We start from the raw sequence: 72,089 nt of genomic DNA, 5'->3' as shown, positions 1-72,089 counted from the left end.
ATTATAGAAGTGTTACGAATTACGATCAAGATATTGACGTGAGTACGTGACGGGTTCAGAATTGAACTGTATTGCATTAAGAAAAATTATAAGTTACTCCAGTTGTACAAGATTATCGTACACTCTAACCAATGATAAACCTTTCTTCATATTTCACTTAGATTTTACTTCTTTATTTATGGAGAGTGACGTGGTATACCCAGTGTACCCGCCAAGAATTTAACACAAATTACCAGCAAGGGTTAGCACCAATGATAAATAGTCTACCTTCTAACTTTAAGTCAGAGGTTCGATTCCTATTGAGATAAAATATAGTTTGTTAACAGGCAATCTGTAAATACCAATTTAAGTCCTAAAAGAGGCCTCTAATTTGCCCTTTTGGAGTTGGAATTATCATACCAATTTGCCCTCAAAGAGGCCTGTAATTTAAGTCCTCAAAGAGGTCGGTAAATTATAGTTTGCGTATTTTCACACAATTTTACGTTTTCATAGATAATATTACAGCGGAAATAAAACAAGGTAAAAAGATATGAATTAGTTGTGACATCTCGCAAGATCCCTTAATAACTAAGACTAGAATTAAACTAGCAATCTCACAAGACTATTCGATTAACTTGTTTGTGTAACTCACAACCTCGCAGGGAATAAAGTAACCACAAATTCAACCTCGTAAGGAAGAATAGATAATTAAAATCGCAAGCTTAATCAGGGTTGTTTGCAAACGGATCATACAATTGAGATTATAGCTCCCTATTATTTATACTACTAGTACCTCGACTACACCTTCTTTAAACAAGATAGGAAAGATCACGATAGATTCCTAAAACAAAAGGAAATTAAGACACTTTCTATAAAACTATTGCTACAAAGTATTACAACTAATTCGATCTAGGAAATACTCCTTTTGGAAAAAAAAAGCCTCGACGTGTATTGAACAATCCTGGAGAATGTTCATTGATCCTTATTCGATTCTGACTGATTTTTTCCCAAGTTACCATGTTTACTTGATATGTACCAATCTTAAACTCTTTAGTCTTGGTCTCTATGGAAATATCTTGACTTATTAATACCCCATTATCTCCTAATGCTCCTGCATCACTAATTGATGTAAAACTTTAACAAGTTTTATTAATGATTTTAGGGGGTGTTTGGTTGGAGCTTTTGAAATGAATTGGAATGGATTCAATTCATTCTAGTGTTTCGTTGGGAGGTTTTGGAATGGAGTTAGATACCCAATGGATTCTAACTCCATTCCAACCTCTTGAAATCTCATACCCATGTTTCCACTCAAATTTCTAACTCCATTCCATATTATTATTACTACCTCTATATCTATTCTAATGTCGAACCAAACACTCATGAGCAAGTATGGGGTTCTAATTAACTCCATACCACTATGGTATCACAATCCATTCCACACCATTCCAATACTTCGAACCAAACGACCCCGAGTAAATTTGGAGCGGAATGAAAGTATTGTATTTTTGTATATTTGGTACATAAATAAAAGTATAAATATGTGAAATATTCTCACATAAACGCCTGAAAACAAATAAGTTTCTTTATTCATATTGTTATCTTTGAGTAATACATAGGCCTCCCATACATGCCACCTTAGCTATATAAGCCTACCAAGAGGAGGAACTTATTCATCACAAGAATAAAAATAAACCAAATACAAGTATACTACGTACTTAGGTCCATAAATTATACCTAAACGTTACACAATAACAAATCATCCAGCTTTGACGAACACAACCACAAGAGGAATTGCACTATCATCTAGACTCAACAAATTTACACCTTGTTCATTAGACACAACACCAACATCTTTAGACACCGAGCCTCCTAAAGAAGAACTACTATACCTTATAGTATAACCATTATTATAATCACTTTTCTTAATCTTAAACCAACTAATTTGATCACCTTTCTCACCATCGAGCACCACAAGCGCGTTATTAGAGGGGGTTTCTGTAGACACTGTCCACACAGTAGTGTACAAACGACGACATTCAGGTAAAATGCTCAAATACTTAAAAGCAATGTTATAATCGGAGAAACCGTGTTGGATATAAGTTTGTTCAGGGTCCTGAGGGAAGAACACTAGCGGAATGCCAACGTCCATATGACCTAATTTCGACTGGGACACGATGAATTCAGGGCACGAAGGGGAATCGTTGTTGAACATGGTTAGACCACCCTCGACTGATGACTCAGTTGCTGGGACCGCGTAGTAGAATTCACCCGCGACAAGTGGGTTGCCATTGGTGTCTAGGACCGCAATGTCATCGTCGTTGGCGGTGGTTGGTTTAGGAGATAAGGAAATGAGAAGCATAAGAAGGGTGGCTAATGCTGAGACGTAAATGCGTGCCATTTTTTTTGACGTACGATTGTTTTTCGAGTTTTTGGAATTTTAGGTAGGAACTGAATTATGGCTATGATTAGATAGTTGAAGAAGGTTATAAGATATGAATGAATGATGATTAAAGGGCATGCATGCATGGTTTATATAGAAGTGTTACGATCTAGACATTGACGTGACTGGTTCAAAATTGAACGAAATTTGATTAAATTAACATACAATTAGCATAATAGATAATGTTTGACTTGTTAATGCACATTTTTCTACCATTTTTGCAATATATAAATTGGCAACTATGCATAGATTAACGATTATCAGAGGTAGTACACCGATTTGGCTGGCTGCTACTAGCTAGAAACGAACTATTCGTAGAAATTATATTATGATTGTTGATTTAGTTTGACTTTTTGATCATTTTTTAGATACATATTAATTTAAGTATTTTTCTTTTCTCCGAATAGACTATCATTTAAAAAAAATAAAAAGATATGAGGTAGTTAATTAGGAACGCCTGTCGAAGCAGTGGTGGAGCAAGGACCGAGAGGGTGCTAGCAAGGTGCTCACCTCCCCTAAAAATGAGAAAGCTGAAGTTTTTAGTTAAAATTTTAAACTTTTTTCAATCTTTCTTTATGTCTTTATTACTCGTTCGTACCTGCTGAAATTTTCGCCTCTCAATAAAAAAAAAAAAAAAAAAAAAAAAACCGGCTCCGCACTTTTTAGGGAGTAGATAGCTGTATCCTGTGGTCAAATAGAGGCGGTGAAGCTTCAAATTAACTAAATTGGCACTAGTAATTGTTTATGTAGAGATACTAGAAATTAGAAACCGTGTCGTACCGTACCTACATACGTATAACTATTTTAGTATTCACATTGTCACATTGTCACCTTTCAATCTTGTTGACCTAAAAATTATAAATTTATTTGCTAGTTGCTAATTAATTTTGCAAGTTTATTAAAAAGGGAGTAAATTATAAATTACTCCCTTTTAAGTTGCACTTTTCTAAAATTACTCCCTTATAAGTTTTTTTTTTTAAAATTACTCCCTTAAGTTGACCTCAGGCCAAAAGTTGCTACCATTTTTCAACTCCGGTGAGTATTTTCGTCTCTTTTTGAATTTTCCCTCCATTTCTCTAAATTTATGACGAAAATGCCCCTGAACTTCCTTCACTATGTTAAAATCACCCAATCTTCCTCCTTATCTCGCTCAATTGCCCCACCAGCCACCAACCACCGCCCCCTCCTTCCTCTCCAACACCCAGCCCCCGCTTTTCTCCTTTCTCATGAAAACTCCACCATGCGCGCTTATCTCCCCGTTCTCGCCCGACTCATTTGCGTTTTTTTTGTCGATAACAACCACATCCGGTGAGCGACATCGCCGACGACTCAGCCACGGAGTCAATGCAACCAGTTTTGGGCTTTAATTTTGCCGATGTAGTCAATGCAACTCAGCCTAAATCTTAATTTTCAAATTGATATTAGCTTTTTGAAATTGTGCGTCGTTTTTTTGTCGATCTAACTTTTTGAATTTATGTCGACGTATGATGGGGCTGGTGGTTGGGTTAGTCGTCGGTGTGTTAGGTAGGGAAGGGAGCGAGGTGCTGCTTATTGTCGGCAAATTAAAATGAGGATGGTGGCGCGTGCGGTGGGGGCATTATCGTACATCAGGTAGTGGGAGGGAGGTTGTTGGGGTTACGGTGGTGGAGCTTGTGCGGTGATGTGGTGGTCGGTGGCAGCAGGGTGGATATAGGAATGAGGAAGAGGATGAAGGGTAATTTTTTTAAAGGGCAATTTTGTCTATTTACTTATTATTTTCACCTGAGAACTAGTTTGATAGCAATTTTTGGTCGGAGGTCAACTTAAGGGAGTAATTTTTACAAAAAAACTTATAAGGGAGTAAGTTTAGAGAAGTGGAACTTAAAAGGGAGTAATTTATAATTTACTCTTAAAAAGGATAGTGATAAGACGTCATCGGGTGTCGCCCAAATTGGGTGCCACCCTCTCACAATCATTCTTAATTGAAAGGGTCCTCACTCACCCCATGTGAGAAGATGACGCCCTTTCATTTTCCTTATTAAAACTACTTGTACAGTTGTACTAACCTTAAATTTTCTCATTAGATGATGATAAGAATAAGAGATAAAGACTTTAAGCAAATCATAAGTTTTTTTGGGGGGTGGGGGGCGGGGGGTGGGGGTGGGAACGAGGGAAGCATCCGCTATTTTCAGTGCGCTTTGTGCATGTAAACCCTCTGATATACGCAATAACCTGCGAATCACGTATACCAGGTGAAGCTACCCGAAATTCACGGATTCGAAGTCTAGAAAATGAGAATGCATAACTCCATGCTCACACCTTGGTTGGGAATATATGGATCAACCACGCCTAAACCCAGGTGGAGACGTGGTGGTTCCATGTCCGTGGCTAAGGTGGTTCCATGTTTGGTCCTAGGTGGGGAACTGGTGGCCGCACATCCCCACCTGGGAATGGACGTGATGATTTCACGTCTGGCCCCTTTCCCCTATTTTTTTTTAAATCAATTAGTTTAACCTGTTTTAATTCGTTTAATTCGATTAATTTAACGATGTTTTGATTTATCTAATTCGATTAGTTTAACGTTCTTTCCATAAGTTTAATTTGATTAGTTTAACGTTGTAAAGTGAATTGTTTGAGAGTCGTTCATTATTGATAATTAGTAATTCGACAATGACCATGATTAGTCGATTTTTTGCTGTTGACAAAAAATTGAAGTTTTGAAAGTCGTTTTTGATTTTGTGTTCAATTTTAGTTAGACATTTTGGGTAATTTCTTAATATTGTCGATAATTTGAATTTGTCGACGATGAATAGTAATTGGTAAGTAAAAATTGATTATTCACCTCCTGAATCTATTACTCTTATGAAAGGGTAATACATTACCCACCCCCCCACCCTGGATAATGATTAAGGGAGTAAAACATCTACTCAGTAATTATTATCTTTATGCCAAACCTATCATCAATGAACTCATTACTCACGTAATTAACTTCCCCGGTAATTATCACACCATTAAAATTTACCCCCGAATTATTACATGAATTCCAGGCAAACCCTAAAGAGTAACTGTTATGCTGGAAATAATTAAGGCCCAATTAATTGTTCTATATCTTGGCCCATACTCCCTCAATTCAACTCCACTTTGCAAGTATTTCTTTTTCGTCCATTCAACTCCACTTTACATGTTCCATTATTTGGCTAAGAAAATGATCATTCTATCCTTATTGAAAATCTATATATACAAAAAATATCATCCATACCCCACACTAATCCAGCATAAAACCCCGCCTTTATATTTTTTTTAATATTTTTAAGCTCTCCATTCTCTTTCCCTATGTACTTTTAATAATTTTTTAAATCCGCTCTTTAATACCCGTGTAAAAAGCAGACCTGTAAAGTGAAGTTGAATGAAGAGAGTATATCTTAACTTGAAAATTTTGATTCAGTACTAAAAATAAAGTATTACTTCTCCTAAAAAAATAAAGAATTAAATCGTACAATATGCCTTGCAATTTGTCCAAGGAACCGTCTACTCAATGTCTTCTGACAAAGCAACACAGAGAATAAGTGTAGGATGGGCAAAACGAAAGAAGTTTGATCCTACGACGGACTTACAAGGTGAACCTATACTTTTGCCATAGTTACGTGGATCTAGAATCCTCAGATTGAAGTAACTTTGTTTAAGACGGTTTTAAATTTCAATTTGTTTTACTACGTATTATTTGGAAGATAGTAAATTTTAAGCAATATCTCCCTAATTGTATTGTGTATGGATATTTTCGGAAAAAAAACCAGCCAAATTATGTCGCGCTCTCTTGCAAAACAGTCTTCCACTAAATTATTTTGAAACTATTTAGTATGGAATAACTTGGTAAGTAAAAGCCATATAATCGATAACGAAAATAAACAAAATGAAATACGAAATATGAAATACAACGAGATGTGTTCAATAAGGTACCAGCATTATAACAACGGTTACCAATTAAAAGTTTCACAATATCATTAAAAGAAGTACAGAAATATTAAAAAACAAGTCATCATAGTTTTTATGCACTGAAAAAATCTTGCAATAAACTATTGTAAGACCGTCTCATTCAAAAACTCGAGCTACCTAAAAATAAAGGGGAGTGCTATGGCGACACCGGGTGTTATTGACTCTCAGTAACACCGTAATAAAATAATATATTTAAAGATTAAATAAATAGTTCATTTTTATTTATTAATCAATTATGCGAAGGTTAAAAACGGAATTTTCAAATAAAAGTTGTTATTGGATTCAACCTAGAGTGCCTTTTTCTTCTTCGCTAATTCCGATTCAAAGCATCTCTTATTAGTAATTAATCATACAAATTTACTTGTATGACTTTGATCAAAATATTTGGCGGAAGTTTGCATTGTCACAGTAGTTATTAATAATTCGTATAACAAAATCAACCAAAAATCCTCTATCTATAAAAGCTGAAGCTTTTAGAGAATTGTGATTGGTTCCTTGATTATAGGAGTTGTAAAAGCAAACTTTTTTTTTCTCTTCCCCAGTTCACTGATAGAATTTAATTCTCTTTATCATTTCATTGATTCAATCAAATTCCAATACAACACATACAATATGAACATATAAAACATACAATATGAACATATAAAAAATTATGAATTGAGTACGATCTTTTACTAAAGAGTAAATACATAAAAAAATGAAAATGAAAATTACAATAATAAATTTCAAACTTATAAATTATAAATCAAACAAAATAATAATAATAAATTACAATTCTAAAAATTCGTCCTCCTGAATACCTAACAAATAAAATGTAGACAAGCAAATTCAAATACTAATATTATCGAAAAAGCAATATATAAATCATATATAAATATAGTGAAAATAAAAATAAAAACAATGCAGAGAAAAAGAATTAGTAGTAATAAAATCTGATCATTAATTCATTCATAAAAATTCATTCCTAAAAAGTAAAAACCAGTAAACCACAATAAAAATAATTAGTAGAATTAGTAGATGTACATATACATTAATACGGAGTATTATCTAAAGATTTAAAAAAAATGTACTGATGACACTTTTAAAATTAAAAAAAAAAAAAAGAATCGAAAACAAATGTAGACATAAGATTTTCGCAAAAAAAAAAAAAAAACTACCGATAAATCTTTAAAAAATCGGAGAATATACTATAATATAACAAATAATTAGATAAAGATTATATTAGTTCTGAAAAACTTGGGAAAAAGCAATTTGATGTACATTTTAAAAAGCGAAAAATATACATTTTGAAATAAATCAAACGAATAAAAGAATCCAGATAAATCTTTGGATCATACTTACATAGTTACATGAATTTTTTCTGCTTATACTCAAATTAACTTCAGTATTGAGATTAAATTCGGATCTAAAAGGCATTCAACAAAAAAATGTTTGAGGTGAGACTATCTTTGGGAACCGACGAGGATATGGAGTAACCGAGTGGCAATGAGGGAGAAAAGGCGGGTGGAAGTAAGGGTTTTGAGGAGGAGAGATGTGAGTATTAAACAATGGAGTCAGTGGATTGGTGAAAATGGAATGAGAAAGATAGATGAGAAGAAGCTAGCCGTTGAAGAGGTGATGTACTGATGTGTGGGAGAAGAGAATGTGAGAGAGAGGCGACGGAGGTGTGAGAAAAGTAAAAGAGTAGGCTGAGTAGTAGAATGTGAGGGTGAGTGAATTAGGGTTACTCATAGCTGTAAATGTATTAGGCGATGGGCATCTATACACTAAATAAATGGGCTATTTTTCATTATTTCCATAAAATCGGCCGGAAATAATAGGCTAATACTTTTGGGCGGAGTTTAAATTGGGCAGGCATATGTCTCATATAAATACGTAGTTACTCCCCCATTTTAGTATTAACAATTAAGAGTAGTCTTATAGAATAATTAGTGAGAATAATTAGTGTTAACAATATTACTACAAACATAAGTATTTAATATCAAGTATTTTTAATATCAATATTCGTGTTAATTATGTCAAACTTTCATTAGCTAAATCCTAATAACATAGAAATAATTTATCACTTTATTGTAACTAGACGTTTAGCACCACCGAATTTAAAACACTCTAATACGGAACACAGGTGCATACTATCAATATAACCCGACGCACTTTAAAACGATACATTTTTTACGTCTTAGACAATTTCATCTAAGATATTGTTTACTAATTTCACACCATAACTAATATTCAAATTTTTATATTAGTTGAGACTATCACGTTTAATTAAACAATTATATTTCGTATTAATTAATACTCCCTCCTTTTTTGAATAATTGTCTCTATTTAAGGGTGACACGAGAATTAAAAACACCCAAATTAAATAAGCTAAAGTATTGTGATGGGGTGAGGTAATTGGAGAGAGAGAAGTTATTGTGGGATATTATTGCGGGTGAGGTGATTAAAATAAGTATTGTTCTGGAATTAGATGATTAAAATAAGTATTGTTGTGGGTGAAGTGGTGGTATTGTTATAGATTAGGGTGACTAAAATAAGTATAAAAGTTTACCAAATAAGGAAAATGGATATTATTGTGAATAGATGAATGGGAAAGAGGGACACTTATTTAGAATAGAAGGGATTATATTTTAAGATAAGAATTTTAAAAGCAATCCAGCCCGTGCATTTTGTGCACGGGTGTAAAACTAGTTTTTTCAAATGCGCAAAGAATATGGCACAACAATCCAATCATGATTCATCAAAGATTTTGAATTCTTTGCAAACAGTGGTGGAGCTAGGGGGGCTAGGCGGCTAGCAGAGGCGGTCACCCCCCCTGGCGGATGAAATTTTCGATGTTTTTAGTTAAATTTCCGAATTTTTTTCGAATGTTCCTTATGAAATTAGTCGTTCGCCCCCCCTAAAATTTTTCGCCCCCCCTGAGTTCAAATCTTGGCTCCGCCACTGTTTGCAAATGAACAATTGGAAGTTCTTTTTTCTACATTAATTAAAGGAGCAAATCCCATATGTTTACCCTAAGTTTGAGTGCAACTCTTTTCATGGGATATATTTTGTGGGTTGAATCTTTGATTACTCGGTTATTAATGCTACTCCTACCGGAGATGAATTGTATCAGATTATCGTGCCTGTGTTTTTAGCGAACTTCATCTTAAAAACAAGTTAAATTTCCATTTTTACCCTTTCTAATGAATCTATTTTTTAAAATGGAAAAGTTGAAATAATAGATAAATTTTACCAAAATACCCCAGTGTTACTGATTTGAGTAACACCCGGTGGCGCTATGTCATTTTCCAAAAAGTAGTTAAGATGAAAATAGAAAGGAAAACATGCATGCATGCAAAGTTTTTGATAGTACAGTATTTACAGTAGTGTGTGTCCAAAGATCTGGAAAAAACCATAGACAAGGGAGAACCTTTACCAAACATCAAAGCAATGTCTTAGCTTCTCCATCAATAAACTCAGCTACAGTTCATGAAAACAATTAAATTTCTCAACTATAAATAAGCTGCAATTCTAAAGAATTTTTCAAATCATTTCTAAAAAAACACAAATAACGTACAATTAAATTGGTTTTTAACAACATTTAGGTTTTTCATTACTAGTTGAAAAATGGCAACTAATGCATTAATATGCTCATCTTCACCTTTATTAGTGTCAAAAAATTCATCATCATTTTCAAGCTCATCACAAATTGGTGTCGGACCACAATCGCTTGTGTTCCGATGCCCAACATCAACAAAGACACCGTCTTTGGTGGTGAAAGCTCTGGCTGAGGAAGGTGGCTTGAGCAATGTTGATCCTCTTGTTCGCAAGGAGCTTCGTCACATTGATCCTCTATTGCCAATGCACCTTAACAAAAGGGTTGCCATGATTGATACCTCTCCTTATAGTATGTTTTCAATTTCATCAATTTTTTTGGTCTAACGAAGTACACACTTAGTCGCATTACTATATATCAGTTTTATGTTCCGTAATGATTTAGTATAATATCGATATTTTGGGGAACCATGTTAAATACAGATGTAAATATCATAAGATATATAACTTTTTAATAATACATGCATGTGAAAAAGTCGTATTAAAACTTAGTTTATCGTCTGGTAGTGACAATTCATTTTCCTAATATAATTATCTAAAACATGATCCATAATTATTTTGATATCAGTTAGTCTTTTGCATTGTCCACATGAAACGTTAGACCGATTAATATTATCGCATGCAATGTATTATACGACTTGGTCCATTTCTTTTGAACTGAAATTGTCTGAACTGAACTGAATTGAACTGAACTGAACTTATTAGAACTGAAATTAAGTCCAAAAGAACATGGTCTTATACTTGTTGGTAAAGTAATCGAGTCTACATATAATCAATCAATCACTCAATCAACCAGTCTAATTTTTTTTATCGACAGTGAGGACCCCATGGAACACTACAGAGGACGACAACGAGATAAGGATGTGGTTCGACGTGCCAGGGCTGGCAGCACCGGAACTTGACGTGAACGTGGTGGACAACCTGCTGATAATAAAAGGAACAGAAGGCATTGACGCATTTGGAAGGAAGATACATAGTCCATTTGATTGCAAACTTCAATTACCCTTTAATTGTGCCAAGGACGAGACTCAAGCCGTGCTTAAGAACGGTGTCCTCTACATTTCTGTCCCGAAAATCACCAAAGCGGAGCACATGAAATTTATCCATGTTCCCGTCAGAGCTATCTAAGCAGTCCGGTCCCGTGATCATATTAATTACGACTAATATTATTTATATATGTCATGCTTACATTTTGAAATGTAACATATATCGGTCTATTATTAGACGAAACCTATACAATGTCGCGTTAATATATAACCTACCGGTTGTACTAAGTGATTAAGCAACATTTGTATTCTTAGGTTGTTATGTATTGAGATTATGTTATGATCAAGACGGATTATAAGAAAATATATTACATTGTTATATATATCTGAAGGCGTAATTCTTTTTTGTGTTCAACTTATAACTTATTTCGAAGTCTCAATTAGAATCGTAACACTTGAACTTATTTCAAACCGACCGAAATTTTAAATTTACGCGACAATGCAAATGAAAGTTACTAGGATTGTCACACCTTTAGTCCCTAAGGGTTCGACATGTTTAGAGGTGGCAATAGTTGATCCACAAAAACACAACATGAACTCGACATGAAGATCAGGGGTTCGGGCTAAGATGATGCAGCCCACTTAAGTAATGCAATCAACATACATAAAATTAAACTTGATTGCGTCGGGTTGGGGTTGAGGTTGAGATCTTTCGACACAAAATCACACGAAAAAACCCATTTATTTAAATGATCATATTTGTGTTGTGTTAGATAGAATCCACCTAACTTGTTCAAGAAATATGACATTATATTCTACATCATTTAGGTTAATGGGTCAAATATGTTAGTTGGGTTAATGGGTTACACGGGTTCAATATGTTGAAAATAAACCTCTGAAAAATAAATTGGGTTTTCACGTGGAGTTGGATTAATATAAAATGTAAATGTATCTGGTTAAGGTTAAAACAATTGACTCATTAATGTAAATGTGACAGGATTATGTTGATGTGAAATAAGCCTTTAACATCCCCCTACTACTAAGAGAATAAAAATTCTCTTAGTTTTCCCTCCAAAAAACATCAACATAAATTAGGAAATAAGTATCATAAAATTATCTTTTCAATAAATATGTTTTAATAATTATAACTCTAATCTTTTTATTAAATTCATAATTATTATTTTTTCATTAAAATTAAATAAAGTTAGTATTAAATTATAAATTAAAAGTTGTTAAATTTTTCAATAATGCAATAATTATTATTTTAGAGAATCACTTGACATTTCCTTTTTACTAAAAAAAAAAATAACAAATCTCAAACTTTTTCCGCCTAAGTTTACCGCATACGTCACTAACTACTACTTACAGTACTTAGTATATTTCTCTAATTAACTACTCCCCTAATTCATTTTAATGATATTCTGATTTTGTACACAATAAATGTATGTTGTATAATTGAAAATAGAAAAATACCAATAGTTTAATTGTTAATTTTTCTTACATTTCCATCTAGAAAAACCGTGCTATAACACGGGAGCTACACTAGTTGACATTAACATAAATCTTACACAAACCGAACAGTTTGCTAGGTCTAACGACAACTTAGTGTTCTAACTTTTTAGCTCCTTGTGGTCTATAGGGTTTGTGTATTTGGTTTAATTTTCAATTAACAATGAAATCGTAGTACAAGCTTGACAAAATCATCTTAATACTTCTTTTTAGAATAAAGTATACCTAAACAAATCTAAGACAAGGTATAATCTCCCTAATTAATGTCCCTAATCTTTAACAAAAGCCTTGAAACAACATTACCAGGATATGCTTTACCACAAACCAAAGCAAAGTAGAAATTAACACCTATAAATGAACTTGAAACATAACAAACTATAGTAGTCAAACTTAATTTCACTAATTAGTAAGCTCTTAATTTTGATTATTATCATCATTATAAGAAGTAGCTAATCATCCTAAAAAAATGGAAAAAGTTGGGCTAGGCCCAGAAGCGTTTCTGGTGATGAGAGGGTGGTTGTGGGTGGTGAAGGAGTTGGGTGACATATGATGGGTGTAGTTGATTATGTGAGGGTAGTGAGTTAGTGTTACCGAGAAGGGTATTTTTGTCATTTACCTTATTTGTTGACAGAATATTAGTTTTTATCCTTGGTTTATAATAACGATATTCAATTATTTATAGTCGATCTCTTACTTAGCAGTAATTTTCATGTTATAGAAAAGTTATTTTTATAGTGGTAAAATTAGAAAAAAGTAATTTCTACAATGGTAATAAGAGCTTTTATATCCTTTAAATCCACAAAAAATAGAAAGTAAGATGGAATGGAGTGAGTAATAAATGTTTTTATTAAAAGTGCAATTGATTATTACCGTATCTTGTATGAGCTTGTTTTAGATGGTGTAATTAATGAGAATAAGAGTTAGATCAAGTGGTAAGAGCGTTTTTCCCTAACGATAATATTGAGGGACCCGCGACATAGAGCGTGCGCATTTAAAAAAAATGGTGTAGTTGGTACTTGTACACACAATTTACTTTTAGATGTATGTGTACATACTAATCATATGTTCTTTTATTTTAGCAGGTAAATAAAAAGTATTTCTTAAAAATCCAAGTGTAAGAAGCTTCAATAATTTCTTTCTCAAATTTATTTTTTGACAGTGTAATTGGTGCTAAAATGTCTACTTGTTTGGAAAGTAAAGTCTAAAAGCGTCGTAAATAAATAAATGATCAGTAAATTGCGTCTTTAATTTTGACATAAAAAACTATGAAGAACTGACTTTCTACACTCAAAATCGCCGAAATATTGACAATATAAATCGTCAAAAATTTCTAATAGACCAAAAATCAATGCTTTTCGAAGAGTATAATTCTTGAGGCTTTTAGTTGTCAATAATCAATCAAAAAAGCATCGAGATAAGGGCTTTATTCTCGTGAAAGTTTTATCTTTTGAGATAAAATTTAGGTATGTGAATAAAACTTTATAGTACGAAAATATCTATCGACCCTAATTATTGTCAAAATGACTGTGACAGGGTGTACATCACGACTCAGACGATAATGACTTTTACTTTTTAGGGCTTGTCTGGAATGGATGGAATAGTTAGGGAGTAAATTTTAATTGGGTGATAATTACTGGGGGAGTTAATTATACTTGGGTAATGAGTTTCTTGAGAATAAGTTTGGCATATAGGAGTAATAATTAATGAGTAGATGTTTACTCCCTTAATCATCACCTGGGGGGTGGGTAATGTATTACCCCTTCATGAGGGTAATAAATTCGGGAGGTGAATAATTACTCTCATACCAAACATAAAAAAACGCACCTGCTTACATATCACTCCTCTATTCACTCCCGGCCGAGACATGCAAAGTGGTAAGCTTGATAGATTTGAGTCATAACCTAATATAATAGAATATGTAAATATGTAGAAAAGTAGAACATTGTCAACTTTTGTTAATGTAGGAGTCAGGGCCGACCCAGGGGTGTGCAACCCGTGCAGCCGCACAGGGCCCCCAATTTTAAGGGCTCAATATGAGTCCAAATTACTTTGTACATCTGATAATATATCTAATATCACGCTTTATTATCAACATATTGTTAGGGTCTCAGTGGTAGCAATGTCACCTTGCATTCTAAACATCATAGGTTCAGTTCTGCTTAGCTACATTAACCAACATGCCAATGAACTTTAATTGATATTAAGAAAGAGAAAATTATATTTATCACAAGTGTTAGGAATTATTAGCATTTTTTTTATCAAATTTTCATATTTCCTAATTATTTGTTTGTTTTTATTTTTCTCTTTGTGAGGTAAAGACAAACAAATTATTGCGACCGAGGGAGTACTTTATATTTATATATAAATATACGTGTATTTATATTAGGGGCCCATTTTTTCAATTTTGCACAGGGCCCCAAAATGACAGGGACGGCCCTGGTAGGAGTATAGTACCTTTATGTTCTGGTGGAGGTCGAAAGTAATGGACACCGTCGATGGCATTATCATTAATTTTGCAAAGTGTCTCATCAGGAATATATTCAGTTGGTATGAAATGCATGAAAGTGCGTTCCAGTCACTCATTCTCCCAACACTAATGTCAATTTGTGTCTATTTAAGAGCTACAATTTCAATTGTTTTCAAATCTCAACAAAGTACCACAATGGGCTTCTTTAAAAAATTGAAGCCACATTCAAATCAAGAACAACATCCCGAAGTCGAAGGGCGTAACGAGCAAGTCGCTACATTTTCCGAGGAGAAAAACTGCATAAGCTATGGTGCCTTGAGGTGCGATCAACCGCAACCGGCCCAAGGGAGTCACTATGCTCCTCACTCGGCAAACACCTGGCACCGTGGGATTGGAAAAGCCTACAGGAGGTTGATATAGGACCATTTTGCACTCTTTTTCGCTCTATTTTCATGCATATTCGACCCCATTTAAGGCGGTTTTGTACCCCCTTTACTCTCGTTTCTAGTCCCGATTCCCTTTACTATGACACTTTGGCCCCCTTGCAGAAATTGAGGCGGGAACGGGCGAAACGAAGCTAAAAAGACGGGATTTCTAAGCCTTGCATGAAAGAAGAAGAGAAGTATGCTGAGATGTACCCTCAGCCGGTAGGCCGGCAGCCGGCTAGCCGGCTGGGAGTACATCTACAAGGAAAATGAAGGAAGAATTGTGAAGAAGCACTCCCAGCCGGTGGCCCGGCGGCCGGCTGGCCGGCTGGGAGGACATTGAGCTTAGGAAATGCAAAGAATTGGAAGAAAGTTACAGAAACTTCCCAGCCGGTCAAATGACCGGCGGCCGGCTAGCCGGCTGGGAATCCCTCCAAAGGCAAAAAGTCAAGCTTCAAAGTCAAGCTGCCCCAGTCAGGTGTGGCGGCCGGTTGACCGGCCGTGCACACCTGATGACCTCAAAAATTGTTCAAAACTTCCAGAGATCTCCCAGCCGGTCAAATGACCGGCGGCCGGTTGACCGGCCGGGAGTACATTTACGAGTTTCAAAGCCCATTTCCAATTTCGGTCCTAATCCTTGTGTAACCTATATATACCCCTCCCCTTAAACCCTTTTACACACAACCCTAGATCCAGAATTTTTACCCTTTCAAGCTTTAAACTTTCTTAATCTCTTTGTTAATCTTTCCTTAATTAAAGTAGTTCTTCAATCAATTAGTGATTGAATTTGGGTTTGTAAGAAGATTGAAGGATTTCCTTCTTTATTATTTCTATCCAAATTCCTCTTTCACTATTTTGTTGGTATTAATTCTCTCCCTATTTTCATTTGTTTACATTTTGTTCTTCTTTTATGTTTGTTTGATTGTTTATGTTAAAATTGTTGTTGTTGTTTGTTTGTTGTTGTTATTTCCATCATTGTTCATCTTTCTATTGTTGATCTTTCCTTTGTTTCTCTTTCATTTGTTCATCATTGGGTAGTTGTCCTCAAAGACTTAATCTTTGAGTTGATTTGGTTAAAGATTGAGTCTTTAGGTTTAAATCTCTCTCATTATTAGATTAAATCATCTTTCCTTCCACCCATTGTTAGATTGTTGCATGTTTAGTAGTGAATTTCATCTTCTCACCATGTTTGTGACCAAAGTTTCCATCTTTGTTGTTTATTTTGCAATTAGGACCATGATTAGTGAGTAGTCTTCCACTAGGGCTCGGTTTGACTCAACATGAGTAATTTCATTAATTGAATTTCATAAAGGCTAATTATTTGGGGAAATTGGTGAGGGTAGTTTAGAGGATTGACATGGGTTATGGGTTGACTATTGGGTAGTGTTGATTTACGACCCTTGACCACCAACGAGAGTTGGTTAGGTTGTGATTTGGATACCCGAGACTTGACCCTATTGTTGACCTCGGTTGAGACCGAAAGGGAGAACCGGGGTAGGACACCTTTAAATTAGCGTTTGAAATCGACCCTCGAGAGAGGGAGTGGGATGACCCGGGAATTGATTGGGCTTAATGACCTTAGCAAATATTGGACTACCTTGGGAAAATGCATGTTTTTGGGGTAGTCGGGTGTTGGGTTAGGGATTCCGACCTTCGAACCCGAGAGGGGGGTTGGTGGGTAGTGCTAGTGTCCTATTTCGAACCCGAGAGGGGGGTCTTAGGCGAATTAGAGCCGTCACCTCCTCACCTAACTACCTTTGTGATTAGCCTAGAAATTTAACCATGTGGAATTGCGAATTGTTTGGGAAGAACCGAGTCCTAGGCCTTTTTTAATCATTTGAATTACAACTTATCTTTCATTGTTGCTCATTTACCTTGCTTTTATTTAGATTGCATCTCATTTCATTTTAGGTAGCATTAGTATATCAACCATCATCCTTTATTTTCGACTTAGCTAAACGATCGGATTAGAACAATTAGTAATCTTTTCAACTCCTTGTGGGATCGACCCTTAATAGTGTACAACGATAAAATCGTGCACTTGCGAGGTATAATTTGATAACCATCAGAGGTACAAAGGCTAATGAAAACTACTAGAAGAGGAAGTCAAATCATAAGGACTTCAGTTTCCATCTTTTCTATCCAACTCCTACTGTTTGTAAAATGTTATACTCTCATAAATAAAACTATGTAATGCCCAATAGTAGCAAGATTATCTAAAGTACGGAAACTATGTGATGCCCAATAGTAGCAAGAGTCTCAATTAATAAGCTAAAAAAAAGGGAAAAAAACCAACGAAATTTGTCAAAGCTCACTCAATTTCAAAAAAAAAAAAAAAAAAAAAAAAAAAAAAAAAAAATTAAGCTCATTGGTATAGAAAGAATGACTTAGTATAGGAACTAGGAAGAACCTTATATCAAGAACAAAATTCCATTAAAGATAAAGTTCTTGATTTTAAAAATTAGTGAAAAATAACTTGGTATAGGAAGAACCTTATATAAAGTTCTTTAATTGCACTTTCTCTAATAAACGAACCTTATACTTTCACTCCAAAAAACAATTATATGTAAGCTCTAATTAATAAATGAGCTATTTTGTTACCACCCGTAGAGTAAGAGTCAACACAAAATCAAAATTCAAAGTTAAGCAAGAAATATAAACATTTCATGAAATGATCATTTTAAAATCAAATATAAAAAATCTAATTTTTACAACTTTATGTCTTTTTTAATAATATAAAATAAAAGATTTTAATAATTCTGGCAATTTTTACACCATTTACCATCAATTTGACTCCTTCATGATTTTTATTTTATTTATTATAGAAGGATGTAAATTGTACTCAGATTAATAATTAATTGTAAAGTAATTAACATGGCTGAAATTATTACAAAAAAATTATTAACATGGCTGAAATTATTGAGTAAATTATATACATAAAAAAAGTAACAACCTTTCAGGAAAGATAGCTAAACAAGACTATTTAATCAGGTTTTATAATAACTTTTCTAACACTAAGTCTCCCTTAAAACAAATTTGTGATATAATCTATACAATAATATAAAAAGGTAATGTTGAGGATTTCTTTAACTAAGCAAATTGCAACAACTTTGTTCTTTCGTGCTGCCACGTGGAGAACTACACAAATACTCTTGGATCTTTCACATTCTCATCTTTCTCTCATTCATTCAATTCAATTATGGTTTATTCATTTACCTTCTACGTTATGAAGCTGGAAAGCCCCAATGTACTAATATTAATAACAAACTTTTAACATTCTCATATTCAAAACAATGAAAATTAAATTTTTCTGGAGCAAATTTAATCTATAAATACCCAAATTATTGCCATTTTTCTTTATCATATTTTTTTCGATCAACGTTTAGTGCTAAATTTGCTGTCTTTTCAACTGCGTTTAGATCTGATGTTTTTTTTTTATCATGTTCTACCATTTGTTGATATCTTTGTTCTAACTTCTAACCAAGTGTTTATATGTTGAGTAATTTTCATGCAGGTTATTTTGTTTACTTGATCATAATTAAGCAAATTTCAGCTTGATCAGGTCTTTTCTTTAATATGTCAATTTTGCTTATTGTATTTATGTGAAATACTATGTTTTAAATACTCTGAAAACTTTCTTTTGATGTTATGCAGACTTTTGACTTGTAGTGTTGGTTTCAAACTATTTCTCCCCAATGGGTCCACGTCATCACTTTTCGTTTTTTTACCGGATTTAAGTTAAATCGCTATGCCAAATAGCGATTTTAGTCATTTTGCATAAAATCGCTATCTGAAATGGCGATTTGACACTTTCTAAAATTAATCCCAGGTGTAAGTTGGGAGTGACCCAAAAAAGGCAAATCGCTTTGCCCATTAGCGATTTGGCCTAAATCATTATCATCTTACTCATCCTCTTATTACTATGACATATATCCACTTGTTTGTCTCTGAAAGCTTAACTCTTAATACATAACCCTTTCCGTTTGCAATTATAGTGTTGTAGGCTTCTGGGTTTGTTCAAATTTGGTATATTTCTTTCCCTACTGAAATTCTGGTCGCCCGAAAACAAGGAAGGCATACGACGACGGTGCGGCGAAGTGTCTCGAAACTGCTGACAACGCGTTACCATCAACTTATAATTAAACCTTAGTATGAAAGTCGTACCTTATTTCGACCAATACAGTGCATACAGGAACGACACAGATTGACCGCGTCGGTGCTAAAACAGAGTATTCGATTACGTACCAGCCCTCGCATAATACCTATAAGTTTCTAAAGCTCCATTCATGAATATACACTAACCTATTTCTTCTCAACCTATCTCTCCTCTGATGTCGCCGCCTTTTCTTCTCGACCTCTCTCTTTAATAAACCGCTTCTGCTTTCAATTTCCCATCACTCCAGGTTGCTTTTGTTACTCTTTTCTTTATTTTTCTAAGATTATGATCTTTCCAATTTTATTGCGATGTTGTTTGTTAGTGCTATACAGTAGTGTGATTTTCTTTAGTTTCCAATTTTGCTGGATAGATCACATTGGCCTCCCACAGTATTTTTTGTTGCCATGTCCAATTCTTAAGGTCAAATCGCTAATGGGCAATGCGATTTGCCTTTTTTTGGGTCAGCCCCAAGATTAATTTAAAAAAGTATCAAATCGCCATTTCAGATAGCAATTTTATGCAAAATGACTAAAATCGCTATTTGGCATAGCGATTTTAACTTAAATCCGGAAAAAAAAAACGAAAAGTGATGACGTGGACCCATTGGGGAGAAATAGTTTGAAACCAACACTAAAACGAGAAATAATTTGCTAAATAACCCTATTTTGAAAAAAAATTCCATTGATTAGTTTAACACATCAGATTGTACTCCGTAATAATGTATCGGAAAAGAGCGCACAAATATGTTAATGCCGGAGAACAAAAGGGATTACGAGACAAACATAAAGTCAATGATATACTTGAAGGGGAAGCACGACAATATACTGCTGCAATCACATGTCATGAATTAAAGAACAAAGACGCTTAGATGACGATTTCCTATTAACATGGTCCAGTGATGTTTTGGTTAAACTATTCAATAATTACTATTTTTTTTTTCGACACGTCAATTCAATTACAATGTTTTATAGAAAATTATGAGGATATATGTATAACTGACTAACCTACTATGTAACTAACTAGGTTGTTAGGTTGTTACAAATCAGTTAGTCGGTTAGAGTGGTTAGTTATCCACCGCAGCATAATTTGTTAGGAGTTGTTAAGAGCTATACATTAGCTTATATATATGAACTCCCATCCAGGGCCGTCTTGGACATTTCGGGGCCCCTGTGCGAAATCTGAAAATGGGGCCCCTGTTTCATGAGGAAATTTTCTAAGTTTTATATAAATCTAAATTTGAAAACATTGTGAAACAAAACTTAAATTTTATTATAGTCACTTTTTGAATAATAAATTAAATCCGCGTAAGAATATAAAATTAGTAGTTATTTAATTTCGTTATTTTTGGAATTTTTAAAAGTGTAATTTTACTTGATAAAAATTATTATAAATTGGGATTTGAACTTAAGAGGTGAAAATATTATGATCTACAGAGTAGTAGTAAACTAGTAATACTTGTAAGTTGAATGGAAATAAAATCAAATTTGTGGGCCCAAATATCAAAATGCAAGCAAAAAATAAAACATGGAACATTGATGATAGTTAGTGTCGAACACGGGACTTCAGGAATAGGAGACAAAAACTAAACCACTGTCACTCTATATGTATAATGTTTAATATGTGCGCCTTACTTACTTATCTGGTTATTGGAATTTCTGAGCCCAAATTTTGGGGGCCCTGTGCTGCCGCACGGACTGCACGGGCTCAAAGACGGGCCTGCTCCCATCTATTGTATATTCATAAGATTCATAATAATCAAATGATCAATTACTTACTTTCCCTCTCTTAATTCTCTCTACATTTCCTCTCCATAATCTTCATCAATATTGAAGGTTCACATGGTATCAATCGCCATTGTTGAACGATCCTCATAAACCACAAAGCTTCCGCATTAATCTTCATCTTTTCTTTTATTTTTTTTCATCTTTTTTCTGTCAATTTTTCTCATTCAAACATGCCTGAGTTTACAGAAACACCAGATTCTTCTCAAAATTCCTTCTTTTCTCCTTAGGATGATCCGCTTTTCTTGTCACCAAATGATCAACCCAATCTTCAACTTACTGCTTATCTCTTTGATGGTAATAATTTTCATCAATGGCAGCGAGATGTGATTCAAGCATTGGTTTCAAAGAACAAGGTGGGTTTCATCACTGGAGATTGAAGTGTTCCTGATCCGTCTGACAAGAAATTTAACCAGTGGGTTAGATGTGATCTCTTGGTTCTTCGATGGATTTTTAATTCAGTTTCTAAGACTCTCAGGGACAATTGGGAGTATGCTGATTCTTCCAAAGCTTTATGGGTTGAAATTGTTGAGCGCTTTGGTCAAATTAACATTCTTGAGCTCTATGATCTGAAGAAAACTCTCAGCAATCTGGTTCAAGAGAATCTTTCTTTGCTTGAATACTACAGCAAGATCAGGTCACTTTGGGAGGGCATTGACAACATGGATCTTATGCCTACTTGCACATGTGGGGTCATGTCTAAATGCACCTGCAATATCATGAAGCGGCTTCTTGATCGAGAAACTGAAGCAAAATTGATTCAATTGTTGTGGGATTGAACTCTGGTTATGAACAGGTTCAGACCACCTTGTTATCCATGGAGCCTTTTCCTCCAATAAACCGTGCTCTGAGAATGTTGCAGAAAATTGAAAAACAGAAGATCATCAATGATAATGCTTCTGAGTCATTGGTTGAAGGAGCTGCTTACAATGCCAAGAAGAGATTTTCTGATACTGCTCCTACTGATGAGTCCCAGCAGAAGAGATTCAAAGAATCATCCACTGAATTCTGTACACATTGTGAGAAAAAGGGTCATTACATTGCTGATTGTTATAGACTCAAGACCTGCACATTTTGCAACATTAAGGGTCATATTCAGGAGCGTTGTTACAAGTTCAAGGCTTTCAATGCTAGAAAGAACAAGGGTAAAGGAAAGATCACTGGTTTCTCAAGAACAACTAACAATGCATATACATCCTGTTCTGATCAAGATGATGAGTATGTTGATGTTACACCTCTTGATGATCATTCTGCCTAGTACCTCATACCACTGGGAAGGCTGCTGGTGATCAAGTTCATCCAGACATGGTGCAGAACATTGTGGATTCAATCATGGCAAAGGTTCTCAAGGCAATTTCTGATAAGACAGCACCAGAGATTACCCCTCTGCAGTCTTCTGTCCACTTTGCAGGTATGTCTTCCGTTAACTCTTTGCATGTCAATTTGGATTGGATCATTGATACAGGGGCATCAGATCATATGGTGTCCAATCTTTGCTTGTTATCTGATATAAAGCGTCTGTTAAAACCTGTTCATGTATCCTTACCTGATGGTTCAGTTAAAATAGTTCACAAAGCAGGTACAGTCAGATTGACATCAAAGATTATTTTGAGCAATGTGTTATACATTCCTGTTTTTAGGCAAAATTTACTCTCTGTTGGTAAATTTATTTCTGCTACTGCTTTGGTTGTCAATTTCAGGACCCTTCAAATAAAGAAGTGGTGATCAAAGCTAAGAGATATGGTGACCTTTACAAGTTCAGGATGCCACTCTCATCATCATCTATAGGAATAAATAATGTTGTGTGTAATTCACTAGTTCAGGAAACTGTTCATTCTGTAAATAGTTCAAGGAATAAAAGTACTACTGATGTTCAGTTGCTTCATAATAGACTTGGTCATAGTTCCATTGACAAATTGAGGCATATGAATGTAACATATGCTATAGCAATAAAAGATTTCTTTTGTGAATCATGTGTACTTGCCAAGCATCATATTCTTCCTTTTCCTAGAAGTAAATCATATGCACATAATCGTTTTGATTTGATACATGTAGATGTTTGGGGGCCTTATAAAATCCCCACCATGACTGGAGCTAGATATTTTTTGACTATTCTAGATGATCACTCTAGGAACACTTGGGTCTTTCTCATTCATAACAAGACACAGGTCCCTGGCTTGGTTAAGGGATTTGTCAGATATGTTGCTACACAATTCAATAGATGTATTAAGATCATTAGATCAGATAATGGCACTGAATTCTTTCAGGACCAATGCAAATAATTTTTTCAGTCTGAGGGCATTATACATCAAAGAAGCCTTGCAGGTAGGCCCCATCAAAATGGTAGGGTTGAACGCAAACATAGGCATTTGCTAGACCCAGCTAGGGCATTGAGGTTGCATTCTAATCTTCCAATTAAATTATGGGAAGATTGTTTATTAACTGCAACTTCCTTAATCAATAAAATGCCTAGTTCTGTCTTAAAGTGGCAAACACCCTATGAAATTTTGTTCAATCAACAACCATCATACTCTGAGCTCAGGGTCTTTGGCTGTCTTTGTTATGGGACTGTGCCTGTCACATATCGAGATAAGCTTCAAAAAAGGGCTAGGAAATCAGTTTTTATTGGCTACCCATTTCATCAAAAAGGATATAAGTTATATGATTTAGAGACTCATGTTACTTATACTTGTAGAGATGTCATATTCCAGGAACATATTTTTCCCTATAAGTGTAATATGTCCATTAAAGACCAACAGGCAGCTTCTTTACCTCTTGTTGACATCTTACCTGATATACAACAGGATAGTCAACAGAGGACTGATCAACAGCTGGTTAGTCAGGATAGGAACTGTGATAATCAGTCCATTTCTTTAGCTACTGATAATGTTGGTAGTAATGTTGCTGGAAATAATACATCTACTAATATCCCTAATTCAGTTAATACTGAGGATTCTACAACTATTGTACCTCTGACCAGAAAGTCAGAAAGGCCTAGAAAGCCCGGTGTATTGTTACAGGATTATCATTGTCCACTGAAGAATTACAGTATCTCACAGCCTTCTGCTCTACATGTCAAGGTTGTCAATAGTTTACCTAATTTTGATAAAGACTATATTATGTCTTTATGCAATGTTGTTGAGGCCAATGAACCTTATTCCTATAATCAAGCCAAAACAGATCATCAATGGATAGAGGCTATGAATCAGGAATTGAAGGCATTGGAACAAAATGAGACATGGGATTTAGTGTCCTTACCAGCTGATAAGAAGGCTATTGGTTGCAAATGGGTATATAAGATTAAGCATAAAGCAGATGGATCAATAGAAATGTACAAAGCAAGGTTGGTTGCCAAGGGATTTAATCAGGTTAAGGATAAGGATTATAAGCATACATTCTCACCTGTTGCTAAGTTTGAAACTGTGAGAACACTCCTTGCCTTAGCAGCCATAAGACAGTGGCCTTTGCATCAACTGGACATCAATAATGCCTTTCTCCATGGATTTTTAGATGAGGAGGTCTATATGAAACCTCCTCCTGGTTATTCACAGGCTCAATCAGGACAAGTGTGCAAATTAAAAAGGTCATTGTATGGTTTAAAACAGGCATCTAGACAGTGGAACCATGAATTGACCAAATTTTTATTAAGTGTTGGCTTTGTTCAATCAAAGCAGGATTACTCTCTTTTTACTAGGTATGATGATCAAGCACACAAGTTTCTGGTTTGTCTTGTCTATGTGGATGATGTTCTTATCACAGGAGATAAGTTAGATGATATCACCTTGCTCAAAGAACAATTGCATAGTCAATTTACAATTAAAGATCTTGGCCCTATAAGATATTTCTTGGGTTTGGAAATTGCTAGAAATGACCAAGACATACTCCTAAATCAGAGGAAGTATGTTCTAGATATATTCTCAAAGATTCTGGTTTTGAAGACACCAAGCCTGTCTCCTTCCCTATGCAGAAGGGACTCAAGCTATCTACTGATAATGGTGCTTTATTACAAGAACCAGATATATATAGAAGGCTCATTGGCAGGCTTTTATACCTCAATATGACCAGACCTGACATTTCATATACTGTACAACATCTGAGTCAGTTTCTTTGTCAACCTCGAGAACCACATTTACTTGCTGCTCAACATGTCCTCAAATATTTGAAGGGCACAATCAATGTTGGTCTCTTTTTATCCTGCAAACAGCTCCTGTCAGTTAAGAGCTTATTCTGATGCGGATTGGGCCACTTGTGTCTTCAGTTCTAGGTCCTTGAGTGGTTACTGTTTGTTCCTGGGTAAGTCACTCATTTCGTGGAAGACTAAAAAGCAATAGACTGTCAGCACAAGCTCAACAGAAGCTGAATACAGGAGCATGTCTTACACCACTGCAGAAATTGTTTGGGTTACTGGTCTGTTGTAGGATTTAAGGGTTCCAGTTCAGCTACCTGTACCACTGTTTTGTGACAATAAGGCAGCTCAGCATCTCTCCCAAAATCCTGTCTTTCATGAGCGCACAAAGCATCTCAATGTGGACTGTCATTTTATGCGTGACAAGCAACAAGAAGGTCTGCCGCAGATACAACATGTTGGATCAAAACAACAGCTTGCAGACGTAATGACCAAACCTTTGGGAGCTATGGAACATCACAAACTTGCACTCAAGCTTGGTCTTACCTTTAATCTCTAGTCCAGCTTGAGGGGGGGCTATGAGCATATATGTATAACTAACTAACCTACTATGTAACTAACTAGGTTGTTAGGTTGTTACAAATCAGTTAGTCGGTTAGAGTGCTAAGTTATCCACATCAGCAGTAGTTGTTAGGAGTTGTTAAGAGCTATACATTAGCTTATATATATGAACTCCCATCTATTGTATATTCATAAGATTCATAATAATCAAATGATCAATTACTTACTTTCCCTCTCTTAATTCTCTCTACATTTCCTCTCCATAATCTTCATCAATATTGAAGGTTCACAACAATTTCACATGTCGTTTCCCTCGGGTGCCACATTATAGCAACCTATCGTGTTGCAAAACTGTTTGTGGAGTCTATTGATCGAATACGAAAGAGGGGGGGGGGGTGAATTGAGTATTAAAAACGATGACCGCTTTTTCGAAATATATGATATAAATTAATTACTTGATTTTATTGATTAAAATCAACTAATTAAATTATTAACAATAAATGCAAAATCGAAATAACAATAATAAAGAGAGAGAGAAAGAGAGACACACAGGATTTTGAAGTGGTTCAGTTTCACAAGTCGAAACCTACGTCCACTATTCTCGATTAATAATTTTTAGTACCTTTCTCCGGATTACAAAAATTACCAATCCACTCGTATAATCAACTATATGATTATAACTCAGATTGAGTATCGCTAAATACTCTATGTTGCTCTTACGTTAATAAGAAAAATACAACGACAAATACTAATCTCACGTTATGCGAGTGAGTATACTATCCTTGTGTATTTAATATCCAATAACGATTTTCTTCGAGTGATTGACAAATTTGATGCGTGATTTTTGTATAAGCAAATATGAAAATAAGAATTAAAGCTCAAATGATTTTTGCTTAAAAATATTTTTCTCTCTTTGAAATTTGTAGATGTGTGTGTCAACAATTAATGTTGAATGAATGAGAGTATTTATAGTAGAGAGGATTAGGGTTTGGAATGTTTTGGAATTAGGGCATAGGAATATTCTGGAAAAGATAACTTGATGAACAAGTAGGAAGCAAAGGAAGGGAGTTTGGCCTCCTAGGGTTTCGGCCACCCTAGGGTTCGGCCGGCCCAAGGCCTCCTTCGGTCCATCCTTCCTTCTCTAGCCCGCAACAAATCGAGATAGAATTTAGTTAAAGCCCTAGGTTGCATGACGATATAAATATCGTGTTACAAACCAATAGTTTATTCAACTTAAATTCTAATTAATTAATTCCAACCAAATAAATACTCTCTTATTTTTATAAACCATTAAAAATATATTTTCCAAAAATTAACGCATCATTTTTGTCTAGCAATGAAGTTATGTCTATTAGGTCATAACTTCACTAACTTTTAAATCAAACAAAGTAAAACCATTACCGAATGACGACCTATACTATCTAATCTTGTAGATCTTGAAGTACACGAATCGTCTCTTCACAAGTCTCTCATCTTGAGTCTCGTGGTTGTTGTTTGGTCTTGATCTTGCTTGAATACATCGATCAAGTGTATTTGAAGTTGTACCTCCTTGGTCCAAACTTCAAGCTTGCGTCATTGTAATTGTTCCTTTCTAAATAAAGACTTAAGCACACAATTACACGCATATGTTTATATATTAAGTTCACATACAAATCATTACTGTCATTATCAAAACAATTAATTAGGACTAAAGGTCCAACAAATTCCCCCTTTTTGATGATGACAAGTCTCCTATGATTTGTGTCTAAGTCTAGTTCCCCCTCAACATAATACTTCCCAAATTATAGAACAGTTGAGCGTAGAAACTAAAGATCTCTTCAAAGTTATAACTATAGAACGCCATGAGAGAATTACCTTGAGACGGTCGCAAATCATAAAAACAATTCCCCCTCTTGGCATCATTGAAAAGATAAGAACAAACATAAAACGACCAGAATAATATATTATGAGACAAGAAATAATCATGAAAAACATATTATATTAAACGTAATCTAGTTCTTAATTAGCATAATAATAATATAAACTTAAATCACACAAGGAATAATGCGGAATTGAAAAAGCTAATATCCATAAGAATGGATTTTTATTTTGAGCAAAGATTTAAAAAAAATAAGGCTAAGGTGAATGGATTAGGGCAAAGTGATCAAGGGTAGCGAGGGCTCGGTGGGTTCGACCTAGGACGGGTACGGTACTCCAAGTCCTCGAGTCGCGCATGACAATGGTCTAGAAGTGCAGCTTGAGCAGTTAATCGAGTATCAAAGTTACCAATCCTCAAAGTCATTGCTTTAACTGCTTCATATATAGTTTGCATCTCAGACCTCATCTCCTTCCCAGATTGCAAAAGATCATCACCAAATTTAACCAAACTAGCCATACCTTCCTTTATTTGAACAGACTCAGAGTGAGTTCGCACGGCGGCCTTCGAAACACCTTCGAGCCGAGTATCAAACCGTGACAACACGGTTTTGATGTGAGCGTTGCTAACTTCACTTGGTCCACTAGTATCAATTCTCCTTTTCTTTGTAATTAGGTCAAACAATTCTTCCAATTTCTTGTCTTGTTCATTAATCCGTCCAAGAATAGAAGTAAAGTTTGAATCCATCTTTGAATCCAACATATCAAAATTCACATTGCTTTTTCCTTCTTTTTCTCCTTTTGTCTCAAAACCTAATTCGTTGCCATTAATAACGAGCTTCATATAAGATAGATAAAGATCGCTCATCTCGTCATTAGTGATAACTCCATAACTCTGCTTCCCAATAACTCCTTTCTTCTCCAAAATTCGAGATATCCAATTCCCATAAGGCAAACTTAAAGTAGAAGCAAAATCCTCCATCTTAGCCGTTACACTAGCTTGTATAATTTTATGAAACACAAGCAAGGGTAGACTAACCTTTTCTCCTTCAAGCCAAGCCTTCATAATAATCATCTCATGTGCCCCGAATTTATCTCTACCTTCTTTTCGCGGGACAATAGTATTCCAAAGAAAGTTCAAAAAGAACTTTAATTTAGGTGACAACTTTGTAGTCAAGATAGTCTCGGACATTTAAGTTGCATCTTGTTTGAAATACCGTTTCACTATCAACCTTTTTCGGGTATAAGACCTCCCCATTCTACGCTTGGATTGACCTCGGTTCCTCCTTCGGGAACTCGAGCCAAGTCGCAGAAATCACCAGTGAGACTTTTATGGAAGTCTCATTGACCACAGCAAATAAATTTCCTTCCTTAAGATAAACAGAAGCATAAAATTGATATACCTCAATAGGAAAGATAGGACCACTTACAACAACAATATTTTCCCATCCTTGATCTTTGAGAAAATTTCTGAAAAACCCAAGTGCTTTGTATTTCTTTAACCAATCAATCGAATATACTCGTCCTGCGTGAATGCGATATTGAGCAACTTGATTGACATCTCTTCTTTCACCTTGAGTTAGTCTAAGATTATTAAGTCCATTGTTGGTGTAATCATCCATATGCTGTGCGTAAAGAATACGTGAAGAACCATCTTGAAGTTTATAGTTCTCAGTCTTAGAACTTACCTCAATTTCCGAAACCATCTTCCCCTTACCTTTAAACAATTTCCGACGCTTGGTGAGGTTGGCCGGTTGGTCGACGGCGGACCGTGGGGAACGAGGGTGGTCGGCCGGTGAGGTGGAGCGTGTGCGAGGTGGTGATTGGCTTACCTTCTTTCGAATAACAACATGTTTCTTTGATTGAAAACGGGTTGTAGGTTGATTAGTCATTGTGAAAATTATAGAAGATAGTAAAAGGTAATTAGGGTTTAGAGAATTATGATTGATGAGAATTATGGTGAGATTAAAGGGGTATATATAGTATAAGGAATTTGAGTTAAGGTAAGAATAGGTTTCCTTAAAAGATAGAGAATAATACCAATTTCCTTCTTTCTTTAATGCCTTTCCTTTTTTTTCGGCATCTTTCCTTTTTTTTTTGTTTCGTGCCCCTTTTTTTTTTCGGCACTTTTCTTCCTTTTTTTTTTGTTTCGTGCGTTTTTTTTTTTTTTTTTTTTTTTTTTTTTTTTTTTCGCACCTTTTTTTTTTTGTTTTTGGCATTATCTCCTATTTGATATTAGGAAAGAAAATCTTTGATGGAGTTTAGGCAGGATTTGTGGAGGAATATAATAAGATAGAATTATCTTTATTATATTAAGGCAATTTATTGTAGATTTTGTCGATTTTTGTAAGGAAATGTGATTATGCAGAATATAAAATATTACCATACACATAAGCAAGATATAATACGTAAAATAAATATTATTTAACACAATTAAACTTGCAACAAAAATATACGGACACAATCGTACAATCTTATCTTCCTAGCCAGTCATTCAGGTTCCCAGACATAATTATGACGGATTTAATTATCATTAATTAAACCAATCTCAAGTCTCAATAACTCAAAGCGTTTTCTAGCTAATGCCTTAGTCAAGATATCAGCCCATTGCCTTTCAGTACTACAAAATTCAAGTGAAATGTTGCCTTTCTCTACATGATCCCGTAGAAAATGGTGTCGAATATCTATATGTTTGGTCCTCGAGTGCTGGGCAGGGTTCTTAGAAATTACTATAGCACTCGTATTGTCACACATAATAGGCATACGACCTACATTAATACCATAATCACATAGTTGTTGCTTTAACCAAAGTAATTGAGAACATACCAGTCCTGCAGATACATACTCGGCTTCAGCAGTAGACATTGCAACTGAATTTTGCTTCTTTGATCCCCATGTGATAATACAAGGTCCAACAAACGTAGCATACCCAGAAGTGCTTTTCCTATCTAAGGAACATCCTGCATAATCTGCATCTGAATATCCTACTAGATCGAAATTACACTCAAGTGGATACCATAAGTATAAATTAGATGTACCAATTAAATATAAAAGTGAACCAATCATACCTCGATATGTAGTCTCATCGACACACTTACCATGTTCATCTATAGTCATCTTCTTTTCAGGTACCATAGGTGTATCGTATGATTTTGCATTTTCCATACCGAACTTTCGGATTAGTTCCTTGATATATTTCTGTTGGTGAATCTTTATACCATCCTTTGTTTGTTGAATTTGTAAGCCTAAAAAGTACTTCAGTTCTCCCATCATGCTCATTTCAAACTCAGAAGTCATTAGATCAGAAAAATACTTGCACAATTTTTCATTAGTAGAACCGAATATGATATCGTCTACATAAATTTGCACAACAAGTAAATTCGAACCCTCGGATTTTAGGAACAAGGTTTTATCGACAGATCCTCTTGTAAAATTATTTTGTAACAAAAACTTGGATAGTCTGTCGTACCATGCCCTTGGAGCTTGTTTCAAACCATATAAAGCTTTGTCTAATTTATAAACGTGGTTTTGAGACTTGCTATCTAAAAATCCGGGAGGTTGTTCTACATAGACTTCTTCCTCCAAATAACCATTAAGAAATGCTGTCTTAACGTCCATTTGGAACAGTTTCATTCCTTTATGAGCAGCAAAGGCAATAATGAGACGTATAGCCTCAAGTCTTGCTACAGGTGCAAAGGTCTCGTCATAATCGATCCCTTCTTGTTGATTGTAGCCTTGGACAACTAGTCGTGCCTTGTTTCTTGTAATAAGTCCTGTATCGTCCAATTTATTTCTAAACACCCATCTAGTACCAATAACAGTTCGATCACTAGGTCGTGGCACCAAGTGCCATACCTTATTGCGTTCGAATTGTTGAAGCTCATCTTGCATAGCAACTATCCAATCAGGTTCTGCAAGAGCTTCTTTAATATTGGTAGGTTCGATGGTTGATAGAAATGAAAAGAACGAGCAGAAATTATTCAAGGACCTTCTAGTTTTAATGCCTTGCTCTAGATTCCCTAGGATTTTGTCCAAAGGGTGGGAGCTTTGATGTTTCCACTTTTTGAGAACTCTAGGCTCATTATCATTTGATGGACTAGCATCATCTGCAGACGAAGAATCATGATTTATTCCCCCTGAGTTGGACTCGGGATTCTCTTCAGAAGCATCACTAACTTCATTAGAAATATCATGATTTGGATCAGAAGTTACAACATCATTAGGTATAACTTCAAGATCTTTTTCTTTATCTAAGGAAGGGTCAATAGTATCATTAACTATGGACTCATCACTTCTCTTAGGATCGTTTGCAGAATTTTCTAGTTCATCATTGATACCTTGAATATCTTCTTCTTCATTTAAAGGCTCATTTCTTGCTAAAAAGAAATCGGGCTCATCTGGATCTTCTTCTTCCTGTTCAACTTTATCAAGCACATTATCTTCGTCAAAGCGAACATGAACGCTTTCTTCTATGCGCAAGGTTCTTTTATTGAACACTTTGTAAGCTTTACTATGATCCGAATATCCCAGAAAAACAGCTTCATCACTTCGGGGGTCAAATTTTCCTAAATTTTCTTTTCCATTATTATGAACAAAACATTTGCTCCCGAAGCAACGGAGATGTGATATATTGGATTTTCTCCCTCTTAAAAGTTCATAGGGAGTCTTTTTCAAAACAGGTCGGATCATAGCTCTATTATGCACATAGCATGCGGTACTAACAGCTTCTGCCCAAAAGCTTCTAGGAAGGCCACTACACAAAAGCATAGTACGAGCCATATCCTCTAGGGTTCGATTCATACGTTCCACGACACCATTTTGTTATGGGGTACGTGGTGCGGAGAAGTTATGCCCCACACCATTTTCCCGACAATATTCTATAAATAATTGATTGTCAAATTCCGTGCCGTGATCCGTCCGAATCGAAATAAGCTTATTATCATATCTATTTTGGGCAAGCTTCATTAATACTACAAATTCATCGAAAGTTTCATCTTTAGAAGAAAGAAAGATTGGCCAGACATACCTTGAGTAATCATCGACTAGAACAAATACATACTTTGATCCACCACGGCTTCTAACTCTCATAGGTCCACATAAATCCATGTGTACCATCTCAAGTGGTCGTTTAGTGCTAACTACTCTCTTAGGTTTAAAAGAGGATCTAACATGTTTGCAGCGGGCACATGAGTCACACATTGTCTCTTGCTCGAAATTAATTGAGGGCAAGCCTTCAACTAAATCCATAGACTTAAGTTTCTTTAAAATAGTTGGACTAACGTGTGCAAACCTCTTGTGCCACAAGCAAGACTCATCAGAAGTTACTTTCATACACGCAAAGGAATTTGTATTGACAACATTTAAGTCAATCATATACACATTCCTCATACGGTGACCCTCAAGTAAAACATTACTAGTACCTTCAATTATGATACGACAAACATCGGCATGAAAAACAACTCTATTTCCTTTGTCACATAATTGAGAAATACTAAGTAAATTATGTTTAAGACCACTTACCAGATATACTTTATCAATTGAATGAGAGGCTGAAATTCCGATTTTTCCTACTCCAATAATCGTACCCTTCTTGTTATCTCCAAAGGTAACCTTGCCACCAAAGAAGGGCTCTAGTGAAAGAAAAAGATTTCTGTCTCCTGTCATGTGTCTCGAGCATCCACTGTCGAGATACCATAGGTTATTTTCTTTCACTTCTACCTGCAAATGAATCAAATACAACTTTTAGGTACCCAAGCTAGGTTGGGTCCTTTATGGTTAGTAATTCTATATATTTGATCCTTTCTAACCCATACTTGTCTAGTTATTCTTTTGGCTTTAACATTGGTTTGTCTTGGTCTTTGTCTAACAATTGGGACATGAGGTACTCTAGGTTTTGTTCTATCGAAAGTAGCTTTTGGTCTAGTACCTTCATGAGGCGCTCTAGGTTTAGAGTTATGAACTTTAGGCTTGAATGTATGCTTTTGATTCTCATTCATTTTGTTTGATTTTGAAGGAACGGATGAGTAATCAAAAGCCATATCATAAGTCCATCTAAACTCATTATTGCGTTCTTCATTGTCGTTAGGTTCATCCTTAGTAGAGACATCATCTTCTACTATGAAATCACAAGTCTTAGCAGTTTCGACATTCTTTCGATTATCGAAAGCAAGTTTGACACAATTGACTTGTATATGTCCAGTAGAGCCACAGTAATTGCAAATCAAGTATTCTGGAAGATTAACGTATTTTCTTTTTCTGAAATCATTTTCAGAAGGATTGGATTTGCATTTATCATGGTCTCTACGGCTATAGCATTCATGACCAAGTCCCATCTTCATGTTGTTGTCAGATTGTTCAGTAAGGAAGTTTAGAACCTTTGTGCTTCCTTCCCATTTATCATGAACCTTTCGAGCATGTAAAAGCAATTCTTTCAAGGACTCAATTTCTTTTTCACATTTTGAATGATCTACATTCGAATACTTGGAAGAACTACCTTTCTCAAAGTCTTCACGAAATTTATCAAAACGTTCATTCAAGATACGTTTCTCTTTTTCATGTTGTACCTTAAGTTGAGACATACTTTTACTAGTTTCATCCAATTGCTTAGAGAGAAATACAATTTCTCTCTTGTGTTCGGAAACCACACTATCTTTGCCATTAAGCTCATCTTTTAAAATCTCATTGACTTTCTTCAACTCAGAAGTTATAGCATCACTAGCTGTAACTTTAGCTTGAAGATGCTTAATGTTGAGTTTAAGCTCTGAAGTTATGGCATCACTAGCCTTAACTTTTGATTCAAGAGCGTTTATCTCAAAGATTTGTCTTTTCGAAGTTATATTTGGAGTAGCCATAACTTTAGATTTGAGCTTTTTGGCTTTGGCTTTTAGAAGTTGGTTTTCCTCAGCAATGTCTAGGATTTGTTCCCTAAGGTCTTTTAATTCTAGTTTCTGTTCATGAACTATATCGAGGGTTTGTTCAAAGGTCTTAACTAAATCACTCTTAGAAAATCTATTAACTTGCTTTTTAAGTTCAAGAAGACTTACCTCTTCATCTTCTGAATCTGAATCCGAATTTCCAACAAGACACTTCTCAGCATTTGAAGCATTGCTTTCATTGTCGCTTTCGAAGAATAGGTCAAGACTGACGCTACTTAGACAAACATTGACTTCTTCTTCTTCTTCTTCGGACTCGTCATTTTCAACGTCCAAGTCTCCCCAACAATAAGCCATCAAGACTTGCTTGAACTCCTTCTTTGTTTTGTCACGTTGATTTTTGTCTTTAATATTTTTCCATGTAGGGCAATCTTTGATCATGTGATTAATATCACCACACTTGAAGCATCCAGGGTTAGAGAAAGACCCTTTTGACTCAACAGTTTTCTTGGGAGTTTGCTTTGATTTGTTATTTGTCTTATTTTGATTTTGAAAGAAGGACCGTTTCCTAAGACGTTTAACAAGTAACGCAGTTTCATCTTCAATATCTGAAGAATCATCAACTTTGCTAGACTCAGCTTGTAAGGCTATCTTTTTGCTTGTACTAACTTCCTCCTCATCCTGATTCAGAGTAATCTCGTGAGCCATTAAGGTTCCGAGTAGCTCCTGATAGGATAATGAAGTTAGGTCCTTACATTCTTCTATGACAGATACTTTATGCCTCCATCTGCGAGACATACTTCTGAGTATTTTTCTAGCAATTTCCTCGGAGTCAAAAGTTCTTCCTAAATTCTTTAGCTCATTGATGATGCTAGAAAAGCGAGAGGACATGCTATCAACTGACTCGTTTTGCTCCATGGCAAACAGCTCGTATTTTCGCATTAGTAATGCCATACGTTGCTTTTTGACAACAGTGGTTCCCTCATAGGCTAATTCTAGACCATCCCATATTTCCTTGGCAGATGAACTGGTTGAGAAACGATCGAATTCAGTGGCAATCATACCGTTTTGCAATAAGCTTATTGCTTTAGAATTCTTCTCAGCCTTTTTATAATCCGCCTCAATATAGTCTTCTTCTTTCTTTTCGACGGTAGTGCCATTACTGGTTGCAAGTAAGATCTTATTCGGACCATTCTTGATAATCAACCAACACTCCCAGTCGTTTCCTTTAATGAAATGGGTCATCATATTTTTCCATAAACCATAGTTCTTCCCATTGAATATAGGACACTTTAGGTGTTTGGAATCCATTTGATAAAAAATAAATGCAGCGGAAAAGACGATAAATAGACTACAAAAAAAACGATCAACTCTAGCTGTTAGGCGATCAAGAGCACGAGGCTCTGATACCAATTGTGGAGTCTATTGATCGAATACGAAAGGGGGGGGGGGGGGTGAATTGAGTATTAAAAACGATGACCGCTTTTTCGAAATATATGATATAAATTAATTACTTGATTTTATTGATTAAAATCAACTAATTAAATTATTAACAATAAATGCAAAATCGAAATAACAATAATAAAGAGAGAGAGAAAGAGAGACACACAGGATTTTGAAGTGGTTCAGTTTCACAAGTCGAAACCTACGTCCACTATTCTCGATTAATAATTTTTAGTACCTTTCTCCGGATTACAAAAATTACCAATCCACTCGTATAATCAACTATATGATTATAACTCAGATTGAGTATCGCTAAATACTCTATGTTGCTCTTACGTTAATAAGAAAAATACAACGACAAATACTAATCTCACGTTATGCGAGTGAGTATACTATCCTTGTGTATTTAATATCCAATAACGATTTTCTTCGAGTGATTGACAAATTTGATGCGTGATTTTTGTATAAGCAAATATGAAAATAAGAATTAAAGCTCAAATGATTTTTGCTTAAAAATATTTTTCTCTCTTTGAAATTTGTAGATGTGTGTGTCAACAATTAATGTTGAATGAATGAGAGTATTTATAGTAGAGAGGATTAGGGTTTGGAATGTTCTGGAATTAGGGCATAGGAATATTCTGGAAACAGATAACTTGATGAACAAGTAGGAAGCAAAGGAAGGGAGTTTGGCCTCCTAGGGTTTCGGCCACCCTAGGGTTCGGCCGGCCCAAGGCCTCCTTCGGTCCATCCTTCCTTCTCTAGCCCGCAACAAATCGAGATAGAATTTAGTTAAAGCCCTAGGTTGCATGACGATATAAATATCGTGTTACAAACCAATAGTTTATTCAACTTAAATTCTAATTAATTAATTCCAACCAAATAAATACTCTCTTATTTTTATAAACCATTAAAAATATATTTTCCAAAAATTAACGCATCATTTTTGTCTAGCAATGAAGTTATGTCTATTAGGTCATAACTTCACTAACTTTTAAATCAAACAAAGTAAAACCATTACCGAATGACGACCTATACTATCTAATCTTCAGTAGATCTTCAGTACACGAATCGTCTCTTCACAAGTCTCTCATCTTGAGTCTCGTGGTTGTTGTTTGGTCTTGATCTTGCTTGAATACATCGATCAAGTGTATTTGAAGTTGTACCTCCTTGGTCCAAACTTCAAGCTTGCGTCATTGTAATTGTTCCTTTCTAAATAAAGACTTAAGCACACAATTACACGCATATGTTTATATATTAAGTTCACATACAAATCATTACTGTCATTATCAAAACAATTAATTAGGACTAAAGGTCCAACACTGTTGAATACACACACACACGACAGGCTCCGTTTGTTACTTCCGAGTAGTTCCAACACCTCACTACTGCAATCCCAAGTCGTGAAATGATGGAAGGCAACCCAGACAGGGTAGCAAGAAGTACACATGTTTTGTATTGCAACAAAGCGCCAGTGTGCCAACCTTTTGCTTTTAATCTATTGTGCCATGGGTAGTTTACTACAATTTGCTCCATACAAGCCATGAACTAATGAACGGCGTATGTTGATTAACAATTAACATTCTTGTGCACTTGTGCTTCTATTTGTAATCCTAATTTGGTAGAATGTACGTAATAGTTCCTAGGAAGTAGGAACAATAACATTAAGGAAGAGGCAGTGTATCATCACCCGATTTACATGATGAAAGAACATTTCAAGATTATTTCCCGTTAAACTATTATTATATTCACGAAAAATGTAGATTTAAATTAATTTAGTGCATTTTTTGTTAAAAGTTAATATGTACTCCGCACTCCGCAGTGGCGTAACTAGGATTCGAACAACATAGGGGATGCAAATTAACAATGACTCCCGTGACCGGTACTAAAATTTAAACACAAAAAAAATGTGAGTCTATAATAAACATGTAATTACATTGAAAAAAATAAATTTAAAATCATAAGTATTTAATTCTTTACAGTGAAAGGACTGCATCCTCTAATATATAATCCGAAGAATTGGACCCCAATAATATGACTCTTTTGATTATATTAGAAACAATAAGTTTGTCGACTGACATTTTATAGTGTTTTGCTTAACGAAAATCTCAAATCAACCATATCTTCGATCTTAAGTTTTTGAATGATCAATTTTGTTTTATCAATTTATAGATCTCGAAGAGCTAATCAATGTGAGAAGTTTTTTTTGTCAATTCCGATTTTTGATTTATGATCAATTGAAAATTTTAAAAACAATAAAAATGGTAGATTTACATAAAAATCAAATCTAAGGTTAATAATAATAGTTCACACTTTTTAACATAAACATAATAATTTTTTACTATAAAATGACCACTTTTAAAACGATCGTACCATACGACGGTCTTATAAAGTTATAGTATAATTTGTGAATAATATGTGTTTGACATAATATTGTTACCCTGACATAAACACACCACCCGCCTAAAAAGCCCCGTGAATTTCACGGGCAATTAAACTAGTTAATATATAAGAAGGCAAAATAATAACAGTAAGTATCCTTTAAAACTCACACAATTTAACAGATGAAAAGAAAAACAAATCATAAAAGTACAATAAATAAATTTACGAGATACTTCGTATACCTTTACATTTCAAAAATGTCATCTAGAGTGTACAAGTACTAATGAATTAAACTTACCTCTTCACTCCACATGCTATATATTTAAGATCTACTTAGATTAATACTCTACGTTGCCACCCGTGCAGTGCACGGGTTCAAAAACTAGTGGAACATTAATTTAAGGGTTTTTTTGATAACTACTACCTTTGTATTACACTGTTTTAAGAACTACTACCAAAATAATTTTCGTTTAAAAACTACTACCAGTAAATTTGATTTTTTTTAAAAACACTACCAAGTCTCATCCAAACCTTAATAAAACTCAATATCAGCCATTTATTTTTGAATTTTCATATTGAGTTGTACTTTTTATCCCTTAAACACTATCAACACTACCGTTTGTCAGTCATTTTGAGGCAAAATCACCTTAACCTACTTTCATCTAATTCACCTATTTAAGGTAAAAAAACTTGCTTAAACTTCATCAAAATAACTGGTTAAAGAATTAAAATTTAGTACTTAAGATGGAAATTCAAAAATAAATGGCTAAGATTGTGTTTTATTGGATTTTGATGAGATTTGGTAGTGTTTTTAAAAAAAATTAAACTTACTGGTAGTAGTTTTTAAACGAAAATTATTTTGGTAGTAGTTCTTAAAACAGTGTAGTACAAAGGTAATATTTATCAAAAAACCCTTAATTTAATTTTTAGTTTGCTTTTTTAATTACGAAATTTAGGTTTAAAATTGGTAGTAAATACTCCCTCCTAGTCTAATTGTAAGTTCCTCTTTTCTTTTTTATGCTAGTCGGATGTTGGTTCTCCTTTTTTTTTTGGTAAGTTTTGTGTGCTGCAAATTCAATTCTATGTTGGGTAGAGTGTTTTGTATGGTCCAAATTTATTTCCTTAATTTTGGTGCAAAAAAAAAAAAAAAAAAAAAAAAAAAAAAAAAAGGAATCGTATAACCCGGCAATTAGACTAGGAAAGAGTATCAATTAACCCCTCTTGAAATTTGTACATATTATAAATAATTCAAGGGAACGGAGTCGTATAACCCGTCTATAAATAGTCTAGCCTTGTTCCTTATATCACAATTGTTCATTCAATACAATCACAAATCACAAATATTCCAACTCTTATAAACCCGGCAAGTCGACAACCACCGTAAAGAATCTATCCTAATTTCCAATTGATTTCCTGTATTGTTCAGCTAATTTTGAGATTTGCAATTACAATTTGATTCCTAATTCTGATAATTAAATAATATAGATTTTAGGTTGCTTTATTGTTCACAATTATAGTTTGTTATAATCTCAATTGAATAGCTGAATTCAAATGAGTTTGTCTTGGTTATGGATCGAGACGAGGAGGAGGAGAAAGAAGTCGAGGTCGAGGTCGAGGACGAAGTCGAATTTCCCATTGCTCCGTGCATCCAAGTGGAGGAGAATTCGAAGTCCTAGTTTCGAGCCAGATTCAGATGTTATTAACAAAGACTACCCTGAGAACCGGTCCCCGCCTGAATCACTCCGGTTCGCTTTCAGAACCTATGTTTCTAATGAATCTAGCAGTGTTAATTTGGAGTTACTTACTATACCCTCGAAAGAATTTAAATTCTTCGAACAAGCAGACGTCAATTATTACACTCCCCATCATCACTCTATATCCGACCCGACCAAATTCCGCCACATCACTTCAGCCTATCCACCCGTTTTTTTAGGACACAATCCGTTAAACCCGTTCTCCTCCATGTCTCGTGTTGGCAACAACATTTACACTCTCTTTGGTAAATTGGGAGAATCCCTTGAGTTTTGGTCATACAGCTTAGACCCACTTCATACCGAACCTAAGCAACTCGCTTCTCCTACATGTCAAAACCGGATTTCAGCACGTTCCTTTTCCTTGTTTGGCAAAGTTTATCTTTTTGGAGGTTTGCTTCCTAACGACGGCTTTGAGTCTCAACCCTTCGGGGAAGTGTATGACCCGAATACTAACCTCTGGTCTCATATTCTTCGTCCGCCTAACTCAGATCCACATATTAGCTCTATGTACGTGCACCTGTTTGTTGCATCCCTTGGTGAATCCAATGCCAAATTTATGGTTTCTGATTATAATATATCGCCCAGTGGTCGTGGTCTTGTTTATCTGTACGATGTTGCTACTCAAAAGTGGATGACGCATCTTCCTGTTCCTCCTAGGGACTTTGAACCTGAGTTCGTGTATACTTCTCCGGTCATCAATAAAGATGATAACCACCTGTATTGGATTGACAAGAGAAGAGCTTTTATCTATGCTTTGGATTGGGAGGAAATGAATGTTTTTTCCGGTCCCATTGTCGGAATGGAACATGTCGGCGTATTGTACGACTTAAAAAAAGTTCATAGTCCTCTTTCTTTGCTTCATCTATGGGACGACTACTTTTGTCTCGTTTGGTTAAGGCCTTCGTATCTCTACTCTAAAACTACAGAACATCACTTCACATTTATAAAGGTGGTCAAGTATTATGATCCGGATTCATTGGTGGCTTTCGTTGTAGGGTGTTTCGTCGATTTAAATCGGCAGAGTCCTGACATCTTAGATGCTATCTGCTTCTAAATTTATGGTTAGTCGATTTTTGTTCATTTATTGTTTCTTGTGTTTATCTAGTGCTCTCACTGTTTTATTAGTTTGTCTACTGTTCTTATTATTTCTCAATGTTTCTCAATGTTTTCTTTGAATTAATTTGAATTGGTCATATTATCGTTACCTTAAGAGTTCTGTAATTCTTTAGAGCAATTCCAAATTACCAGATGCTTTATAAAAGCAAGCACGGTATGTGCCCCATTTTAGCCAACACGAGATTGGCCCGACCTAGCACGACACGACACACCCTGGGCCGTAGGTCGTGCCTGGGCCAAAGTTTGAGAAAGATAAACCATGCTTAGCCCAATCTTGTCACGGGCCAAATTTGGAACACAATAAAAAGAGGTAATAAACAAATTAAAAAATTATTTAAATTTTTGATAGTACTAGTTGTTGCTCCGCGCCCTCCCGGGCGCGGTGCCCCAATTTGGTCAATCTTGTAGACGTTCGCATGAGGAAGTACGGTAGAATAAATGGAAAGTATGACTAACATTGGCAAGGAATAGAGTTCATAGAAGTCGTGTCGTTCAAAGATTTGTACCAAAACACGTCATCATTGTTATATACAAACACAATTAGAACTGGATGGCATATGCGTATAGCTCATGTGAATTTGTAGTACAATTAGCGCTAGTTGTTGCTTGGCAACCTTGAGGAATCAGCGAAAATAAGGCGGGAGTATGGAAACAGAAAAGGAATTGGTCCATGTACTCAAATGGTGGACCGTATATTACTCAACTGGAGAAAATGTTTGAAAACACGAGTTTGCCAAGAAGCCTTGGTAAAATACTCAAAAACATTTTTCTTGGCGGTGCAACGACACTAAGGCACATTTTTTTTTGGCAAACCGAACCAAAGAACGAGACAACACCACGAGAGTAGGAGAGGAACTAAAATACATTTGGTCAAATGTCAAAGACGACTACGTAGCCCAAACAATATACTTAGTATTCATCAACTTTCCAACACCAAATGATTATCACATATTCTAGTCGTATTTCAACCACCAATTAGCAGCTAAACATGCTGTTCCAGATCTCGCCATAGGATAGTTATTTAGTACTTGACAAAAACAAAACAACCTTAGTCGTCTTTTTGGTCTAGGTTTCCCGATACATCACCAACCTGTACAAATTCTTGAATATCGAGTGTTTCATTGTCAACTGCCACTTTTACTCCAAGTGCGGTGTAGTACGATATTACCGATATTCCCTGATAGGAGGAGTCTTCGGTGCTACATCAATCAAGACAAGCAACAGCGATACGTTGAAGCTTTTGTACGTGCACAGAAGTTGCAAGTAAACTGATATTTGATATCTTCTCCTTTCCTAGTAAACTTGCACAGTCAACAGCAGACATAAGTGAAGTAATTTCCCACAAAAAAATGTCAGCATAATCAATCTGCTTTGGAACCGGTTAGATGGATTCCATATGAATCAAACTATCAAAGCATGTATGAGAGAAGGTTAGAAATCACTTGTAAGCAGATAGGTATGGACCAATATCACAACTCAAATAACACCCAAAAAGGGAAAGAAGTAAGAGGTAACTGAGCTGAAAAAGTTCATAACAACATTACCAGTGCCATGATGGTTCTTGCATATTGCAGGGCAAGGGGGGGTTCGGAGATAGACAGGCTTACTCATAACTCGACCATCTTCTTACATCCTTTAAGTAATTGTTTAGACGTAGGTTTCAAAGAGGCAGAAGAAACATAAGCTAGAAGAGACACAAGTCACCTGAAACAAGGAGAACCAGCGTGAACTTAATACCCATCTTCTTCTAAGCTCTAATTCCAATCCCTTTAAACCCTATACTTTTCAACCTGAAATCAATATATGTACAGACTAAATACGCCTAATGAATAAAAAAGAGACGCGGAGTGAAATATAACATTTTTCTTAAGCAAAGGTTGCATAAATTAAATCGTAAGCACCTAGTGTCAAACTTTCTTTTGGGGCTTTAGAAGCTTGAGCCATGACATCCATCTAGTTTGCTCCTACAGGCAATTACGGTAGAAAATAAATGGACATATATGACTGCAAGTTAAAACTTGCAGTAACCGCAGTCTATACCTAAGCGTTTTTGTACCACAGCGGTAACCCTAACATAGAAAGAGCATAAAAATGGTGTTTGGCTAATAGTACTACCCCTTTTTTGAGTTATAAGAGAGGATGACCCCTCTGGCCTCTGCAACCCCAAGGTTTGACTATTTAAATCCCTAAACACACACTAACGACCCTAAAGTAGACATCATCAAATGAGTAACAACCGAAACTAATACGAAATAACATCACCGCCCTACACCCAAAAGCAACAACTTAGCAATGGCTCTGTTTTATATAAATAGATCACTCCCAGGAACTACACGTCGGCCCTGCTTCTGTCAATCATTTTAGATACGAAACCTCATTTGGACTACAAAATGAACTCTTTTTATTGTCGTTGTGGGTATAGTCCAGCCCATTTGTGCAATTTAACGAGGGACGTCGAGACCATCTCATAAAAGAGCTATAAAACACAATTAGTATAAGCTAAAGTAGTGATCATCGTAGAACATAAGAAAACTGAAGTGATCAAATGAAAGAGAATAGAAGAGAACCTAGTACTCCATTGTGGCAGGAAGTGTCCAACAAACAAAGACCAGATAAGAGAAGCGAGCAACCCCTCATTTTGAGCTCCATCACACCGCAGTAAAAAAAATTGTTTCTAAAATTCTTGTCAGACAACCTGAATTAGAAAACACTGACCTCGATCCATCAACAAATTCAGAAACTTTGGTATAGCAAAAATAAAGTATATGAAAAATGGAAAAGAGCGAATTATACCTGTATAAGAAAGCAGCCTGTTTATGGATTATTAGCAGTGTCATACAACACAAAAATAGCATGCAAATTGAGTTGATGCAGTAATATGATCCATGAAATCGGAACTGTGATTAAACATTAATTAAACCTACACATAGAAATTATAACACCAATATAAATAAATACTCACACCGTTCGGTTGAATTTCATACATTTTTTAAAAATAGGTGAGGTATATTTTAATCAAACGTATGGAATTCAACCGAACGGAAGGAGTAACTATGATTACATCTAAATTGAAGAATTATAAACAATTGATAACCAATATTGAAGAAAGATTCGGACTTACAATGATCCCAGAAGCCCTAATTGCATGAAGAAGCCCAAATTACTGTTAAAGAATGATGATGATCATTGTTGTGCGGCGGCAGTCCCAACAATCGATGATAGTAGTTTAGCTGCACATTACAAAGTCTCAAACATCTCTTGCTTGAAGCTTTATTTTGTGACATGGTGGTTAATAATCTAAACTTAGTAATGTTGAATCCTTTCGCTGTTGTAGAAGGACCAGCCTGTTTATGGATTTTCCAAGTCTCTTGTGACTCTAGTTTTTGATAGCCAACAGTTAGGGTAACTGTGAAGTCCAAAGCCGGAGCAATGCAACACATAAATTCCGTCCCCAGGACCCCGTGAACACATATACACAGGATAGTAACGCAGGAAAAGAAGAAATACGGCAATGGAAATAACAAACAGAATCAACACTTGCCAAATAAACCAGTAGAAATTAGGACAATGAAACCAGTACATGTGATTTATCAAAACCATAATTAAACAAACTAAAAACATACAAAATCATAAAATTGAACCGATGTAAAGATTGATGAAGATGGTAGTTCACAATTCACCATTTTGAGTGGGGGAGATGATAAACAATACTTTCATAAACTTCTAATTGGCTCCTAATATGAGCAAACAAGTCAAATGAAATTCTTTTAAATTTCTCATCAGATTCATATACATGTGACAGTCGTGCATCAAAAGACATACAACATACTGTACTTTTTTGGATGAGCTTGCCAGGAACATGTCTAATGCAATAAAATTTGGCCAATTAATAACCTAATTAAAATTGAAAACATAAGAAATTTAACAAACCAACGAGAATAAACACAGATATTTGAATGAAAAGGTCATTTTGAACTTGATTATCTGATTAAATTAAACGATGAAACCTAAATATCAATTTCATAATAAATTCAAAACAATCAAAAATTATACCTGGAATAAGGTTAAGAACAATGATAAGAGGAAGGCGAGATTTTTGATGAGTAAATTGCAGGTTATAATGCGAAGTCGATTGCTCGTTGTTGAGAGAAGAGGGTTTTTGAAGATGGAATTCTCTTCACATATTCGATGATCCACAGGTATAATTTATGAGCCAAAAACCCAGAAAACGATCATTCAAATATCGCCTTCCTCTATCATTTTTTATCATTCAAATTTCTCTTCAAACCTTCAAAAATTCTCTTCAAACCTTCAAAAATTCTCTTCACATATTCTCTTCACATCTTCACAGATTTTTGATGATCCACAGGGACTTCTCTTCACATATTCGATATCAGCTATCAGCTGAACTGAAGGACAACCTACAACCAAAAACAGTGACAAAAAAAAACATTAAAAACGAGAAAAAGATGGAAACTTTATTACTGAGAACAAAAATAAGATGAAACCCGGATTGGAATGATGGATTATGAAGATCGTTTTTATAATGAAAGTGAGGGGAAAATGGGGAAAATATCTAATAAAATGATACAGCAACATTACAATTGATACCTTTGCAATGTAATTGGCACACAGGTCTAGACAAGCATTATAAATTATAAATAAGTGCAAAAACGAAGTAATTAAAATGACCCAAGCATCAACAGGAAAACTAACCTCTAGCTGTGCAAGCACGAACCAACCTCAGAGGCACTGTTCAACGAATGAAATAATAATATTAAACGTAGTATTAATAATCAAAGAAATGATAACAATTATAAGAATAACACTAATCGGCGACAAACCCAGAAAAAATGAAAAAGATGAGTTCACCAGTTCTAGGATAATCAGAGATGGGAGCTAAAATCATCAGCTGAGTTCAGATTAGGAAAAGAGAGAGAAATAGGGCGCCAGTATACATGGTTGTTCCCGCCGTTGTCATCAAAAGCAGCATTGTCATCGCCATCATATCAACACCTTATCGTCACTACCATGACACCAAGTCCTTATCGTCAGCGTTGTGGTCTGATATTGAATGAAGGGATAAACAAGGATAACAATTTAGCACAATACCAAACTGATTAAACAAGGATACCAATTGATCACTCTAATTTCGACCACATAAATGATTTTCCCGATATATGAAGGAATTGATCTTCATGTGAGGATAAGGGGATACAAAAGAGTATTGTAATTAAAGCGATGAAACTAATACGAAATCGAAATTAAAACAAGCAAAATCGAAACTAATACGTAATTAACCGACCGCACAAATACGTATCAATTCAACAGGGCGCCATTGGAGAAAAAACAAGATAAGGAAAGCCTAAAAGAAAGACACTAAAATCAAACAAAACCCTAAAATTCAACAGCACAACACCGTATTTGTATGATGATCAGTTAGTACCTTAGGGATGATCATGTGGGAAGCAAAAGAAGAAGATAAAGCCATAGAGGAGAGAATAATATAATGAAAAATGGCAAGTAAAGTGAATTGAATTATATGGGCAATAAAATTGAAAGAATGCCCACTTTATAATATTGGATTGACATCATAATAATCAATCAATAAAAATGATGAATCATACTCAATGTTAGGAAACGGCGTATGTCTACCTTCCATTCAAGGAAAAGAAAAGATAAGGGATGTGTTAGTTGGTCACAAATTCAAAGTTTTAAACAAAAAAACTCGAAATAATGAACATCGAAAAGAAGAAAGAAGATGTAACCTTAAATGTTGCCATCAGACTCATCATAAGCACCGTCATCGTCACCACGGCATCGTCATTGTGGTGTGAAATTGAAGGGGAAAGGGGAAAATGTCACTGAGATGAAGCTATGGAGTATAGCAGAGATGGAAGGATTGAGGGTGGTTTTTTAGAGGGATGAAAATAAGCGGATGAGAACTGATAAAGAAAATGATCAAAAGTTGTGGATGAGAGTATAGCAGAAATGGAAGGTGGAGATCTAATGTGTAAATCTAACGGCAGAGGGAGACTTTGGGTGGTACTATTCATTGCTACAGTAGACCCAAGTCCTCTCTTTTTAAGATGTAAGGATTAATAATGAACCAACCACGAGATGCTATAATTCCTAATTCAAATATCATTGTGATTGCAAAATTTTACAAGGACTTTGAGAGTAATTTTGTTAATAACAAATCTGGAAATTTTCAAATTTCTTTTTTAAGAAAAACGTTTAGTCATGTAGTAGTGAATTGTTTTTATTAAAATGCAACTATTTAATTGATTGATATAGTGCGGACCAAATCCGACGGTCATAACATCAAAAGTGTACTTCGTATTTTATTTATTTTTATTTATTTTTTTTTTGGTACATAAGAGGGTAAAAACCCGAAAACTAGTGCACTAAACGAGGGGTAGTAACCCCTAGAAGATCTTCACGCAGGATTGACCTAAGAGCATCCGGTGGATCATCAAAGAAGCTAGGACTAGTAGATGAGTGAACGCCTTGATTCGCTAGCCAATCGCTTGCTCGGTTTGCCTCTCTAAAGACATGTTGGATGCGTACCTTCCACCCAGGTAAGCGGATAAGATCTTTGCATCGAATTACAAGGGGTCGAAGGCAATTACTCACCAATTGATCCTCCAAGACTAGCTTGACGCATGTTTCGTTGTCCATATGGACTAGAAGTTTATCGATATGAAGAATCCTCGCTCTTTCCAGCCCAGTTACAAGAGCTAACATCTCCGCTCTCATGGAAGTACATATCCCACCTGAGAACATAAAGGCTGAAACAAAATTACCCGTATCATCACGAAGGATACCTCCGCACCCTGCCGGACCCGGGTTGCCCTTCGATGCACCATTTGTGTTCAAAAGGCACCAGCTGAAGGGAGGTGGATGCCAGCGAATCAACACTTCCCGAGTTCGATGACCAGGATTAGGTATAAAAAGAGAGTATTTATCAAAGGCATTCTTCGAGGACTCAAACTGTTGATGAAGAAACGGGATGGGGTCTAACGGGTTATCTTGCGCACGACCAAAGGCTACATTATTTCGCCAACGCCATATCCACCAACAAGTGATGGCAAATTTCATGGACCAGTCGGCCACCCCCACATCGATATTATTGCTAGCATTGAACGATATCCAGTCATTATAAGGGATGTTATAAAAGGAGGACAGAGAGGGAGGAATACCGAGGAGGCTCCAAAGATGACGGGAGAAAGGGCCAAAACGAAGTACGTGATCCATGTTTTCTTCTTCAGCGAGACATCTGGGGCAGCTTGGGTCATCAGAAAGATTGCGACGGACCCTTGCGACATTACACATCGCTCTTTTATGGGCAGCTAACCAAATAAAGAACTTTATTCGTTGTTGGACGGGCAATTTCCAAATAGCATGCCATCGAACTTGATTAGCTTCTGGTACCGGGTCCATACCTTTGATAATATTTAACGCGGATTTAATCGTGAATTTCCCGTGTGAGGTTCCATTCCAGTACAAAGAATCCACCAGATTGGGGTCGGGTGATAGAGAGAAAGACGCTATTTTAAGGAGACTTTCGCGCGGAAGAAAATTAGCAAATTCATCCCACTTCCATCCATATTCCTCATCCCACATATCACTCACTGCTGCCCCTAATAATGTTTCCGGAATAGGAAGAATAGCAACATCCGATAGGGTACCTTCTTCAACCCAAGAATGGTCCCAAAAAAGGGTTCGTTGTCCGTTTCCTACTGCCGAGGTAGTGCCTTTAACTATATTCGCTGCTTGTGACGATATTCCTGCCCAAACATTAGACATATTTGATTTGGGTTTGAACATGTCAATATCGCATCTTCCACTACAATATTTAGCACGCAACACCCTAGCCCAAAGGCTGTTTGGTGTCGACAGAACACGCCATCCTAGCTTTGTCAAAAAAGCCGCATTAGCTTGCCTTGATGAGGTAATTCCGAGCCCGCCATTAGTTTTGGGTTTCTGAATGGTCTCCCAAGATAAAAGATGAATCTTTCTTTTGTTCTCATCGCCCCCCCAAAGAAACCTTCGGGTTTTTCTATCAATATCATCACATGTCGTTTTAGGAATTTTAGCCGTCTGCATGCTATAATTAGCCATAGAGGATAACGTGGACTGAATGAGCGTGGCTCTCCCTGCCATTGATAGATGTTTAGTACTCCAACCCGTAAGCCTGGTATTAAATTTGTCGAGAATTCGATTGAATGTGTGCTTAGTAACTCGGCCGTTGATAGTTGGCATACCCAAATAAGTTCCCAAATCATCCGTTTTCTCAAAACCCAATACACTAGTTACCTGCTGTTGAACGACCGTGCTTGTATTTGGCGAGAAAAAGACTCTCGATTTAGCCACACTAACCTTTTCTCCGGAAGCTCGACAGAAAGTGGTTAGAACATTTGAAATAACTGAAGCTTGCTCGGTGGTTGCTTCTGCGAAGAGGACCATGTCGTCCGCGAAGAATAAGTTCGAAATAATAGGTCCATTAGAACATATTTTAATAGGATTCCATCTGTGACACCGAACCTCTTCATCAATTAATTGTTGTAATTTCTCAAGACACATAACGAATAGATACGAAGACAGTGGGTCGCCTTGTCGCACCCCCCTTGACGGCGTAAACATATCAGTCGGCTCTCCATTCCATAGGATTTGCATTCGAGCAGTTGTGACGCATTCCATTATGACATCGACTAAATAAGCAGGAATGCACATATCATTAAGAGTGTCTCGAATAAAATCCCAACATAGTCGATCATAAGCTTTTTCGAGATCGATTTTTATGGCCATAAACCCTTTGTTGCCTTTCTTCCTGCGCATGGTATGGATAGTTTCTTGAAATACCACAATATTATCTGAGATTTGACGACCCGGAACAAAACCACTTTGTGTTTCTGATATGAGATGAGGTAGGACTTTTTTAATTCTGTTAGCAAGAACTTTGCTAACGATTTTGTACGAAACATTAAAAAGCCCTATAGGACGGAATTGTGTAATATATTCGGGACCAATTACCTTAGGAATTAGAACAATATGTGTATCGTTGAAATTCTCCGGGAATCCTTTACCTTGCAAAGCCTTTATCACTGTTTCACAAACTGACTGACGGATGATCGACCAATTTTTTTGATAGAAAAGAGCTTGAAAACCATCCGGCCCGGGTGCTTTGAGGGCTCCCATATTAAAAATAACCTTCTCAATTTAAGATGTAGTATAAGGACGGGTTAACCATTCGAAGTCATCTCGACTAAGCTCAGGAAAAAGATCGTATAAAATCCCCGTCCCCGCTTCATATTCTCCCTCCTGTGTATACAGTTGCTTATAAAAATCAAGCACCAGCTTTTGAAGTTCTCCTTTATTCTCGACCCATTCCTCGTTCTGGTTCTTTAATGAACTAATACGATTTCGCCATCTTCTTACTAAAGTGCTTACGTGAAAGTAGGAGGTATTTCTATCCCCGTCTTTTATAAAGTCCACCCGAGACTTTTGATACCAAAGAATCTCCTCCCTCTCTAAGATCTCATCGAATTCCTTGCGAAGTTTAGCTTCCAAAATCATGGTACCCCTATCCTTGCACGTCGATAATTTCTTCTGACATCCTTCAATTCTCGCCTTTAAGTGACGTTTTTGTTTGAAAATATTACCAAAGACTTCTTCATTCCAGGTTTGTAATTTACTCGACAGGTGGTTAAGTTGGTCAATCAAGTTCCCTTCCGGCTGCCAATTTTCAGTTACAAAGTTTGTGAAATTCTCGTGGGTGAGCCAGGCTGCCTGAAATCGAAATGGACGTTGTATCGAGTTAAGGGGAGCGAATCCGTTTGGTGAGATTAACAGAGGGCAATGATCAGATTGTATAGCGGGTAGATGTTTCACACTAGCATCTCCAAACAGCATACTCCACTCGCTATTGCACAACGCTCTATCCAACCGGGCACTCTGTCTTGTTTCTGGTGAATTGCCCCTAGCCCAGGTGTGAGACGGGCCTGAGAACTCCAATTCGACAAGAGCGCAATTTTCAAGCCAAGTATTGAAGAGATCACAACGCCTAGCCATATTACTATCTCCCCCGTGTCTTTCCGTTAAACTTCGAGTTTCGTTAAAACCGCCTGCTAGCATCCAAGGGATATCGTTTCTTCGTGCAAAATCTTCCAAATTCGCCCAAAGTTCTCTTCTATTATGCGGGTCAGGGCTCGCATAGACAGCAGTGAATAACCATGGTGTCTCATTAACTCTCGAGATTTCCATAGTAATATATTGATAATGAGATGTAATTGGTGTAATTCGAACTAAATCAGACTTCCAGTATAGCCAAATCCCGCCACGAAACCCTATTGCATCTACACGGGCATGACTATCATAACCAACGATACTTTTGACCTTTTCCGCATGATCCCCTCCCATGTGAGTCTCTATGAGAGCAAATACAGTGGGTTTGTAGGTTTGAATGATATCTTTTAGAGCAGAAATTTTAGCTCTACTAGCCGAGCCTTGGAAATTCCATACCATACACGTGATGTGAGGTGAGTTCGGAGATAAGTTAGGTATTCTATCCGAAATAAGATGTGGTAAAAACTGTAACTGAGACACGTATGATCGACTAATCAAGGAGAGTACCTTGTTAACATTCCATGGAATCGACATCTCGACCCAAAGACTCGTTGGATTTTCTTGAACTTGCTCGAACGTCAGATTCATCATATGTGACTCCCTTACCATCACCCCCATAAAGGGTACGGCCATCCCCTCCCAAGTCGTGAACATGAATCGTCGATATGGTGGTATCATTAGGACTTGTGTCAGGCTCAGGATTGAGTTTTCCTGTGAGGGAAGAAGTTCGACTACTGTGGAGTAATTCATCTCCACGATTGCTCGCCGTCTGCACAGTTTGGATAGGTAGGTTTTCTTTATTGGAAATAATAATAGGAGTTGTGGTGATGATTGGTGTATTGACTAAAGTTAGATTATTGTGAGAATCTTTATTTCCTTGAATTGAGGAGGAATTAGGGCCGGATTTTTGGTTATGAGTAATATTACGTAAAACGTCTGTGTTATTTTGGGATGGAGGATTAGTTGGAGATTTTTTGAAAATATTATTGTTGGGTTTCTTAAGGGGAGTATATTTGGAAGATATGGTTTTCTTATTTTTTGGAATATTTGAGATATTCTGCTTATCTTGGAGATTCGGGATTGAAACGGATTGCGTGAAAATACCCGTGGATTTACTCGGGTTTGCAATGCTATCTTTTAGCGAATTTAGCGCACCGAACCTCGAACTTGTGTTGTCCTTTGAATTACTACCAAATTCGAAAGGTTTCGCTGATGGTTTTCGCCTCGGTGGTTTCCTGACCATCATCCAATCTCCAAAATCCGATTCCTCCTCGGGACGTAGGTCTGCCTCTAGAGAGTTTTCATTAGGGATATCCATAGCTGCCAAGGTTGCATCTTGACCTTCATTTGTCATAGGGTCGTTTGCTGGATTAGTGACTACGGAAGAATCGCAATTCTCGGACTGATGACCCATTTTACCACACTTGAAACAGATCATTTTTAGGCCTTCGTACTGGATGCAATATACTTTACCATATAAACGGAATTTCGATAGCAAAGGTTTGGTTAGATCCACCTCAACACTTAGTCTCGTGAATTGACCACGCTCCGCAGATGCCGTATTTTTATCGATTCTAATTACTTTCCCTATCCTTGACCCTACTTTCTTGAGAAAGGTTTCATTGAAGTATTCCACTGGTAAATTAGGGATGCGTACCCAGGCAGTTAGAAATTTAATACTATCCTCTGATGGAACGAAGTTGGGAATCCATCTCCGGATGGTAAGATAATGATCATCAATCATCCAAGGTCCTTGGGTTAGGACAAATTCATAGTCTTGTCGAGATGAGAATCGAGCAACATATTAGGACCCCGTAAGATCCGTCAAAGTTAATTTGCCTTTGATAGACCATTTTGTTTGTAATTTCCGCATAAGGGATAGGTATCCTATCTTCTTATCAAACATTTTGATGATTAGGGCATGTCTCCAAGGCTGACGGATAATGGCTTTTTCCTGTTTTGTAAGACAGATTTTAGGGCAGAGTTTATCCTCCTCTTCATCATCTTCAAGACTTCAACATCGTCTTCTGAATCGAAGTCGATGTCCTCCAACAATGGGTTAACAGAGGTGTTAGGGTTCGAAACAAATCCTTGCATCGTGTCTGTATATGATTTAGATTGGGGAATCGGGTGTTGGGATTGGGATTGGTGTTCATTAGATAAATGATGCGTACCTGTAGGTTCGGGTTGGGAATTAGGGTTTACAAGAAACTCTGATAGGTGCATCGTTTTCCTTTTTGCGCTCTTAGGGAGGGAGGGAAACTGGTCATTTTCTTGCCCGTAAGGGGAAACAGCGTTGTCTGTAGTGTTAGGTTGAAGATTGGTCTCCGGCGGGAGACCACCGTTAGGGACTGACATTTCAAAAAAGGAAGGAATTTTCTCTCACTAGGAAGGAATTTTCTCTCACTCCTATACACTAGACTATAGACATGTACTTCGTATTTTATAACAATCACAAGAGACGAGAGCTTGAGCATCACCTGGTTAGTACTATTTTTTTTTCCGAGAAAAACACCCCAAGTCACTTTAAATTAAAGATAAATCAGCGATAACCACAATGTTCGCAATCGTAGGTAAAATATCCGACCACACAGTACGACCCACAACTCTAGGAAATAAATGAGCTAAAGCATGTGCTACACTATTTATTAACTCTATTAGTATACGACCAAAGAACTGACTCAAACTAACTAACTAAAGACAAAATATCGTCTAGAACTAAATAGAAAATGCTCCTCCCTTTCTTCTTCTTCTCCAGTGCATCAATCACTTGAATACAGTCGCTTTTCGATGACTACATGAGTATGTCCCTTCCAAGCAGCTTCCTCCAGACCTTCCAGCACAGCAACCGCCTCCGCAATGTGTGGCTCCCACACTTCCTTACACGCCCTTGACACGCCCCACAACAACCTACCTCCCTTGTCCCTACAAACAACTCTCACCCCTACGCAATCCCCGTCTTTAACTCTTGCATCAACATTCACTTTAACAAACTACTCCTCTGCCGCAACCCAACTATTTTGATTAAGAAATAAGTATTTTACAAAGTTAACTATTTTATTTTGATAGCCAATGAAACTTTTTTTTTTTATATATTACAGTAACTCTCTTATAGAAACTAAACTGGCCCAAAACGAGAGAAACCCAAAGAGACAAGAGCTTGTGTTTAGTAGTAGACTACTAGTCGGTACAAGTACAGGTGGTGATGGGCTCAGTCGGGTCGGGTTTGAGTTGAGTCAAGTCGGGCCATTTAAATCGGGTTCAGGTCATATCAGGTTAGCCTTCCTTTTCGGGTCGAGACGGGTTTAGGTCGTGTCGCTATCTGGTTAAGTCATTTCGGTCAAAGGATGTGTCGGGTTTGGGTCGGTACGTTATCGGGGTCGATTTATTTTATTACATTACTTCAATTTTTAACCATTGTAATTAGTTTCGACCATTATTTGATTTAGTTAATTCATTAATAAATCAAACAAATCAAATTATTTACTAAATCGGTTTCATTTTGATTAATAATAAGCTTAATAACTATCGGGTCATCAATTTAATGGGGTCAATACCGGTCGGGTTCATAATGGGTCGAGTTCGGGATCGGGTCGGGTCAAAACGGTTTCGATTTGTAATAATCTCATGTTCTGTCTATTCGGTTGGGTCAGACTTACTAGCTCTAAGTACAAGACACCTCACAAGCAAATGAGATTACATTTCAAAGCCAATTGTTGATAGGTAAAATAACTCGCTTACTTATAATATAAACTAGTCCCTTCACCCTTTTCGTAACGATATAAAACAATCCCCTATTTACTAAATGAATAAGCGAAACTCCAACTTTTCCCGCCTAAAACATATTTCTTAAAATAGTGTTTAGTATTTGTTGAGTTTATGGATTCAAGTACCTAAGAGGGGGAGGGGGTGAATTAGGTACTATTTTAAAAAATTAACTTCTACTTTATTAATTAAAGTGAGTTGTAAGAACAAAGAAGATGAGAGAATACTTCGAATACTATTGCAAGATTAAACGAGCATTAAAATGAATGTTTGCTGAAGTATGAAAGTAACAATTGTTCTGACTGTAGCTATTTGTCTCAGTTAATGGAGTACAGACTGCAGACCAAATGTGACAGTATGATGAACTGTTACTTCGAAAATTAAGCAAAGCAAAACAAACGAGATAAATAACAGCGGAATAAAGAAGATTGAACACGAGATTTTTGAATTGGTTCGGCAAGAAACTCAAGTGCCTACGTCCAATCTACTTTTTTTTATTTCTTTTAGTGATCTACTCCGACTACTAAAAGACCCGTACAATAAAAACAACAACCTACTCCGGTTGTGATACAAGTCCAAGAACTACTCCGTTCTTAGGACAAACCAACTCGCAACCTACTCCGGTTGCCAAAGAGTTGAAGACTACGCCGTCCTAAACTCTACTCACACACTTAGAATGTTATAAGGATCAAGTTTCCACTAACTTATTCTTAACAAAGAATTGAGGTGGACAACTTTTACAAGATCAACAATTCATAAGTAAGAGAGTTTAGTATGTTAAAGTAACAGTAGCCGAGATTGTAACAACTTGAAGACTTTTGAAAGTTTTGCAAAATAAACACTCGGTTTTTTAAGCTTTAAAAACGATTTGCAAACTTGAATTAAATCTCAGAAAAAGTCTTAGAGTTTTAGAGAGGAAATGGCACGCCTTTTATAGAGAAGAAGAGCAAGGGAGTTGCTAGGGTTTTGAAGGGTCAAAGACCATCACATGTGATGAGTCTCAACAACCTCCCAAACTTGCACCAAAGAAGGTTCTTAATCAAAAGGCAAAAGAGAGAAAGAGTGTTTGAAAGTATCCCAAAAGTGACCACAAGTTTTCAGAAAACAAAGGATGTGAGACAAGTCACATGATGACAAGTTTTCACAAAAATGGCAAAAACCAAACCTTTCTTTATGAAAGACCAAAGGGTCAAATTTGCACAAAGAGGAAACATTTTGAAAAAGATAATTATTCAAACCACTTTTTCTAGAGAGCCAAATCCTTATAAAAATCTGAAGGTTTATCTTTCAAAAATAAGAGACACGAAAAAGGCTTTTGAAATATAAGAAAGAATTCAAGTTGTTACGGATTGAGGCAACAGTCCAGGCTGTTGTTACTTGTGAAAGTAACAGTCGTCTTGACTGTTTCTATTACTCTAAAATACTTTACTTTCTAACTTGTACATTAGATGACATCTAAGACTCAATACAATGGGATGATCAACAACTCAACATTTCTTAATGCAAGCTTGATTTAACCATAAATCCTGAAAAGGTAAACTAAGATAACACACATTAAATGGGCATGTTATCATCAATCAAAGGAACCCAACAGTATTTTTAGCATATATTATAGGTATGGACATGATAGGTTATAAATGGACATAATCTTTTGTATTTAAATATTTATAACATTCAATATTTCACATTATGCACAAATTTATCTCCGATCTTTCTATGATAAAAAAAAATCTTTTTTTTAAAGAATTTTATGATAAAAATTCATTAACTTTTTATGATAAAAAGTTACGGCTAAAAAATATGTTATTAGTAAATATTTGTAAATTAACATCATTAATTTCTCGGTAAAAAAACAAAAAAAAAACTTTCGTAAAAAATACTTATTTCATTACTTCTTACGATTTAAATTTTTCTCTAATCAAAATACATTGAGTAGCTAGAAACATGTAAAATAAATGAAACTCTATAAATACCACGGAGGCTATACTAGTATCCCAACAAGCATAGAAAAAAGATCTCAAACCGGGGGGTGGGTGTTGGAAATCGAAAAAGTGTCGAGTCTAAATTTTCTTAATGTTTCGAGTTTCCCTTAGTTCATCCCGCTGAAATATTTTACCATTGTTAGTTTACTTGGTTAAGGTTGAGAAAATTGACACGTTAATGTAAATGAGACGGGGTCAAGTTGAGGTGAAAATAAGCCTACTTCAACATCGACATGCATGAATATAAATCGTACACAAATCGACCTGTTGCTAGGTCTAAAGACAGCATAATTTTAAAGCTCCTTGTGGAGTTGTGGTCTATAGGGTTTGTGTCTTCGGTCTAATTTTCAAATAACAATGAAATCATAGTATAAGCTTGACAAAATCATCTTAATACTTCTCTTTAGAATAAAGCATACCTAAACAAATCTAAGACAAGGTATAATCTCCTAATTAATGTCCCTAATCTTTAACAAAAGCCTTAATTAAAACAACATTATCCAAGATATGCTTTATCACAAACCAAAGCAAAGTAGCAATTAACACCTATAAATAAACTTGAAACATAACATACTATATATAGTATCCAAACTTAATTTCACTAATTAGTAAGCTCCTAATTGTGATTATTATCATCGTTAGAAGCTAATCATCCTAAAAAAATGGCAAATGTCCATAACTTATCACTGCATCACTTCAACTGGTCAAAAGGGCTTCATCCTGCCCATTAGCAACAGTTGGGCTAGGCCCAGAAGCTAATGGGTTGCAATTATCAACAAACTGCTTAGCATGTTTATACTCACTTTATAGTACGGAGTAGTAGACTACTAGTCGGTACATGTAGAGGTGGTAATGGGATCAGCCGGATTGGGTTTGGATCGAGTCAAGTCAGGCTAGTTATATCAGGTTTCAGGTCATATCAGGTTAGCCTACCTTTTCGGGTCAAGCCGGGTTTGGGTCGTGTTGTTATCGGGTGAAGTCATTTCGAGTCAAATGATGTATCGGTAAGGTTGGTTTGGGTCGGTACATTATTTGGTAATTATTTTACAACATTACTTTAATCGGGTCAATGCCGAGTCGGGTTTATATCGGGTCGAATTCGGGTTACTGATTATCGAATCGGGTCGGGTAAGATCAGGTAGGTTACGATTTGTAATAATCTTAGGTTATGTCGGTCGAGATAGACTTGTTAGCTCTAAGTAAAAGAGACCGGCTCACAAATAAATGGGATTACATCCCAAAACCAATCGTTGATAGAAAAATAACTCACTTACTTATAAACTAGTCATTTCACCTTTTTTTAATTCAATAAGTCTCCTTTGTAACGGGTATATCCGTCACAAGCTTGTGACAGGTCAAGTATCACCCACTTGCATAGATAAGACAAAAGTAAGAGTGCTTAAGGAATCACAACTGGGTTGTCTTTATCTACCCAAGTGAGTTTTATTTGACCCGTCACAAGCTTGTGAGTTGTGACGGATATCACCCGTCACAAATGAGAATTTGTGTTTTCAATTTGGATTGGCTATTAGAAATAGAGAAATACTTAATCGTATTTTATGCCTTATCAGTTTTTTCAAGGAACCGTCTATTCGATGTCACGTTATAAAGCAACATAAAGAATAAGTAAAAGGATGAAGTTTACTAGGATGAAGCTGTTATTTGCGTGAACCATAAGGCTAACACGTGAGTGGTTATATTATTTTTGTGATTCTTACATATTTACCTCGATCTTTTTTCGAGTCCTCAAATTTACGTTCCCTTGAAATACATTATTTGTCTTAAATTTAAAACGGGTCAATTACATAATATTTGTCTATATAGGACAAATATATATTACTCCTATGCATTCTTATTGTTGTAAATGTATTTTTATGTGGATGTCATCACAATGTTATGATCCTCATAGACAATATTATTGTTGTAAATGTATTTTTAAATCATAAATAAGGATATTAAAGTGATCGATACCATTGTTAACACGTTAAATCTTAGTTTAATCCTTAATATCAAACGAATATCGTCTTAAAACGAGGTCACTATTTATCAAAAAATTAAATTTACAATTAAGTCACGAATGCAGTACCGACCATATTAAATTTACCTACCGAATTCAGTCGGTAATAACATTTACCGACCGATTAAATTGGCCATCGATAAAATTCGGTTGGTAACAGAGCTGTTTTTAGTAATGATCAATTGCCTAATTGCCTTAGTGACCAAACTAATTACTACAAACTGAAGATGTTTTAATTTAGTGATTACGACGAAAGTACCGTAGAAAATATAGACTACAAAAGTAAGAAATTCCCCTCTTCTCGTACATCTTACTGCGCATGTGTGATGTGTCCCTTTACTAAGCATCAAAGCAATGTCTTGGCTTCTCCATCAATAAACTCAACTACAGTGCATGAAATAGTTAAACTCCTCAATTATAAATAAGGTGCAATTTTGGAGGACAGTACATAAATTAATAAATTATCAATTAAAAAATTTAATAATAACGTTTATTAAGTCTTTGCATTTGTTGCTAGTTGAAAAATGGCATGTAATGCATTATTATGCTCAGCTTCACCTTTAGGGTGTGTTTGGATAGCAAAAGTAGAGGGAAAGGAAGGGGAGGGGGAAGGAGGGAAGAGAAAGGGAGGTAAGGGAAGGGGAGGGCAAATGAAATGTGGGTGTTTGGATACAATTTCTTTCCAAATCTTGCCTATTGTGGAGAGATTATGATTTGCGTTGGAGGAGGGAAAATGGAACCCTCCAAATCTCTCCCCCTCCATTTCCCTCCACCCTTATTTGCTATCCAAACAAAGGATTTTCAATCCCCTACTCTCCCTCCCTTTCTTTTCCCTCCAAATCACTCAATCCAAACACACCCTTAGTGTCGAAAACGTCAACATTATCGAGCTCGTCACAAATTGGGGTCGGACCACGATCGGTCGTGTCGTTCCGACGCCCAACATCAACAAAGACACCTTCTTTGGTGGTGAAGGCTCAAGCAGAGGAAGATGGGATGAGTAGCAAGGATCTTAGCAATGTTCCTGCTTCTGTGCGCAACGGGCCTCGTCAAATTGAGAATATTCCATTGCCATCACACCTTAACAAAGGGGTTGTCATGGTTGATACCTCACTTCATTGTATGTTGTCAATTCTATCTACTTAACTTGTGTTCACGTTATTATAATTTTAGTATCGTGCACAGTGACGGAGCAAGGATTTGAACTTAATTAGGGGGGCGAACGACTAATTTCATAAGGCACCCTCGGAAATTTTTCGAAAAATTTAACTAAAAACTTCGAAATTTTCATTCGTCGGGTGGACGACTGCCTCTGCTAGCCCCCCTGCTAGCTTCCCTGCTAGTTGGCTAGTTTAGCTGCTAAAGTCACGAGAAACGGTATTTTCCTTGTGTATGTAGTTATAAAAAGTATGATTCATACACTTTCATATACATACATAATCAATTAGTCTATGGTAATGCGATACATACTAACATGCGTGCATGCATGTCATACGTGCATGCATGCTATGGGCGGATTTAAAGGGGGTGATGGGGTGAAGGTGAACCATCACCCCCATTAATCTCGGTTAAAAAAACAGATATATATCTATTTATGTGCCCATATTTCATCAAATCTTGATGGTTTAGTGGTAGCTAGTAGCAGTCTTCCACCATCAAAGCAACCCGCTTTCAAGTCCCTACAAGTGCATTTTTCACCTTTTAATTTACATTTTAAAATTAATTGAAAATATTTTTAGGAGGGATCGAACCTATATCATCTTACTTGCAATTTACATTGATTCAACCACCATGACAATGTGAATATAGTGATATTTTAAAGAAGCGTGATCATATTTAAAGATAAGTACTTTGTATTTCGGTAAGCCTTACTAGTGTTATCCATTATCAAATTGTTTTAGTATTTAATACTATTTATCAAGCATTAGTATATTAATATAAGTTTTGTTAATAAGGGTTTATCGTTTAAATATCACATAGGGTCCCCAAAATGTTAGAGACGGGCTTAATCGAGTAATTCTATCTTAGCGGTTTTTTCATGCTATAAATTTTACTAAACACCCCATTTCATAAATCCTAGATTCGGTACATACTGATGCATGCATATATTCTCATGCAACGTATATTACGAGTCTTATCTCTATAGCTACAACGAGCATGTAATAAAATCAATCAGTCAATCAATCAATCTAATCTGCTTTGAACTCGACAGTGAGGACCGCATGGAACACAATCGAAGACGAAAACGGGATAAGGATGTGGTTCGATGTACCAGGGGTAAAGGCACAGGAAATAAGCGTAGACGTGGTAGACAACATGCTGTTAATAAAAGGAAAAGAAGGCATATATACAAAAGACGCACTTGGAGGGATTATACGTAGTCCTTTCGATTGCAAGCTTCAATTGCCCTTTAATTGTGACAAGGTCCATGCTAATGCCGTCCTTAAGAACGTTCTCTATATTTCTGTCCCCAAAATTACCAAAGCTGAGTACATTGATTTTATCCATATTCCAGTCAAATCCGAGATGTACGAGTAGTTACGTGGTTTTATTAGGTCTTGCTTAAGACGGTTTTAAGTTAAGACCTCTTACAACTTACAAGTTATAATCTCCTTTATATTTAACAACAATCAAATCAGTTGTGAGTGTGAGTGTCGTTTGTGCTTCTTATAATATGTAAGTTGTGTTTGTATTTCAAATGCATGTAAGAGTTTTATGTCTTTTATAAGCGGATATTTATGTATGTGTGTAACTGTGTTAAGCTGTAACAAATGTCTTAAAGACTTAAACTATAACTGTGACAAGTGAACTATTTTAACTACTTCGATATCCAACCAATAAAAACTCTGGTTAATATTTATATCGCCCCATCAATTTTAGGTCATGAATCAGGAGTATCGTAAGTGTTTGAATCTCCGTTTGGATATTTTCTCCTACATCATTTAGAGTACGAGCAAAAAATATAATCATAAAAGGTTTTTGGCGAAAGAAAATCGAAATGTAGTACTCCCTCCGTACCACACCAAAGGTAACGTAGGAAAAAGTGGAGTATTTAAGAAAAAGTGGAAAAAGTAAGGGTAAAGAGGGAAAAAATAGGTGGGGTATGTAATTGAGGGTTTAATTGTGGGTTGATAGGTGGGGTATGTAATGACATTTTGTTTAAATATCAAATAGGTATAAGGATAACTTGGTAATGTTGTGGGCCAAATAAGGAATGTTACCTTTGGTGTGGTACGTCCGTTTATAGTAAGTGTTACCTTTGGTCTGGTACGGAGGGAGTAAGAATTATTCAAACTCTAGCATTTACTTAATTTAATATAATAAACTAATTTCAAATTAATTTAAATTAGTACAAGTAAATTTAACTTAAGTAAAATCTAATTTAATGAAATAGATTTCACTTAAATTAAAACGAGTTGATGAAACTTAACTTAAAGTAATTAAGCATAACTTAACTTAAGTTATTTGACATAACTTCATGAAACTTAAAGTAACTTAATATAACTTAGTCAAAGTTAACTTAAATTAATTATACTTAATTTAATTTAAATTATAGTAGTAAATTTAATGAAAAACTTAGTTTAACTTAACTTAAAAAACTAAGCTTAACTAAATTAACTTAATTTAATTAAACTTGAACTGGAACTTAACTTAATTTATAAAATATTATTAAAAGGTTTGCCTCAAAATGTCACGTAAACAATGTCACATTGAATGAAAAAAAGCAATGTACACAATAACAATATGCCTTGGCAAACTAATATGACATGGATTATCAATTTATTATTATATTGCATGAATTTAATTCACTTATATCCTTTAAAAATCTATCCATATTCCATTAGCTTTAAACTTAATTAACTCAAAAAAAACCACTATAAAAAAATACGCATTAATTATAAGTTAATAATTTCAAGATATTTCATATGGAGTAGTATTATATGTATTCGAAATAAAAAAAATTGAATACATAAGAAATTAAGAACGAAGAATAATAAATGAAGTTGGAAAAAAAATTATTGTCACTAATTCACTACTCTTTTTTTTTTGAAAGACACTAATTCACTATTGCTGTTACTATAACTTTGTTGTATATAAAAGATGTTTTACATAACTAATTAGTCGACAAATGAGTATTACAGATCATATAAAATATTTTCTTAGGAAAATATAATATATATGGAAAAGAAATATTTATTTGATTTAAGTAATTTACAAACAAATTCTTTAAATACTTAAGTGAAATTAAACACTAATAATAGAATTTTAAAAGGGTAGTAATCCGTGTATTTAGTTCATGAAATTATTTCACGTAAAGGATAAGGTTTTGGAAAATATAAAATATATGGAAAAGAAAATATTTATTTAATTTAAATAATTTACAAAGAAATTGTGTAAATACTTAAGTAAATTAAACACTAATAATAGAATTTTAAAAGGGTAGTAATACCATGTATTTAGTTCATGAAATTATTTCACGTAAAGGATAAGGTTTTGTAAAAAAAATGGCATTGTTTAGCAATATATTTAGTAAGTAAAACTAAAATAATTATATTTATAATTTTGTGTTCATGGTGAATTTAAATGAGACATTCTCCATTCTACTGCTATTGTTTAATTATCCTGTAAAATTTATTCCAAATTAATTATTTTTTCAAAATTTAGTATGATAAATGATTTTAACTATTAGTATCTATACAATATAATAAAAAGGCAAGATGAATTTATGTTATTTTTCTTTACATTTTATTAGAAATAGTAAGAGGCTATGATGAGTTGGTATGTATAAATTATGACACAATGAATTATCATAATTAAGTTTATTAGTGAAATTATGATACAGTGAATTTGCATAATTAAGTGTATTACTGGTGACTTTTCAGTTGCTCACTGAGTTTGTATAAATACATCCTCATAGAGAAATAAGATAACCAAGCAAATACAAAACCAATATTGTAACTCTCTTAAGTAAAACACATTTTATATCACTCATCCTTAATTCTCCATGAGTCATGTGAAATGTACATTGAAGACAAATATTCCATCCGCCTCCGTTTTATTGTGCTTTGAAAATCAATGGTTCAATTTTATATAAATTTTGGATCTCAAAGGCGTTACATTGCTACTAAAGTTTAAACTTTTTAGTTTTTTTGCATGTTGATTTCTCCTGATTGTTCATAGTTTTCATAGTATTTAAAAAATTAATATTTAAGTTCTGCGTAAAATATAAAAATTCAACTTCATAGTTATGAAGTCAAATAACCAACTCTGGTTCCTTCTTTGCTAATCTCTATATCACGTGATTGGTATTTGTAATCTGCTTATAAGGTGATTACTTTGCTTACATGTATTTTTTTGTTGACATGCAGGTAGTACTTATAGATTATGTAATTGAACAAGCCAATATGAAAGATGTTGTGCATTCATTAAATAGTTTGATTTACATTGTTCAGACAAATTCGTCCTATTTCAAGATTTCGACATATTTGCAGTATGTGATTAGTCACAACAATTATTTTGTTTGAAACGTGATGTAGAATATTCGATTGTTACCCTACAAAGTAATTCAATACAATGAAAAATGATTATTTTAGATCATCATGTTTAGAATGTTATGTAGAATATAACTATAATACAACTCAAATTCACAAGATAGTCCACCAAAATGAATTTAAGTTTGCAAACTTTGTAATTAACATAAGAATTTTCACATAAATAAAATATGCGTTTCTTCTTTGTTTATAATGTCATCACATTAAGTACACGTCGACTTACTAACAAAAATGTATATTTCGGCTTCGCAACCCACTTTGAACAAACATATGCATGAATAAGTTTTAAAGAAGGATTATACTCTGTATTAACTACTCACTTCTCAAACTAAATTCTTCCCTATTTTAAATCTTACCACAACATGGATTATATATTTCACAGCATGTGTCAACCATTTTACACTTTATCTTAAAATCTTTTATTTATAGTTGAAAAAAAAAAATTGTCTCCATTTTCCTTCCCTTTCATTAAATTTCCGTATCAGAACAAAGTTTTAAGGAAGCGTCGGTAAACTACAACTAATTTTTCAAAATCATACTGTAATCACAATCTATAAAATCTTATTAAAAGGCTAGCCTCAAAAGGCCACGCAGACAATGCCACGTAGGATAAGGAAAAGCCACGTATGCATTTGCAATGCCACATCTTAATCCACGTGTCACTCTAATCTATAAAATTTAATTAAAAGACTACTTGAAACACTTATTAAATGTCACGTAGACATCGACTAAAAGTCACCTAGCAATAAATTAATTTTTAATCCAATCTTTTTCCCTTCTTTAAAAAAAACCAAAATCGGATTAGTAATTCCTGTTCTTTTACTCCACCCACATATGAATCAACTACATATACAATTTTCAAAATATCATCTTTTCCAAATTTTTTGCCAAAATGAATTTGGACTGCCGATGCCCGCGCTAAATATATTTCTATCTATACAATATAGTTAAATGACTAGCTAAATCATCTATAAAATACTGTTAAAAGACGCACATAGCTCTTTCATGAAGTTTGTTTCTCTATAAATCGTAGACCCAATCTCAAAACCTTCATCAAACTCATTTCTTAGAAGACCCGCTGCAAACGTCACACATTTTTTGTAATTGTCAACCCCTGTAAAAGGAGCTAATATCATCTTATAAGTACTCATATTGAATGTTGTGTCGAAAGATGTCACGTCACCAAAAAGGCTGTAGTTTTTTATTGATATAAGGTCAGCCCAAATAACTCTAGAAAGTCGTCCACGTTCGTCAACGTCAAAATCAAAGTAGAAAGAGTTATACATAACTTTCTTACGGATGAAATTCTCAATCATCATTTGAGCATCATATCCCTTTATGAATTGTTTCACATCTCTCCAAAAATTCTTGAAATCCTCTAGCGATGCTCCCATATTTCGATACCCTTTAACATACTCCTTAATCATCCTGAAACTCTGTACGAGCCCTTTATTCACCTTTGAATTATCTAAAATCACAGTCTTGTGTATCAATGTTAGTTCCCTTGATTCTGGCAAATGTACGAATGTGTTTGGGGTAGATAGAAGGTGTGTGTGACCTTCGTGAAAGTCGACAATAATATATTTCCATTTGTCATTTCTTTTGAGAAAAATCCTTACACTACATGAAATTCTAGTCTTCTGCCTCCTTTTCACCTTTCCTCTAGGTATACTCTCACCTGTCTTACTACACACACACAATATTTAGTCATCACCACCCCATCTACAATTCTTTGTGTCGATTTCCTCATTTTAAACACAGCACTGGCAGCATAAGTTTTGTAGAATTGCATTCCGTCGACCAGATTTTCGAAGCTCATTCCCACAGTAGGCTTTAAATTCGGTGCACAAACATGTATCCTTTCTTTGGAGTTGAGAGGGATTACTGCTGAGTCTGCAAATATCAGATAGCATATGGGTGGACAAGACAACATTCAGAAGAAAAACGAGAAGTGGAATCGATAAAATCTTATTAAAAGGCTAACCACAAAAGGCCACGCAGACAATGCCACGTAGGATAAGGAAAAGCCACGTATACATTTGCAATGCCACATCTTAATCCGCATGTCACTCAAATCTATAAATTTTTATTAAAAGGCTACTTGAAACACCTATTAAATGTCACGTAGACATCGACTAAAAGTCACCTAGGATTATAAATGTCATGTAGACATCGACTAAAAGCCACATTGCAATAAATTATTTTTTAATCCACTCTTTTTTCCTACTTTAAAAAAAATCAAAATTGGATTAGTAATCCACTAATCTCCGTGTTCTTTTACTCCACCCACATATGAATCAACTACATATACAATTTTGAAAATATCATCTCCTCAATTTTTTTGCCAAAATGCCTTTGGATTGCCGATGTCTGCATTGAAATATATTTCTATCTATACAATATAGTTAAATGACTAGCTAAATCATCTATAAAATACCATTAAAAGACTAACTTGAGTAGTATTTAATTGTCATGTGACAACTCTCAAAAACCTCCTAATATGTTATAATATTTCATGTCTAATTAAGTTCTACTCCCTCCATTATTTTATATATGTCATTCTCACATTTCGAGACATTCACTTTTCTCTTCAATATCTCTCAAAATATTTAAGTTAATAATATGAAATGTATACTCTTTTGAAGGCAAATTTTATGACGAATCTAATGATATAATTTTAATAATTTTTTCTAGAGTATATTTTTATATAATTGAAAGTCAAAGGCTTACCTCGTAAAACGAAAACGTCATATATAAAATAATGGAGGGAGTAATAATAATATTAATAATAACACATTCAAGATATTTTATTATGCATTTACTCCACTTTTTTTTCATCTTCTCCCATTCATTGTAAGTTCATAACCTAATTTCAACCTTTCATCTTACTCTTGAATGCTTAATCTTAATGAATGTTATAGCATTTTTTTTATATATATACTTAATCTCTTTAAGTGAAATTACATATCTTTTGTGTATATCTTGGTATTGATTTTTTTTTATGGTTTTTTTAACATTTCTATTAGTAAATTAAGTCTAACCTCTCTGTTTTGTTGTGTTTGATAGGATTCAATGTCATGATCTTCTTTGATGTGAACGCTTTTTTGTTATGTTGTACGTTACTACTTTCGCCTATTGTTTTATTTTTCCATTTTTTATTTGTTTAACCCTTTAATTTTCATATATGTATAGTTTCTATTCTTACCATCTTTGAGTTTAACATGACAAACAAAACCTTATATTTCACCTCATTCATAATTTTTTTTAAAAAATTAAAAAATATAAGTTGCAAACACAAAAAAAAAAAAAAAAAAAAAAAAATTGTTGCAAACCTTTTATCTCCCTCCCATAATTTTGGTTATCAATTTACCCTATTTATTTAACTTTATTATCTTCTTAATGATGATCGTTTTGCTTTTCCCTCACCATTATATAACAATAATCATAATTTTCATGTTATTCAAAAAATTGGTATGTAAAGTACAATATTATAAAAAGGCAAGACTAAATATTTCACTAAGTCATCTCACTAAGCCACGTGTCATAAAAAAAATTCTTCTTTTTATTATCATGTGTCACATGCTTATTAGTAAAAAAATTTAAAAAATATAAAATCTCAAACATGCAAATAAATCAAAAAAAAATTGATTCAAATTTTTTATCTGCCTCTCATAACTTTAGTCATCGTCATCAATTTACCTTATTTATTTAACTTTATTACTTTTATTTAATGATGATCTTTTTGCTTTCCCCGCACCATTATATAACAATCAAAATTTCCATTTTATTCCAAAAATTGGCATGTAAAGTTTACATAGATAACTAGAATATTTTTTTTACTTTTTTTCTTTATTGTATATTGAATTAATTAGAATATTATTTTTTATTTTTATTTTGTGTTTTCAAATTGCAGGGGGATGATACATACTCACATAATTTAAAAATATTACCTTAAGCAACTTTTTATTAGTTGAATATGCAACTCTTTTCACTATGAAGTTTCATGTGGCGGCCTTAAAACCTCATCTATAATCTATAAAATCTAATTAAAGGGGAACTTAAAATGACAAATTTAATTAAATGTAACATGAAAATTTTAATGTGACGTGGATTATTAATTTATAGTTACATGGCATTGATTTCATTTACTCGTCTATAAATAAATCTATACAATTTAATTACATGATACCTAAAATGACAAATTTTAATGTGACAAAAGAATGTAAATGTAATAAGCTTTTTAGTTCCCTCTCATCTTTATACCTATTAATAATTAATACATTCTATTAATTTAGCATATCACTTTTTTCTTAAATGATGAATTTTTGGCTTCCCTCCTCATTTATACTACCTATACACATTGCCATATTTTTGTCTACGATTATCATCTCTTGTGTTATCACAATATGTCTACTTGTCTACCTTAAACACCTTTGAGATTTTATTTTGTCGGTCTAAACACTCTAATCCATTCAACAATAAAGACAACTTAAAATAACGCCTAAATATTTGTTGAAAGATAAACATTCATAGTCCATAATCTTTAAGATGATTAAAACAATAAATTATTAACGATCCCGTAATTTTCACGGGTTCCAAAACTAGTTGAATTGTAAAAAAACGAAATTGTTCAATAAATTAAGCTTAATCAAGAGAGCAGCAATTACGACGATTTGTTGTTTGTTTGATGAGTTTATGTCCATGTATATAATAGGCTAGACAGAAGTTATTTGGGTATAATATTGATGTATTAGTTTCTGCAAAAGGAGCCTAAAAACTAATGTAATCAATCTTTTTTTTTTAGGGAATAATGTAATCATTTTTGAACACGCGGGTTAGCGGGTTTAAGGCGGACTAACTAGGTGTGTATAAGAGTAAGACTTGAGATGAATGTAAAATTGTATATTGATGTGTATTTCGAATACAGAGATTACAATGCTTATATACTAAAAACCTAGCCTAAGGAACAAGTTAGCAATAATAACAAATATACAAGAATATAGGAAAGAATAAGATCTAACAATATACACAAGATAATTAACATATTGACTAGGACTAAAATTAGTAACTAAATAATATCTTCCTTAGTTGGAGAGATTTGAGGAAGATCCTTAACATTCCCCCGCAAGACGGACTGTCCATCGGATAGGCCGATCTTGGATATTAGAAATTCGAACCGGGGACGAGGCAGCGGCTTAGTGAGAGCATCGGCTAACTGATCATTACCACTAATGTGAGCAACGCGGAGAGTGCCAGCCTGTACCTGTTCGCGCACAAAATGGAAAGCAAAAGCCACATGCTTCATACGGGAATGAAACACGGGAATTGCGGCGTAATGAGTAGCACTTATATTATCACAATACACAGCAGGGGGAGTGGTAAACGTGAACTCGAGTTCAGTAAGTAGTGACCGAATCCATAAAATCTCAGAGGTGGCACTTGCCACTGCACGGAACTCAGCCTCAGTCGAAGAAAGTGCAAGGGACTTTTGTTTCTTTGAGGCCCAAGCGATGGGGTTGCGACCCAAGTAGACAATATAACCAGTGGTGGAGACAAAACGATCCTTGTCACCACCCCAGTCAGCATCACTGAAGGCATGAAGTTGGAGAGGAGTGTGTCGATGCAGCTGGAGACCGAGGTGCATCGTGCCATGTAAATAACGAAGCAGCCTTTTGAGAGCGGACCAGTGAGCTAGTTGAGGATGTTGCATAAATTGGGCAAGTTTGTTGACGGAGTAAGAGATGTCAGGGCGAGTGAGAGAGAGATATTGGAGACTGCCAACAACCGAGCGATAGAGTTTAGTGTCACACGGTTGGTTTGTATCAGTAGCCGTTAAGGGGGGGTGTGAGAACATGGGAGTGTTTGACGGTTTGCAATCGAGCATGTTGTGACGGTGAAGAAGATCATGTATGTATTTAGTTTGGGAGAGAAGTAAACCAGCAGAGTTGGGAGTGACTTCAACACCAAGAAAATAGGAAAGAGAGCCAAGATCTTTAAGGGAAAAACGAGTAGCAAACTGAGTGACAAAAGACGAAAGGAGCGAACTAGACGGACCTGTGATAAGAATGTCATCAACATAGACGAGGGCATAGAGGAGTTGAGACCGTTGTTTGTAAATGAAGAGTTAAGGGTCAGCAAGAGAAGCACAAAAACCGAAGCCAATGAGGTAGTTCTTCAGTTCATTGTACCACGCACGGGGAGCCTGTTTAAGACCATAGATTGCTTTTTGGAGACGACAGACATGAGTGGGATTATTGTCATCGATAAAACCGGGTGGTTGAGCCATGTAGACCGTTTCATGGAGCTTGCCTTGCAAGAAGGCATTGTTGATGTCTAACTGACGAAGAGACCAATTGTGAGCGAGAGCAAGAGAAAGAATGAGACGAATGGTGACGGGTTTGACAACTGGACTGAAGGTGTCCGAGTAGTCAATACCGTGTTGTTGGTGGAAACCTTTAGCAACGAGTCGAGCCTTGTACTTTTGAATGGTGTTATCCGGATTGTACTTAACCCGAAAAACCCACTTGCAACCTACAATATTATGACCTTCTTTAGAGGGAACGAGAGACCAAGTGTTATTACGGAGTAGCGCGTTGTATTCCTTGAGCATGGCAGTACGCCAATGTGGGGACAATAGGGCTTGTTTGGCCGTGGTGGGTAAGGAGTGAGGGCTGGTGGTTATTGCAAGCTTAGCGTACTTGGGATTGGGTTTGCGAATGTTGTTGCATAGACGGGTAATAGCACGGGCAGGAGGAGGGATGGGGTTTTGGGGTGGCTGATTGGCAGGGGGTTCGGGGTCATAGGAGGGGGCAGAGGAAGAAGGGGGGGTCGTGTGTGCTGGGAGGAGAGGTGGTAGGAGTAGGTGTGGCAGGAGGGGTAGGGGATGGTGAGGCAGGAGGGTTCGACGTGGGTGTGGCAGGAGGGTTAGGATTAGTGGTTGAGGTGGGGAGTATGGTTATTGGGGGTTCGAACCAGTCAGCATTGGAGGGAGGCGGGTCATGGGAGGAAGTAGAGGTGAGGCGAGGATAGGGGAATTCAGTCTCAATGAACGTGACATGACGGGATGTATATATGCGATTAGTAGTGGGATCGAGGCAGAGGTAGGCACTCTGTGTAGTGGAATAACCAAGGAATACACATGGGAGTGACTTAGGTTCAAGTTTATGTGAAGTGTAGGGCTTGAGCCAGGGATAGCACAAGCAACCAAAGGTGCGTAGTTTATTGTAGT

General features: G+C 35.4%; 3 protein-coding genes and 3 long non-coding RNA genes across 6 annotated transcripts; 3 read left to right on the top strand and 3 right to left on the bottom strand.

The window, feature by feature from the left end:
• Positions 1-1,735: 1,735 nt before the first annotated feature.
• Positions 1,736-2,377, bottom strand: LOC141608552 (21 kDa seed protein-like). The gene has a single exon (XM_074427894.1). It carries the CDS (start codon positions 2,375-2,377, stop codon positions 1,736-1,738), a length of 642 nt encoding a protein of 213 aa, XP_074283995.1.
• A 7,541-nt stretch (positions 2,378-9,918) lies between these two features.
• On the top strand, positions 9,919-11,338 carry LOC141609361 (small heat shock protein, chloroplastic-like). The gene is made up of 2 exons (XM_074428438.1): positions 9,919-10,280; positions 10,806-11,338. Exons 1-2 carry the CDS (start codon positions 10,001-10,003, stop codon positions 11,114-11,116), a joined length of 591 nt encoding a protein of 196 aa, XP_074284539.1. The 5' UTR covers positions 9,919-10,000; the 3' UTR covers positions 11,117-11,338.
• Positions 11,339-15,042: 3,704 nt separating this feature from the next.
• On the top strand, positions 15,043-17,578 carry LOC141609360 (uncharacterized). Its single transcript, XR_012527380.1, has 2 exons — positions 15,043-15,360; positions 17,447-17,578. It is a non-coding gene; the product is annotated as an uncharacterized LOC141609360 (long non-coding RNA).
• A 27,897-nt stretch (positions 17,579-45,475) lies between these two features.
• Positions 45,476-46,482, bottom strand: LOC141609359 (uncharacterized). The gene is made up of 3 exons (XR_012527379.1): positions 46,290-46,482; positions 46,134-46,169; positions 45,476-45,838 (listed from the first exon to the last, which is right to left on the bottom strand). It is a non-coding gene; the product is annotated as an uncharacterized LOC141609359 (long non-coding RNA).
• Positions 46,483-60,174: 13,692 nt separating this feature from the next.
• On the top strand, positions 60,175-62,167 carry LOC141609358 (uncharacterized). Its single transcript, XR_012527378.1, has 2 exons — positions 60,175-60,429; positions 61,522-62,167. It is a non-coding gene; the product is annotated as an uncharacterized LOC141609358 (long non-coding RNA).
• A 3,662-nt stretch (positions 62,168-65,829) lies between these two features.
• LOC141608551 (protein FAR1-RELATED SEQUENCE 3-like) lies at positions 65,830-66,255 on the bottom strand. The gene has a single exon (XM_074427893.1). The coding sequence runs from the start codon at positions 66,253-66,255 to the stop codon at positions 65,830-65,832; it is 426 nt and encodes a 141-aa protein (XP_074283994.1).
• Positions 66,256-72,089: the final 5,834 nt, after the last annotated feature.

The sequence above is a fragment of the Silene latifolia genome, chromosome 10 (genome assembly GCF_048544455.1).
Source record: "Silene latifolia isolate original U9 population chromosome 10, ASM4854445v1, whole genome shotgun sequence".
NCBI classification, from domain to species: domain Eukaryota; kingdom Viridiplantae; phylum Streptophyta; class Magnoliopsida; order Caryophyllales; family Caryophyllaceae; genus Silene; species Silene latifolia.
This window is presented reverse-complemented; position numbering and strand designations above follow the sequence as displayed.

What these genes read in the sequence shown, in the direction of transcription:
- LOC141608552 (XM_074427894.1), bottom strand. Translation starts at nt 2,377, where the DNA reads ATGGCACGCATTTACGTCTCAGCATTAGCCACCCTTCTTATGCTTCTC.
- LOC141608551 (XM_074427893.1), bottom strand. Translation starts at nt 66,255, where the DNA reads ATGGGAGCATCGCTAGAGGATTTCAAGAATTTTTGGAGAGATGTGAAA.
- LOC141609361 (XM_074428438.1), top strand. Translation starts at nt 10,001, where the DNA reads ATGGCAACTAATGCATTAATATGCTCATCTTCACCTTTATTAGTGTCA. An exon ending in GATTGATACCTCTCCTTATA is followed by an intron (nt 10,281 to 10,805) that starts GTATGTTTTCAA and finishes TTTTATCGACAG; the next exon opens with TGAGGACCCCATGGAACACT.